This window comes from Vanellus vanellus, assembly GCF_965231255.1.
Source record: "Vanellus vanellus genome assembly, contig: HAP1_SCAFFOLD_62, whole genome shotgun sequence".
In the NCBI taxonomy this organism is placed as follows: domain Eukaryota; kingdom Metazoa; phylum Chordata; class Aves; order Charadriiformes; family Charadriidae; genus Vanellus; species Vanellus vanellus.
In genome coordinates, this window is record NW_028127944.1 from 751,096 (window position 1) to 821,691 (window position 70,596).

At 54.2% G+C, this 70,596-nt stretch overlaps 1 protein-coding gene across 1 annotated transcript; it reads right to left on the reverse strand.

Moving 5' to 3' along the window:
• Window positions 1-6,436: 6,436 nt before the first annotated feature.
• On the reverse strand, window positions 6,437-36,487 carry LOC309684820 (electroneutral sodium bicarbonate exchanger 1-like; the record flags this gene model as incomplete). The annotated part of the gene is made up of 24 exons (XM_082500677.1): window positions 6,437-6,524; window positions 7,035-7,132; window positions 7,545-7,679; window positions 7,780-7,953; window positions 9,237-9,305; window positions 10,122-10,373; window positions 10,970-11,131; window positions 11,485-11,598; window positions 12,301-12,462; window positions 13,346-13,451; window positions 13,554-13,799; window positions 14,684-14,817; window positions 14,952-15,126; window positions 15,616-15,707; window positions 15,872-16,018; window positions 16,453-16,540; window positions 16,914-17,071; window positions 17,202-17,311; window positions 17,458-17,646; window positions 18,598-18,758; window positions 18,950-19,085; window positions 19,489-19,632; window positions 20,344-20,425; window positions 36,443-36,487. The coding sequence occupies 24 exons, from the start codon at window positions 36,485-36,487 to the stop codon at window positions 6,437-6,439; spliced, it is 3,267 nt and encodes a 1,088-aa protein (XP_082356803.1).
• Between the last annotated feature and the right edge of the window lie 34,109 nt (window positions 36,488-70,596).

Below are 70,596 nucleotides of genomic sequence, written 5' to 3' on the forward strand. Positions count from 1 at the left end.
GAGAGGGGCGGGGCCGCGCCGAGGAGAACGAGGCCCCCTCAGCCCCGCACCACCGCTTCTCTCCGCCCCGGGCACTGCGAGGCCGAAACCAGCGCAGCCCTCCCCCAAATGCGCCGGGACCCCCCTAAACCAGCCCAATCCTCCGCAAAATGAGCCGGGACTCCCTGAAATCAGCTCAGCCCTCACCAAAATGAGCCCCACATCTGCCTGCAGAGCTCCGCCAGCCCCCCCCGACGGACATCACGGGGATGGGGGGAAAGAAAACAACCAGAAAGGTACTGAAAACAACGTGGAGACGGTGCTTAGAGATCCTTCTGAGAGGCAAAACTCGGCCTTTATCCTCATTTTTGAACACGGGGTTTCGCAGTGCTTCGCGGGCAGTGGTTATCCAGGGGCATCAGCTATCCCGGGAAGCGAACGTTCCCATCCCGTGTGGCAAAAATCCACTCGCATGAATAACTCAGACAAAACCAGCCCACAAAAGGACAAGAGGCACCTTTGGTCACCTTTTCCTTGAAGCTTCGCTAAAACTGTATACTCAGATTGGCCCTGTCCTGCAGTTTCTTTCCCAGAGTTTTGCCCCAAACCCACGCTTCTAGCCCCGCTCCCCAAGCCCTCCCTCAGGGCCACCACCTTTCCCCAGCCCAGCCTGTCCTTAAAGCTTTTCTTTCCACACACAGCCCTTTCCACTCACCTCCCTCCGGGGCCTCCTCTCTCACAGGCACCTCACAGCCCTGCAAACCTCCGCTCCTTCACCTCTCCCGCTCACGAAAATCTATTCCCCCCTCACAAACACCCATTCCCCTCACTCCCCCCTCACACGCTCACTCCCACACCCCCAACCATTCCCCCCACCATTCTCCCCTCCCCCCTCGACCCACCTCTTCTCTTCTTCTCCTTTTTTCTTCTCCTACCCCTCTCTCTGCCCGTGGGCAGCCCTGGGACCCCTTTAAAGCCCACGGAGACCCCCGGGGCCCCCTTGTCTCCCCCAGAGCCCACGGGGAGCCGTAGCTGTGGAGTCAGCTTAAGGAGTCTGCCCTAAGGACTGCTGCTTTTTGGAGCGTTGGGGGAGGGGGAGGGTTGTCGGTGTGGGGAGTGGAGCTGTGTGGGTCCCTTCTGCCAAAGTGCAGTGAGAACCACGTTCACTGAACCCCCATTCTACATGGACAGGGTCAGTTGGATGTATAGGACCAAGTTGTTGGAATAACCTCAGCTCTTTTATTAGCAATTCCAAGGCATTGGTATGTTGGTCAGTCCATTCCCAGGATTTTCCCTTCCTGAGCAAATCATCAAGGGGCGAGCAATGATGGAAAAGCCAGGGGTGTGTTTACGCCAACAGCTTAAAGTTCCTAGAACTTGCTGTAACTCCTTCACACTGGGTGGATTCTGCCCCTGTTCTGTTTTTTTTAGGGTATCTTGAGGGACCGAAGCAGCTCCTTTAATCCACCAGAGCCCCAGGAATTGCACTTCCTGCGCCGGTCCTTGACACTTGGTGGGGAACGGCCCCAGTTTCAGATCTGACCTTGGGGGATGAAACCAGGCTTGGGTCTAGTGGGAGGTGTCCCTGCCCATGGTGGGGGGGTGGAACTCCATGATCTTCAAGGTCCCTTCCAGCCCAAACGGTTCCGTGAGTCTATGATGGTGTCTGTCCAGCTGATGAGCTCCCACCCGAGTTTCACTCGGCGAAAAGCAGCAGCCGGTGCTTGGGTACCCAAAGGCTTCTTTTACATTTTTCCTCTTCTTTGTTTCTTAACTTTTTCAACTCAAACCAAAGGTGTTGGAAAGGGCGGCCCCGTGGGCAGAGAAATCATTCCTCCCTGCGAGATGGGCTGTGGCACCACAGGGCCATCTCACCTGAAAGGAGGAAACCCACAGGTCACTCCTTTGGTCCAAAGAGTGGAAAAAAATAGAAAAGAGAACCACCACCACCACCACCACCCCCCACCCCCCACCCTCCCCCACCCCCCCACCCCCAACCACCAAATCAGCCCCTTGCTGAAGGCGTAAGGTGGGAAATAGTGCAACAACTGTATTTTTTGCAACAGCCCCACTTAAAAAATGCTGTAATGATTCATAATGACCCATCCGACTAAAACCAGGAGTAGCAGTGACCTACCCGTCAGCTTTTAGCATCCTGCTAACCAGCTTAAAGGCACCGGTGAGGAGAAGAGTTTAGCCACAACCAGCTCGAAGGAGGAAAAGAGGATCTTGCTTTTAGGGGAACGGCTGTCTTTGCAGAAGGTAAGTGCCCCCGCGGCTCGACCGCCCCTTCAAACCTCGATTTCTCTGGCTGTTTTCTCTGTAACTGCTCCCACAGCACCACGGATCCTGCAGCTTTCCCTGAATCGTAATAAAACCTTCCCTAAATCCGGCAGCAGGTTTCTGACGTCTCCAACGCCTCCGAGCATCCCACGGGGATCCCGCATGCCGCTGGTCCCCCGGGATTTCCAGGCTCTGACCCCTGGCTTGGCTCAGGTGCCCTCTTTTTTCACTCAATTCCTCAAATTTTAGGTAAAAGGGCACTGGGGATGCGCCTGCCTGACCACACAGACCTGTGACAGAGGGGGGTTTGAAAGAAATGAATAAAAAAAATACTATATGAAAGATAACTAGAATCTCTTTGGATTTAATGTAATGCTAATTAACTGTATTGCAGATGGGCAAAAATATACCCCCAAGAATGTAGGGAGGAAGAAATGCTCAATTTCTGTTGTGCGCCGACCCCTCCCTCCCCCCAGTCCCTTTCTGAGCTCCCTGAGCACCCCACGGTCTGGCAGAGGGGACACGTGTGACACTGCTGTCCCCTCCCTCCTGCAACACAGAGCTCATCGCAATTACTTGCACAGAAAAACAACCACAATTAAAAAAAAAAATATAAAAACCCAAATTAAAGAAACCCACAAAATTTAAACCCCCCAAATTTAATAACCCAAATTAAAAAAAAAAAACAACAAAATTTAAAAAACAAAACACAGTTAAGTCATTCAATTTTTCAAACCCCCAAACCCACTAATTTCAGCCCTTTCCCCAGTCAGCTGGTTCCCCACCCCCACGCAAATGGGCTTTCCCCCAAAAATCAGTGCTGCCCACTCCCCCATCCCCTCCAGCCCCCCCCAAAAAAGCTCCACACCCCCCTCTGCCTCCTCCCCGCCCTCCCAAAGACACGGCAGCAGCGCAGTGAGACAAACGAGAGGTTTATTCCATTCTTTTTCCCATAACGTTCAATGGGCAACAAGAGAAAAAGGGCCGACAGTCCCGGCTCCGGTGGGGGGAACCCCTCAGTCCACAGTGACGCTCCACCGACGGGACCCACGCGACAGCGACAGGGATTTGTGTCATTTGTGTTCCACAGAATGAACCCAAAATAAATTAAAAAAACCCAATGAAACAAAAAAACTAAAACCAAACACAAAACCACACAAAGATTCAAAGTTATAACTAACACAGATTTGCTTGGGGGATTCCCCCCCCCCCCGTTTTATTTACAACACGGAGCGTTTCCAAACTAGATCATCTCTTACAATAAAATAAATATATTTCAGCATCTGCGCAAGAAAAAGAATTGCTGCATTTCTACATGTAGTGCACTGGGGGGGGTAAAATAATAACCCCACCCTTTTATATTACCTTTTTACATTACACCCCCCACCCCCTGCTTAAGGATCTCTATTAAGCGCATCATTTTAGGAAACTTCTTTCGAGGGGCCCCCGGGGGTGGGAGGAGCTGTTTGAAGGCACCGAAGCGCACAGCAGCCCCCGTCCCGCCTCGCTGGGAAGGGGCTTTGCTGCCAACTAAAGCATTGCGGGTCACTGCAGGGATATCTCTTTTGATTCCTAAAGCGACTCCAGCAGCAGCTTTGAGAGGGATTCCTCCTCCCGCCTCCTCCCCGTAAAATTCTCCTCTGCACAGGGAAATATTAAATCCTCCCAAAATACAGAGCCGGCCGTGGGATCACGGAGCACGAAGGGGGGGACAGGCGCAGCACTGTGTCCCACAGTCAGCCCGGGGGGTTACAGCCGCCTTTTAGGTGGCTCAGAGTCACGTTGTTAACCAAGGCCTCAGCTTTCATTTAATTCAAAATAAATACATAAATATATAAATAAATAAAAAGTCTCACCTTGTAAGCAGCAAAAACCCCCGAGCTTCGAATGCAGAAGAGGGCCGCGCCGGGGAAATCTGCTTTGCTTTTTAAGTAAGGAATTTTGGAGGCAGCCGCCAAGGTTTTGTGGCCCCTGGGGAGGGGGGAGATGCAGAGCCGGACTCAGCCCGCTCTGCCCCAAAACCGGTCGCGTTTTCCCTCCAGGGTGATTTTCTTCCTTTCTGTCTCTGCCGGAGTGATGCCCGGCACGTGCCGAAAACAATCCCAGGCTCTGGCCCCGGTCCCGGCCAGGAGGGAGTGAAGCTCAGCCCCACTCCCTCCTTTTCCAGGGAGGAAAACAAAATGGAAAAAAAAAAAACAAATTGTCCTATATTAGAAGTGTATAATTCCATTTTAGAAGTGTATAATTCCATTTTAAGGGCAGGGCAGCAATAGGGCTAGTACCACAGCCCCACAGCCACTGTGGGTCACCAGCGTAACGATTAAGTTAAAGTTTCTTTTGGGAAGGGGGGAGAGACGGGGACTCTCCTGCTCTGGGACCTTTCCCCTCCGGGGAGGCAGAGCCGGAGCAGCGAGCACGGTCCTGCCCGGAGGGCAGCATGGAGGGGACGTGCATGGCCATCCCGGAGGAACAGCAGCAAGGAAACCCCGGTGCTGCACCTTTCCCTTCCTCCGAGCCTTTTTCTTTTCCTCTTTTTAAGGGCTCAACCAGTTTCTTCCCCCTCCGACCGTCACCGTGGGGCACTGGCACCAGCCGCTTTGCAAAACCCCATCCCGTAAAAGCCGCCTGATTTTGGCCCTGTTTGGGGATGCGCCGCTTCCATCCTTACAGAGCAAACTGATAGATGATTTGTTTTTCTCCCCCCTCCCCATTTAGCAAGAAGCACCAACGTGCCGTTGTCATTTTGGGTCGGTTTGCTGCAGAAAAAGGCTCCCACAGGGGACGGGATAAGCCGATGGCAGGAGGGTCCCTGCACCCATCCCACCGCTGCTGGTGGAGGGCGGCAAGGGGACCTTTTCTTCGGGGTTGTCCTCTCCTCCCGGGCTCCGCGGCCCCACGCCGCAGCCCAACGACCCCACCGAGATGGGAAGAGAGCCCGAGAACCAACTCTGCTCAACAGCTTCTTCCTGCAAAGGGGCAGGAAAAAGGAGGAGGAAAAGGCACCTTCCCACTTGCCTCCGGGCTCATCCCACCCTGCGAGAGGCTTTGTGAGGAGAGGGGAGGAGGAAAAAACACCACAGCGAGAGAGCCAGGGAGGGAAAAGGAAGGAAAGCGGAGGGACAGCGGAGGGGCAGCCCGGGGACACAGAGCCCCAGGTCTCGCCTGGCCGCTCCCGCCACCACCCGGCGGATTGGAGGGGTTTGATCTGAAGCGCTGACTTATATTAATTTAACAGCCGGGGGAGGAGAAGGCGCCATTTCTGCCTTTTGCAGCTTCCAGGCTGACGGCAGAGCCGAAACAAGAAAAATAATTATCATAAAAACAAACAAACAAACCAACAAACAAAAATTCCAAAAACACTCCAGTGTAAAACTGGAGCGCAGGGAGCAAATGCTTTTCCTTCGCCTCGGCCCAACCGCTCGGGCGCTCCGCGCTGCCCCGCCACGGAGGGCATCCCTCTCCTGCCAGGGAGAGACAGAAGGGCGAACTGAAGGCAGGACCCCAAACCAGACCCGAGAACCCGGTCGCGATGAAGAAGAAAGTGGAGAATGCGTCACACACAACAGAAACATTCAGAGTTTATTTTTGGGGAACAAAAGAAAGATAAATAGAAAAGGAGTGAGATATTAAAAAAATAGCACCGAACGATGAAGCGGCAGCAGTCCCTCTACTGCTACAAAACGGCAACAACCCACACACGAACACACGGAGGCGGAACACCACCGAACTCCCACTGACTGTCATGTGCACCTCAGTTTGCTGCTCTGGAGAGAGGGAATGCCTGAAGCACACCAAGGACAGCTGAAACCATCGCCGTGGCTTAAAGGGGAATCCGCCAACTGGAAAACAAAATAAAAGCGGTTTCTGCCCATGTCTGCATGGGCACATCCCCGAGTCACGTTCTCACGCCTCTCCTTCAAAGTCAAGATTCCTAAACATGAAAACTGGAGTTGGGGGGATGGAGGAGAGAGAAAAGGAGGGAGAGCGTCATCAGTGGGGCTGTTGCCCCGCTCGTGGGACCGCGCCGGCAGAGAGGAGCTGGTTCGTGTGCCGCAGCCCTCGCCGCTTGCTCGACATTGCCGGCAAAAAAAGAAAAGCCGTAGGCATGTGCCACAGCTTGCAAAGGAGCACGGCCACGTTCCCACGCGATCCTTTACCTCTTTTCTCCCCAGATTCAGACTGTTTCCATGCTCATAGTGAGAGCCTTCCACACGGGTGTTTTTGATATCTCTTCCGAGATATTAATCTCCGAAGGATCAGTCCTGCAATAAATATTTGAGACAGCAATCCGTGACTGCGGGAACTGATGCCACCCAGCGCATCAGCACCAGCAAGAGGAACGGGGGGGAGGAGAACCAAAGCTGCGCATAAGCACAGCGGGTTGGGCGGGAGGAGGAGGTTTGGAAGGCGAGCCGGAGAGCCGCAGAGCTACAGCTCTGTGCAAAGGCTCTGCACAGAATCCCAGACTGGTCAGGGCTGGAAGGGCCCTCTGGAGCTCACCCAGTCCCACCCCCGCCAGAGCAGGGGCACCTACAGCAGTGGCACAGGACACCTCCAGGCGGGTTTGGAATGGCTCCCGAGTGGGAGACTCCCCCACCTCTCTGCGCAGCCTGTGCCAGCGCTCTGCCGCCCGCCCTGCCCATAAATTTGCTCTTCCCGCCAAGCTGAGTGCATGGCGCTGGGATGCTCAGCAAAGATAAACGTGGAGAAAATTCTGCCAACCCCCTTCAGGCTAATCTTGCCGGGGGTCCTGCTGCTTGGTGGGGCTTTACCTGTCGCTGCTTGGCTTTGGGATATCCGCGGTGCTGCTCTTGCCCAGCTGCAGCCGAACGGAGTTTGCAGCAGCAGCTTCCATCATCTCCTGGGACTCCTGACATAAAAAGGGACAAATCAAAGTTGTCTGTCTATGATCGAAGTGGAGATAAACTGAACACCCAGCAAAACCCACATGCTGCCCTCTCCTTCTGACCTTCTGTTAGCGCAGCCGGGGAAGGACCTTTCACTCCAAACATTTTGGGAGGGGGTTAAAACCACCCGTATGAGCAAATCTTTCCATCATAATTATAATGTTTATTATAAATGGCACCTTTAAAAATTGTACCGCTATTCAAGTGTTAAGCTCACTGCTAATTTAAAAAGTTATGATGCGGGATCCAGGCTGTCAGGATCTATTTCTATTGAGTTCGGATCTTCCCCCAACATTTCAAGAGAAGCTGTGACGGAAAGAGGCAATCTCAGAGCCCGAGGGAGACACCCACCCCCGAGCACTCAGCAAGCATCACCTCTTCTTCTTTGGCTTCATTTTTGGCATCGGCCAACTTCTTCCTGCTTTCTGGCATAAGGTCATCCAAAAAGCTGAGCTCCCGCTTTGAGAAGCAGAAGTCCATCACTTTCCGGACAAACACGAGAGCCAAAACCTTCACAAAATAAGAAGGAAGAGGGGGTGAGGTCTGAGATGATGTTACATCTCACTCCGACGCTGCAAATGTCCCACTGCTGAGCGGCACCGGCTCTTACCATCATGGGAAAGATGATGGCAGCACGGGACACCTTGATGGCCCAGAGCAGGACGAGGCAGATGAGCTGGATCATGGTGAAGAAATGCACTTTCCGCAAGGGAACGTGCCGCAGGTAGATGAAATCCGGCTGGTGTTTTGCCGGCATCCAAAAGAGCTTCAAGCGGTCGAAGAACTGCAAAATAAAAGCGGAAAAGTTACCCCTTGGGGCTGCGGAAAGTTTCCGGCCCTGTTGGCACGTGGAATGAGTTTTCAGGATCTCGCGTGCAGTGAGAAATCCTGGATCCCACTTTGTTCCTCCCGGGAGCAGCACCCGTTTTCCCTTTGCTCCATCTATAAACCAGTGTGCCCATGAGAGCTGCCCACCAAATTGCAATTATTCCACGTCCTTCTATTATAGAATCACAGAAGGGTTTCGGTTGGAAGGGACCTCGAAGATCATCCAGTCCCACCCCCTGCCCTGGGCAGGGACACCTCCCACCAGCCCAGGTTGCTCCAAGCCCCATCCAACCTGGCCTTGAACACCTCCAGGGATGGGGCAGCCACAGATTCTCAGGGCAACCTGCGCTGGTGCCTCACCACCCTCACAGGGAAAAATTTCTCCCTGATATCTCATCTCAATCTGCCCTCTGTCAGTGTCAAACCATCCCCCCTCGTCCCATTGCTCCCCTCCCTCATCCAGAGTCCCTCCCCAACTCTCCTGGAGCCCCTTTAGGCACTGGAAGGGGCTCTGAGGGCTCCCCGGAGCCTTCTCTTCTCCGGGCTGAACACCCCCACCTCTCCCAGCCTGTCCTCCCAGCAGAGGGGCTCCAGCCCTCCCAGCAGCTCCAGGGCCTCCTCTGGCCCCGCTCCACCAGGTCCATGGCTCTCCTGTGCTGTGGTCCCAGAGTTGGAGGCAGCACTGCAGGGGGTCTCCCCAGAGCAGAGCACAGCAGAGGGTACAATCCCCCCCTCACCCTGCCGGCCACACTGCTGATGCAGCCCAGGATGCGGTCGGCCTTCTGGGCTGCGATCGCGCATTGCCGGCTCACGGTGAGCTTCTCATCAGTCCGTACCCCCAGGTCCTTCTCCTCATACCATCTCCCCCTCCCCCTCCCTGTTCTTCTATAAAAATATATGTTTAATATATTCTATTCTTCTGTTTGTTATTTGGCATTTCTCAGCCCACTCAATCCCCCAGTGAGGATTCCCACCGGCAGTAGAAATCGCCTTCGCTTTGCACTGAATTCCCCCATTTTCACCACACCAAACACTGCCCTGTCCCAAACCGTGACGCAGAGCGCGCTGAACTTGCCTGGTCCTCCCGCCCTACGTACCTCCTGTGCCCCCACCAATCTTTTCCTTATACAAAATACTTTCACTGCCTGATTTTGGGGAGGTTTTCTCCCACACCACTGCTTTTTTCCTGCTTCTCTGGAGATGACACAGCAGGGAGCTGCACGCTGTAAGAGTCCGTACCTGAATCCCTCTGAGCGACGACACACCCATGTAGAGAAAGACACCATAAAGCACAGGCATGGGTATAAACTGGGAAATTAAAAAAAAAAAAAATGCAATAATTTATTTTTTTAATTGTTTTTTTCAGTATTACTGCTCTCTTCTAGAGGCACTGCCTAAAATTGCCTAAAGCTTTCCAGTTTCCACAGGGTTAGAGATGTTTCAGCTCTCAACCCGTAGAGGTTTTGTGCGTGCGAGTGAGTGAGTGTATGCTCTGCTTTAGGCAGAGCATTTAGTTACGTTTCATTAGAATAATCTAATAAATTTTTAGTTACGTTTCATTAGAATACTCCTGTTTTCCTGAAAGGTTGGAGGAAAATAGGTCATTTCACCCATGAAACTGTACGCCACGTTCTGTGACGGCAGAAGAACATTTCTACACATTTTTGTGGCAACACGCAAAAGCGAAGTGCCTCCTTTTAGCCTAGAGCTGAGGTGACTTTGTGGGAGGAACACACAAGGAAGCCCACGGGGATGATTTTGGTGTGTTTAGCTACTGGGAACGGCTGTTGGGAGGCATTTGGGGGAGCCAATTGCATCCCATAAGGTGCTGCCTGCTTGAAAGAGAGCAGTGTACTGGTCTGAATCCACTTCGTCGTAACCCATAAACACAGGTGGGCCTGAGAGACACCTGGGAATGAAAGCAGTTGTCCTGCTCGCTTGCCTCGAGGACACCAAACTGGTGGAAAGGGTAACTGAGGCTGGTTCCCACCGTGGGCCAAGCCTCAAGGTTTGGGATCGCCTCCTCCTCTGCTCCACACCTACTCAGGCCTGGAGGGAGGGGATGGTTTTTGTCAAACCTCCAAAAAGCTCACGCTTGTTGGGCGTTTTGCATTTTCCTCTTACCTTTAACACCGAAGTGAAGAAGACAGAGCAGCCCATGAGCACAAAGATCATCAAGCCGGTGACTCTCTGCTCTCGTATCCCCAGAAACTTGGGTTGTTCTCCTGGAGCTGAGCAGCCAGACTCCACTTTGAGGCTATTGACGTGGGTGATGGACAGGACAGTCGCAGCCACAAACCAGGGCAGCCCCATCACGGAGCACACCCCGAGCATCACGGCCACCATGAAAAGGTCCAGGTGGTACCCGCATCCTTTCTGTGGGCAGCAAAACAAGGAACAGAGCATCCCACAGCACAAGAGCGAGGACAACGTCGCGACTCAGACTCAAACCCTACTTGGGCGCAAGTCACCCTCTTGAAAATTTAAGAGAAGAATTGGCAAAAATAAGGATGGATCCGGTCTTTGCGCAAGCACCTTGCATGAAAATCTGGCAGGAGTTCAGACCAAGTGGATTTGGGAGGTTTGTGCAATAGCTACTTCTCAAACAAACACACAAACAAACAGACTATTTTCATTCATAAAGAAATTTCTACTGCTTGTAAGCAAGATGTGACCCCGAGTTATCCCTGGCAGTGCGTCAAAACAGTTCGTTCCCCCAGCTCCTGCTGGCATTCTGAAACAAAAACACGCTTCTATAGTGCTCGAAAATTAATTTGCTCCTCCAAAAGATTGCTCATCTGAACTGCCCTCGTTTGCTCCCTGTGACATCACTAATCCAGCAGAGCATCCTGCCACACAGCCTGACCTTGTCCCAAACCAACGCCTTCACAAAGCACTTGGCATAGGAGCTTCTCCCCACACCTGCAGCCCAGAGTGGGGTGGGGATGGGGTCAGCTCTTGCAGCCCCTTACCTTCAGCTTGTGCTCCTTCCTGTTGACAATGACAGACGTGATCTGCTGGTCCATGAATATCAAGATGGTGCAGAGCAGAGCTGGGATGGGCGCGGCCAACACCGTCCACCAAGGGTTGGGCCCTATGGGGTTGACCAACCACCCGCGGTCGTCTCTGGTAGGCTGCAACAAAGCCAAAACACACATCAGGATCAACTCCCAGCCCAGCCACTTCACTGGCTTTGATTTTCCTCTCCATCGCTGTGCCGCCTCATCTCCTGGCCCTGCCTTCGTGTCACCCTCTCCTACGGGGTTCAGCAGTGCCAGCGTCCTCGTCGCAAGCACCTATAGATACTTCTGTAGGTATCAAGTTTTGGGGCTGGCGTCTTCTTTCCAGAAGGAAACGATGCATTCGGAGGTGGAAGAGGAGATGGTAACACCACCAGCATCCCCAGACTCAGCCCTGTCCTGTCCCAGCATCACCCTGTGGCATCCCCAAGGGCCGAAAGCGGCTCCACACCAAAACACCCCATTACCTTGAACATGTGGGGGACGTGGAGCTTCGGCGATGGGATCCCAACCAGGAAGTCAATGAGGACCATGATGACGATGGTGAGGAAGACACCAAAGTCACTGACTGTGGACCGTACCTGGGGCAAGAAAGCAGAGCTGAAAGGGACAGCACAAACGGGGCCATACCGTGAGATGGAAAAGTTAAAGACATCAACAGCATTAAGGCTGGTTAACAAATTCCCACCACTCTGAGAAGATGCAGCCAAATCCCTCGTTTGGATAGTGTTGCTGTGTTTGTACCTGCAAGATCTGGTGTCAGGCAATAAAAAAAGTTTAATTAGGTGGAAAAGGGTGGTTTAAATTCAAACTTAAAAAAAAAGCCAATAAATATTAAAAAATAATGAAACAGACGTCTGCCACTACAGCTGCACTCACAGCTACAATGGGAATAAGGCACTGAGGCATCATTTGCTCCTCAAAAGGAAGAAACAGTGTCTTTTGTGTCTTTTTCTATGGCAGTTCCTCATTTGAATCAACTTTCCCCTTGGGCACACAAGGTGAAAAAAAACACAAATGAAAATACAACAAACAACCAACTTTGGAAGACCGATTTCCCACTGCCTGGGGAAAAAACCACTCCGGGGCAGGTCACGAGGCAGGTGGGAAACGCTACGATCGTTTTGCACTCCTGGAAATGAGTGAGAGACATCCAAGTTTGGCCTTCAAGGTCCAATATTTCCCAGTTTGACCAAGCGGTGGCAAACACTGCTTAGTGCTCCGGGAAAGCCATTTTGGGAAATGAGTGTGGAGACTGCTGCTGGCCACCGTCTTCTACCTACTCTGGTCGGGAAGTAGCGGCTGGTTTTAAACTTCTTCAATAAGCCCGACAGGACAAAGGTGGAGAAGAAGAGGATGCAGCACCAGAAGAGGACATCGGGCGTGTAGGGGCCATCGTGTCCACAGGCAGGTCCACGAAACTCTCCATGCAAATACCGACATTCCTGGGGAAACAGAGCATCAGGACACAAAGGTAGTGCACATGCGTCAAGGAAACCTCGGATAACTAGGGGGTTTGGAGGATCTTGCTCCAAGATCTGTGACCTCGGGACTGCTGCAGCTAGCGGAGATTTATATTTAACGATCAACAGCAGCTGAATAAGTGACACATGGAACTACACAGACAGCGGAGAGAGGAGATGTGATGGGACACTGTACCACAGACCTATGGCACATCCTCTGCTTGAACAGCAGGTAACCGTGGCTGAAGAAGACACCAGAGGGGAAGGAAACACTGGGAACTCTTGGGGAGAGTGAAAGAGGGAACGGGGAAGGAGGGCTAAGACAACAGTGACAGGAAAGGAGAAGAGACAAATTGTCCCTTCCCAGGGTCGGGCTCACAGGACACGGCCAAGGGGGGTGAAGATGTCCATAAGAGCGTCCCACCCTGTGCCTGAGCTCTGCTTCCAGCAACAATGGCCCAAGGGGCTGCTCAGACATGCAAGTTTATGCACGTACCTTCAGACAGCGCTGAGTAAGAAAGCAAGGCCTGGAGTTACTAGGAACCAATGAAGGAAGCTAATTACAGCCTTCAAGCATGAACTTAAGTCCTCCAACTTCTCCAATAACCAAAGCACCCACTGAACCTTGCTCCCAGACAGAACCGCTGTCCTGAGGATAACAGTTATTGCCCACCATGTCAGGGATGAGGTGAACTCTCCTTCCCAGGCCCAAGGAGGTTAAACACACTGAAGTAATGACTTTTCAGAGCAGCACTGGCACAAGTTGAAGCCCACCATCACCTGAAGGGCTCTGAGCTTTGCACCAGGCCAGTGCCCCTGGACCCTGCGGCCGCAGCACGAGGAAGCAGTGACTCGGGGCACTTACAGTCACCGTGAGGTTCTCCCAGGTGATGCCAGACACATTGATCTTGTTGCTCTCCCAGAACTGCAGGGTTTCGTTGCTGGGATGGGTCGGTGCCTCACACTTACAGCTGGGAGGAGAGAAGCCAAGACAGGGGTGAGGGGAAGGCGATGGAGGTGCAGCCCTGAGCTCCTGCCAAGGGGCAGCGGCACTTTAGGAGGAAGAAACCCACTAGGAGATGGTGAGGAAGTCCAGCTTGCTGTGCGTCTGCACAGGGTAGGTCTCTCGCAGGTGACTCAGCTTCTCCAGAGCCTCATAGATGAAGATGATGCAGATGAGGGAGGCGAAGGCTTCTTCGGTGAAGCGGGTGATGTAGCACACCAAAGAGCTAGCATCGGTGGCCACCAGCACTATGCAGAAGAAGGCGGTCCACAGCCCGATGCATGCCCGGAGAGAGAGATAAGAGAGCGCGTAGTCCCTGGGAAAGCAAAAGAAAACGCAGGGTGGAGAGGGCAGCAAGAGGCTCCGAGCCGTGCCTTCCTTCGGGGAAAGTCGGCAGCAATTCAGGAGCGTGTCAAGGCTGCGGATGGTAAATGCAGTTTCCGGTCCTACTACAGACAGCCTTGGGGCTGCGGCACAGGGTGTGGGCCCGCAGGAGGAGAGGCTAATTAATCCTTATTTAACAATGACCTTGTGTTAATGCCTCGGAGGCTAATTGAGGTCAGGTCCCTGTTGTGGAAGGTGGTGTTCTCCCACATCACCCCAATGCCCTAACAGCGAAACCGGCTGGGTTTGCACCCAGTTACCTGCTGCCAGCAAGTTGGGGCTTCATAATAAATTTAATTGCAATAAGGGGGTTAATCTCCCATCACAGTTGCCACAACAAAAAGACTGTCATGGAAAATATCCATTTCGCGTGAAAAGCTCCTGCTTTCTCAAAAATCATCAAAACATTTGACCAGAAAACTCTTTGGATATGTGGGTAAAATATATTTCCACTTCCAGCAAAAATCATACAAAAAAGTGCCCGAGTTTGTACTGAGAGGAAAGCAAATCTTCCCTCATTCCCAAACCAGAGTCATTTGTCTCATCTTCCCTGTGCAGTCCATCTCGGGCATCCACATCCTTGTGGTTTCTCCTCCTCCTGCTCTTTCACTTTAACCCTAAAAACCCCGAACCACCCATCCATCCTTCAGAGACCGAGGGCTCCTGCACCGTCACATACTAAAGCAGCAGCGCGTGATGTCTGTGACACAGAAGACAACTTAAATCTACCAACTACCACTAAGAAAAACATCCTTTCTCCATCCCTGCCTTCTTCCAAAGGCGCTCGCAGCACCTGGCCGCAGCAGCCAGCCTTACTTGCAGAATTTGTAGAGGATCTTCTCGAACACGAGGACGGGGCCGGTGCTGCCGAGGATGGTGAGAGGTTGGCCAGCAAAGAGGGAATACACCACGCCGGTCATGGATGCGCCCAGCAGCGACTCCATGGCACTCTGTCCGGGGAAGAGAGGCAGCAGCGAGTAATTAAATCATTAGGGGGAAAAAAACAAGTGCAAATTCACTGCAGCAAGGACTTTTGCATGAGTGTTGTCCTCCCCCGTGCCACCCAACAGAGAGAGGTGCTCACTATGTGGCCGTTGGTCGCCTCCCCCAGCAGTCCCCCGAAGGTGATGATGGGGGACATGCAGGCACAGTAGAGGAACAGGAAGGACGCCAGACACTGCAGGCTCAGACCATCCCGAAAGTCACTCCAGAACCAGGGGGCTTTTCGCTTCACATCCCGGATCAAACCGCCAAAGAGCCTGGAGGAAGGAAAAAAAAAACAAAACAACATTTTCGTGGAAGACAGCGTTGAGTTTTCTTGGCTGAGGAAGGACAATCACAAGCACAGAGTAACTTCCGTTGCTAAAAAGAAGTCTCCTTCTCCCATTTTAGCCCCAGTAGAAACTGAGGCATACAAAAAACCCCTCCAACAAAAAGAAAAGGAGACCAAACCTGAGAGCCCGTCCCCTCTTATTGCAACAGTCCCTCACTTTGAGAAGCAGCAGAGCTCTACCTGGAGGTACTTACACATCTGCTTCCACCCCAAAGCAAGAAAACCTGTGTGCAACCATGCTGCGGCTCAGCCCAGCTGCCCGAATGTCCCACCCACCCAGCCCAGGGGACCAAGCTGGGAACCTGGAGCCCCTTCACTGACCCAGTTAACCCCAAAACTCTGCTAGAAGGGAGGTGCACACTCAGATTTTAGGGGCAAACAGAAAAACACCCCACCAAACTATTTCAGTTCACACCTTCCTGTCCGCTCCAGTTCAGGACCGCTGTGTTTCTCCAGCTTGCTGTGAGAAGCGCTGTCATCGAGAGCTTCTGGCAACTTCCTTTTTTCCTGTTAAAATGCAAATAAGATAAAGATATGTCTTTGCAGCCACTGGCTTGTTTTGCTTTTTGGGCTGGGTACGTGACCTGTGAATTTGGGCCCCTGAGCAGCACCCCCAGCTGTGCTGCCCTCCTGCCTGTCCTCCTCGTGCCTCCTTCTGCCGCAGCACTCACCTGCGAAGGGACGTTTTTCGGGGGCTCAATTCGGATGGAGGGATCCCACTCTCCTGGCGGCAAAACCATGACCTGATCCAGAAACTCATCGATGCCAGCCACCAGGTCAGCCCGGTTCTTGGCTTTATAGGCAACGTCGTGGAAAACCTGCCGTAGGAGACAACCTGGTGAGAGCATGACCCATCTCGGATGTCCTAACCAGTGTAATAAGCTCTTGGCTAAATGCAAGGTCATTTCCCCCAAATCGCCTGTTGGAAGTGGCAGGAAATATTCCCCCCAAAGCAAAAATCTGTGCATCACAGTATTTGTAACCATCTCCACCAGGCTCCCGTCCCCCATGGCACACCACAGCCTTCTGCTTCAAGAGGAGAAGTTTCACTGGCCCTGGCAATGCCACCACTGGGGACAGCATGCTGGGGACCCTGGGGAGAAGGATGAGGCGCGGGCTGCAGCCCAGGTGGGATTTTAGCCTCCTGCAGGCAGCTAAGAGAGACAACAAACCCTCTTCCTCACTACTACAGAGACAGGGAGAGGTGAAGCCCCAAAAAAATGACCCAGAGATATCTCTTATCTCGTCACACCTCATCCGTCATGATAGTAGCCATGGACCTGCCGATCTCATGGTACTGATGGGCTTTTCCTCCTGGTCCAAGCAAAACAAACAGGAACCTAGGCAAGAAAACCAAAATGAGAGAGAAGAACATGGCCTCACTCAAAGGGCACCCAAGGAAATCCCTGGGAGCTCCCAGCCCAGAGCGTGGCTCCAGGGGGGACGTGTAGGCTCACCGACTCCGGTGATGAATTTGAAACGCATCAAAACCAAACACAAATTTGAGGTTTGGACCAACTTTCATTAAAATTGGCCAATGGGTTTAAAAGCTCCAGCAGGGAAGGGAGGAATGAAAGCAGGGAGATGTGGGTGGGAGAAACGTGCTTGCTCCCACTGGCTGTGTTCCCCTGGGACGCCCAACTGATGCATGAATTTGGTGTTTTGTTGTGGTGGTTTTTTTTTAAATAAAAACTTTGCGCTTCTCATTCAGACCTCGTTGGGATGGGAACTTCCATCATGCCCGAGAGGAGGACAGCTGGGCTCAGGCGGACAAATGCCACGATGGGCTGGCGAAGGAAATCCAGCTCTCCTACGAGCACGCTGCACGCTTCAGCCCCGGTGGGAATTTTCTTCATGAAGCGCAGCTCCGCCTGGGCACGACAAGGGATTTTCAGCCATTACCCCAAAAGCAAAGCCCACAGCACTCTGCAGAACACTCTGCAGCCAAGTTTGCAAGAGCAAATCTGGCCTAAAAGCGTAAGAAAGCTACGAGTGTCTCACCTTGCTTAGATCCATCGGATGGCTGTCATGGTTCACCCCATTTTTAGCTTCTGCAGTGGTGGGAGATGGATGAGGAGTGAGTGTTTGGGTTGGGAGGAGAAAGAAAGACACTGAGAAAGACAGGCAAGGAGCAATCGGGACACTTCTCCTTTGCCGGGAGAAGTCTAATGGGGCCAAAGCCCTGCAGAAACCTTCACCTGGTGCCAAAGCCTGGCAGAAACCCTCACTGGGTACCAAACCCTACAGGAACCCTCACCTGGCTTGCCAAGGGGATGCACGTCTAACTGCTTCTTGCTCATGTCAGCAAATGAGCAGACGATGGGGAGAAGGTTGTTTCTTTTCTTCTCGTTCTGATGGTGATGCTTCTTCAAAAGCACTTCTCGAACTTTCGCCCGCGTGCACTCATCAAACTCTGCGGACTGCTCTTGCTGGCCCAGGATCATATCTGGAGATGGCAACGGGAAACGAAGCCGTCAGAGCAGAAAGTCCCCAAGTCCCGACCCCTCAAGCCCCCGGCGAAGGCTGCGCCACGCAGGATACCCTAACGTGGGCTCAGCCTTGCTTAGCAAGACGTTTTAATGCAGTTCAGCCTTTGCAGCGAAAGGAAGAATTCTCTTTTGCTAAAAGCCATCATCAAAGTGCTTATTCATCACTCCGCTCAGATAATTATTCCCCATCCTAGATAATGACATTTTTTTGCCCGATCTGGCGTTTCTAGACAGACTCTCTAGACTCGACACATTTCAACAAATTATAAGCAATCTCTATCACAGACTTTCCCAGAGTTTCCTTTGCCCATCGACTGCAATTTGGCAAGCCCGGGGAGAAACGTGCTAATAACGGCTCCGATTTCTCCAGCTCTTGCAAGGGCTGAATGGAGACCTGCCAGTCAAAGATAATTTCTCCAAAGCCGCTTTTTCAATTAACTTCAATTATCTTCCCCACAGAAATATGCTGCTTGGTCACCTGCCAGATAAACTCTGCCTTTAAAGCTCTTAAATCCTGGATGTTAAGGCAATAGGAAAAAAAACCAAAACAAAGAACGGGAGGAAACAGCTTGTAGTAAGTAGTTTATTTAAGGAGGTTCAGCTCTTACGCAGACTCCGTGTTCCTGAGAGCAGCCTGCCAAGGCCTGACACTCCTTTCTGGCCGGAGAATATTCTCTAATCGCCTCTCTGACCCCACAAATTGCTTTCAAAAGGCTCCCATACTGGGAGAAAAAGCTGATGTGACTGTTGTACACCCAGTCTACATCCAAAAAGCAACCCACCACTTAAAAACACAGCGGAGGTTCTGGAAAAGGACGTGCCATTGGGGCAGGGTTTGATACGGGAGTGAAGGGCACCGCGGCAAATTGAGCTCGGCCGTTCCCGGCGGGTCGCAGCGTGCTCAGTACCTGCGATCTCTTCGATGCTGTTGGCACAAACATCCAGCAGCACCATCCCGTTCATGATGCAGCTCCGCAGCTCGAAGAGGCTGTGCAAGGACAGCGTGGCCACGTAGGGCTTGCTCCAGCGCTCACCACCATCTTCCACGTCCTCCTCAAACTTCAGCCACCTGCGGACATCGGGCACGATCAGCCCCGTTGCAAGAAAACAGCCTCAGCTCTGCAACCCCTTTGGTGCAGCTACGGGGCGGCAAGAGGAGAAGGCTCCGCGCATCGGCACCTGCAGCTGCAAAAGCTTCGCGTCCCGGAGAGCGGAAGGCAGAGCCCACAGCTGCCACCGCAGCCGGCAGCAGGGATTTACCTTGCCGTTTCCTTCCACTCGGCATCTTCACCCTCCTTCAGGAAGATCTCATCCAGCTCAGTGAACAAGTGGTGGGGAACGTGCTGCTCGTCCTCCTCGGTGCTGAGGATGAACTGCACCCGCTGGGATGGGGTGTCTGGGGGCAGAAGATAAATCCCGTTACCACACCTGCATTCGACCCATCACGCTCACACACAAAGTGGCCATCGATCAGCACCAGTTCAGCCCTAAATATTGGGCTAGCCCCTCTCCCCCGGGTCTGGCCGGGCTTGCACAGAGCCACGGAGAAGGAGAAGCATCTGTTCCACCTCTGCATAAGGACGGGCCACTTTCCTTCCCCACGTTTCCATTTTTAATGGCAGGATCCCTCTAAGGAAGACCAGCCTCAATCCATTATGCCTTCAACTGCCTCCCAAATAACGCCACTTTCCCTCAGAAGAACAGCAAACCACACAAATCAGCCACACAGACCTGCTTGCAGAGGACCCCGGCACCCATGCAGCCCCGAGAAGGCTCGTGAACGCTGCGGCGGGACTTACAGTGGTAGCCCTGCTCCGTCGGGGCACAGTCCTTCTCCCTTTCCTTCTTCTGATGCTTCTGGCGGTGGGGTCGGTGGTGCCAGTGGCACCGGTGGCTTTGCCTCACCAGAGGCATCCGCACGCCCACGGACAGGGTGCGGTGGCCTGCGAAAAAAGCAGTGTTCGCATCACTCTCGATATTGCGGAGACGGTTGACGCCGCTGCCACGATTAAACCAGCACATCCATCCCAGGAGGAAACACCAACTTCTCTTCGTTTTAGTTTCACTGCATCCCTGAATGTCAGAGACCCCTCCCTTTTTCCAAGCCTGTTTTACTCTAACTTTGCAACAACAGAGCAACAACAAGCGATGGCTCCGGGTCACCTAAAAGTGCCCTGAAAGTATCAACCCTTGTCTAAAATTCCAGCTTCGGCTGGACAACACTCAGGCCTGCTCATTAAGCAGCGACAGAAGGTAATTATTTTTAAAATCTTTGTATGGCACAAGGCAACAAGAGGATATCCAATCAGTCCTGTGATAATGAAGTCTGGAACAAAAAAAAAAGAAAATCACAGCCCTGTGTCTGCAGCCATCAACTTATTCTCCTGACCTCTCCAAGCCAAGAGCAGCCTCTGAGAAAACAAGCTGGGAACTACCAAGCTCTGTGGCCAACGCTCACACCGCAGATGCCACGGGGGCTTTTTCCCCTCTGTCTAAAAGCCATAATATTAAAACAATGTGAAAATAAATGTGCTTGTTTATTTAGAAGCACGCCACGTTTCGCTGCAGGTGATGCGTATGCTGAGCACGGGACGCAGCAGGGACTTTGCGCGACGGGAAAACGCGTGGGACTGGTGGCACCTCTCCCGACTCACCTTCCAGCTCCTCCTTCTCATAGTGAATATTGACAATGGTGCTCGTTCTTCCCTGGTCAATCACCGCCTCCTCGTCGTGTCTCTGTTTAGTGAGGAGAAGAAGATATAAGTTGGGACCAGGTGAGGAGAGCTCCCTTACGTCCTCCCAGTCATCACCCATCCCTGCGCCACGCGAGCCCAAGAGCATCACACCTCCGTGTGTCTCCTCCTCCAGGCACAGCCCTAAAAACACGGACTTGGAGGTTTTTATTCCCATACCCAAATAAAACCACCTGTAATGTCACCTGTATTGTATATACTGTGAGTCTGGAAGGATTTACTAAAAGGGGAGAGAGTTGAGTGTTTCAAACCAAAACCAAACCTCCTGCTTTGTTCTTGTGGTTCCTTTCGAAACAATAAAATTAAAAAAGGGATTTCCAAACTGGGGGTGGAGTGGGGTGGGGTGGGGGAACCCAACTCCACACTTTTGATCACAGCCAGTTTCATTCTCCAAACGTGATACCTGCAGAACTCACTAGATGGCACTTGGCCACAGGACATGGCCACCACCAACCTCCAAAGGCCCTCAAGAACCTGCAAGGGTGAAGCTTCGACTTCAGCCCAACCAGGCTCGGGCTTCTCTTGCTGCAAGCAAGACTGCGTTTTTCTCCTCAAAAGAAAAGCCAAAGGCTAACAGCTAATGCCCTCCTTGGCTGAAATACCACTGCCAGCGCTGCACAAAGAGCATCTGTGCCTTAAAAGCCAAAGGAGAACTACAGGCGTTCTCTTCTCCCCTTGTCCCTGGGCTGGGGAAGGGCATCACCGGGATTACCACGCTCAAAGAAATAAAAACCCAACCACATCTCACACTCGAGTCGCAACTGCAACTTTGAAAGGGCCTCCAGGAAACACTTCGCTTTAGAGAAGAGCAAAATACCGGAAATCTGCTTTTTATCCCCCAAATCCCTGCTTTGACTGAATGGCATCACCTGCCGCTGCGCAGCAGCAACGCTCGGGAAGCTCACACCTCCCCCGCTCACCAGTTAATTTAATGAGCAAAAGGAACAAACGTTCCCATCTGGAAATGAGTTTTTTCTGGCCCCCGAGTACTAATTTCAAAGCTGACTTGCTGCGACCTCCCCACCAGCTCCCGGCACTCGCCCGCGTCACCCGGCAGCCGGATTATGACGCGCCTGTGGCTTTCTCGTCCTCTCTCCCACGACGATCTCCACCACCCTCTGTCCCTTCTTAGCAATGCGTCTACTCCCCTCCAGATTTACCGGAAAAAAACCTCAAAACCCCAAACCCCAACCTCAGAAAAGGCATGGGACAAAAGGGGCTTAATCAAATCGCTTTAAATGGCAATTTTAGTAAAATCGTTACTTAAGTAAAACACCAATTTGAATTAAATCACAATTTAAGTAAAATCGCCACCGAAATAAAACCCCAATTTGAATTAAATCACTGTTTAAATTAAATCGCAACTTAGATACAATCACAATTGAAATAAAATCGCAATTTAAATACAACGGCGAGCTTGAGTGTGTTACAGGGGTGTCAGAGTGGGAATAAACGGAGCGATTTGGGCATCACAGCTCCCCAAATCCCCCCCGAGCGACATGGGGAATGTCTGCTTCTCTCTCAGAAACCATTTTGGCTCTGTGCTCCCACCCACGATGCTAAACCTGCCCCCGGCAGGGCACAAAGCATCGTCCCCCCCGCATCCTTCCCTGCTCTGGCGACATGCCAGTGGGATTTTGGGAAGTCTCCCCCCCTTTTTGGGGGATGCGCAGCCCCTCGGCACACCCCTCCCACCTGTAACTCTTCCAGAAGTGTCATTTTGGGACGCTCCTCCTGCTTCATCCTCAAGTCGGTCACCGGTTTTGGGGGATAACTGAGCCTCCAGATCAATCAGAGGACCAAACCCTCCGACTGCAGCCCAGTGACTCCCAGTCTGCACCATCTCCAGCACATAAACAGCGACCGTTGCTGGGATCGGAATGTTCAGGGTGACCCCGGCAGTTATTTAAAGCTATACACCCCAATACTGATCCCGCTTGGAAAACTTAGCGGATGGGGAGAAACCTGCTCTGTTTTGAGGAAAAACTATCCAGAATAGAGAAAAGGGGTGGAAACGCTGCATCTCGGCAGGGCAAAAGGTGTTACACAGTGTTTGGGTGTATTTGAAAGCCCAAACTGCCAAAAGACCACGTGAGGCACAAACCATTGGGGAAATGCCCGTTATGGGGCAGCCCTGATCTTCATCAACATTTCCTGCATCAAATCAGGGTGTTTCAGGGAGGTCTCCCTTCGGCACAGCCTCCGTCCCTTCGCGGCTTCCATAAACCCTCGTTAGCCAGACCAAGTCCTACGCCGTACGGAAATGTCCAGGGAAGCCCCATGTTTTACTCTCCTCGCTTCCGCCAGCTATCTCCAGCCCTACTTTATGTTCCGAGCGGAGCTAATCCCTCATTTCCAGCCTACAGATTCATTTGCTGTCATGAACTTCCTCCCCGGCGCTGCTCAGCACAAAGGTTGACAGCCCCGGCTCGCCCTGAAAGGTGACATGGGATGTAAAATAACACAGCGAAGGAGGGTGACAATGAGGTCTAATCCGTTAAAATCCCATCGGGATCCAAGCTCAGATCTCTGCTGCTTTTTTATTATTTAGTATTAAAGCTTCAGGCGCAAATACAGGAGAAAGAAGCCAAGCGGGTCCGTGGCAAGACACTCCGAGAATCCCATCGCCCTTCCCCAGTTGTTGCAGCAGAAATCGCGGCAAACCTCGCACAGAGATGCCACCGAAGGAAACGGTGCCACTCAAAACCCTCTTTTTCCCGATTAAGACACCCAAATGGACTCAGAAAGGTTATTTCATTGAGGAAATCGCTGGAGGATTTAAGGATTTAATAAGTCTATGGGATCTGTGGACGCGTGGGCTTGGGATGGGATGGAGCAGGATGGAGAGATGCCTCCAGAAAGCAAATTATCCCATCCCAGGATGGGTACCAGCACTTGCAGACACTTCGCCTTCCCTCTTTGTCCTTCTCCGCTGCTGCCAGGCGCCTGGAAAACATCAAATCATCGAAACTGGGCTGGGAAAGGGGATGGCAAGCTCACTTTTGACTTTCGGAGCAGAGAGTGTTGTTCCCTCTCAAGAAAACTTCTCCAAATTATTATTTTGCTGCAGGGTTTTTTTTGTCCCAGCAGGAGAGAGAGGGACTTTTGACTGTCCTGCCTCAGTTTACCTGTCTCAGTGCAACTCCTCCAGTTAGAAAGAAAAATCTTTCCCTGGGGAAGCTTTGGTGTAATTGAGGATGAGGAAAAGCACAAAGCAGAGGTTCAGGTCCGGCTTTGAGTCCTCCCGGTGCCAGGGGAGGCCAAAAGCATCGCACGAGCAGGCAAACTTCCCATCTCAGCCCCCTCATTCCGTCACTCGCAAGCTGGACTGGCCACCAGCAGCAGGAGGGAGGATTGATGTAATTAATCTCGCGCAAAGTGTAATTAATAACACTGATCCCAGTGTTATAAGGGGATGAGGGGCCAAACTGGGGGAGCTGCTCTAGTGGTGGAGCAGGAGACCCCCCTCCTCGCCCCTCTCCATCTCCATCCTACCCAGACGAAGCTACCGGTCCTGTGGCTCCCTCCTTTGCTATCGTGGGGGTCAGCACCATCCCCTGCAGGGACCCCTCCAGCTCCTGAGCCAGGATTTGGGCTGTGACGGGGACTGGACCCGGGAGAGGACACATCTCCAGAGCCCCAAAGTGGGGCTGTGAGGGGGACACACACGCAGGTCACAGCTGAGCATCACCAGGACATGACCGTCTTCCCTTGCTGGCAGAGACGCAAATTCCTCTCAGTCTTTCCCGTGAGCTGTAATTTCAGGGCAGATTAATTAATTCCCCACCTCTCGTTTGCCCCCAAGAGCACCTCCTGCAGCTGGGTCCCATGGGTGCAGCGGGGGGGCGGACAGGCCCTCCCCCGGGCCAAGGAGATGCAGAAAGAGGGGGGGACCACCCAGCCACCTCCTGCCTGCACCCCAACACCGGGCGCATCCGTGCAAGCGCCCGGTGGGACAATAGCTGAGGTGACCGGGTGGCATGGGGCTCTGTGGGGACAGTGGCCTTTGTCCCCCTGCTCTGAAGGGCCACAGCATCACCAGGGGGTCACATCGAGATGCGGAGGAGGGGGGGTCTGGTGGGGAGACCCCCAACAGGCATTGCCCAGGTGCCTTCCTCCCCTCCTCACATCCCTCCCGCACCCAACTTGGGTACCCCTCGCCTCCCCCTTTGAGCCCCCACCCCTCTGCCTTGCAGATGCCTTGCTGATGCCTTACACCCCCTTTCAGCGGCCTGCTGTCCCCCCTCCTTGCACACCCCCAGCACCCTATTTTAGACACCTACCACCCTCCTTACCCCCTCCAACCTTGCAGATGCCCTTCACTCCCCTTTCCATGGCCCTCACAGCCCCTTGCAGATGCTTTGCCTCCCCCATTCACCCCCACCCCCTGCTCCCAACGTGTTTCCCCCCAGCCATGAGAAATGCCGCAGTGAGCAGCCATGGAGCATTCTCCAGCCACACCGTCGGCATGGCCCGCCCGGGGGTACCAGGCATCGCCCTCCCTGCCCTGGTGCCGCTGCCCCCCACCTGACAGCTGAGGATCCCATCGGCCCGTTGCTGCTGGTGGGCATGGCAGGGCTGGGGGGGAGATAATTGCTTGATAACGATACTCTTAAGACATCCAAACAAAACACAAACAAAAATCACTACGATCACAAAAATGAGTAGGTTTCACAATAGGCTTTGCAGCTGTCAGCTCAGGGCAAACTCAAAGCCATGCAAGATTTTGTTCAACCATCCGACTTCTATTGCCTCTCGTAGATTTCTGCCATCCAAGTAGAAAACAAATTAATTTTTCTTATTTTCTCTTTTGACTGATTCCCTGTCCAATCAATACACCAAGGAGGAGATCGCGTGTAATGCCATTCTCCGTGTTCTGCCGTCTTCCAAACTGAAGGGAACTGCATTCGAGAAAGTGCTCGAAAGCCCAGCAGTTATCGCCTCTGTTTTGGACCCGCGCTTCAAGGAGATGCAGTTTCTCAGCCCCAGCCTGAGAAGCGAGCTGCACCAGCCAGTGAGAACCACGCTGTTGTGGGTTTGCAACCACCAGTCCCCATCTGCCACCCAGTTTGGGGTGCCAAACTCAGATTCCAAAGCCACGGGCGCAGATGCCGGCAGCCAGCTGCCTGCTCGCAAGGACCCATGCGCCAGCGCCCCGTCTCAGAGTAGCTACGACATCCTTCTGGGGTAGGACCCGATGGAGAGCATGCCCGAGATCCACCAGCAACTGGAAAACTACATCCTGGAGCCCCTCTGCAAGCGCAGCACCAGCTGCTGCGCTGGTGGAAGAAGAACGAGCATCGCTTCCCGGCCGTGGGGCGGCTGAGCCGGCAGTACCTCGCCATCCCCGCCACCGCCCTCCTGCCAGACCAGGCCTTCGCTGCTGGGGAAAGCGCCCTGGAGCATCGGTGCACTGTCCTGGTGCCGGAGAATCTGGTCCAAATTCTGTTCTTGCATCCACATTCTGATTTTTTAGAATCAATGTGAAACAGCAACAAGACTTGGAACAGGAACTGGCACGTGGAGCCCTTCCCTGGGTCAGTGGGGGGTTAAATCGACCCGCGGGGTTTTGGACACCACAGTTAGATAGGGTGCCGGGTATTTTTCCCAAACTCCCGCCTTTTTGGCATCGCTTGGGCAGCACCGGCAGTGAGGAGCAGGCTTAGGGAAGAGGTGTGAACACGCCGATGCCTCTTCTGACTTTTAGGGTAGTTTTTTTATAAATACAAGTGATGGGAAACAAAAGGAGAATGTTCGTACCCGCTCTGCAAAGCGGGCGCTTCGGGGAAAGAAGTTTACCATGGCCCAGACCTGAAGATCAATACTTTAAAGACAAAACAGAACCAAAATACAGATTTGCTTCAACCGGGCGGGAATATTCAGCCACACAAAAAAAAAACCAAACCAAACCAAACCAAAACAAAAAAAAAAAAACAAACAAAAAACCAAAGCCATGAAAATCAGGTGGCCTGGCAACGAAAAGTAAACCTTTTCTCCCTCCTGGTACACCGCCAGCAGAGACCAGCCCCCTTCTTTAGATGTCATTCCCTGAACTAACCCAACCACCATTGTCACTGCCAAACGCTGCGTTATTTGTGCAAACAAAGACCGATGGGCGCTACAGCGCAGCACGAAAGGCCAACGCCGACTCTGGCAAATAACCAAGAGGCCTCGCAGACATCCAATGCCTTCACCCGCCCCAATCCTGCTGCCGGCTTTGTCATGGCAGTGCCGCTGCGCTCTCCGGTGGGAAAACCAACCCGGGAACAGCACTGTGTGGCGCAGGCCCAGGTTCTCCTTTGCTTCGCACCACCAACCGCACAGAACGGGTTTTGACGGCTTCGATTATTTCTGGCTCAAACCCAGCAAGAGCAGCCCCAGGACTTGAACGTTCAACAGCTCAATTTAATAAATTGAGGAGAACACATAAAAAAAAAAACCTTACTCCTCTCAGAAGAACAACAAACCTTACTCCTATCAGAACAACACTAAAGCCTAAAACTAAGAGCTAAAAGATGCCTAACTAAGACCGAAAATCTACACGTCACTATCACCTAAGGGGGAAACACTATTAAATACAATACCTTATTCTCTGCTGTTCTTATCTTCTGGGTCTTTCTGGAGCGGGGGTGACCTCGTGGTGGTGGACCCTCCGCAGAGCTCAGGCGCTGCTGGAGGCGAGAGATGGTGGGTGGGGTTTTCTTAGTGGTGGAAAGGGACCTGGTTGCTGGGCTGCACCGGCAGTTGCCCAGTTGCCAACGGGAGGAGGTCACCCTCTGGGCTTCTGCCGGCTTCGCCGCCCTTTGAAGACGTCCCCAGGGCCTTCCGATCCTCCCGTGGGCGATGGTATTTCACATGCGCGTTCCTCCCGTTGACTGTCCCAAACACCCTGGAAGGGAAAAAACAAACGGGGATTTTTAACTCCTTTTCTAAGAAAAAAAAATTTGTTAGACGACGTTTCATTACTTCTAATTTTGTGAGTTTCTTGTGCGTTTTGCTGCGTGGTGCCACACAGTCTCTGCCGGTACCCCCGGCTGGGTGGGACCTCGTTGGTTAAACACGGCAGATCATTGGGGATTAAAATAGGAGAATTAACATCACGATGGATCAAAATCGGGTCGGACTGAAACTCGAGTGGCTCTGCGTGGCACGAGCAATGTCGCTTGGCACGAGCGACTGCAGCGCGGGAGACCTCGGGCCGCAAACCGCAAGAAGGAACTTCAGTGGAACCTTTTTCTCAGCCAAACAAAGGAGAAACGCTGGGATTCTCGCCCAAGGAGATGAACCGCCCCGAGCCTGTAATGGGAGGAAAGGGCCTTCAAAGAGAGAGAGAGAAACCGTTGTGGCTGCAGTCAGCGGGAGACGGAGGAGCCCCGAGTGCAGGGGAGACGGGAGGAGGATGGAACTGAGCAGGAACAATCCCGACAGGTTCGTTGCTCCTACAAGCGCAGAGGAAAAGAGGCTATTAAACAAATGGTGGTGACAACACGTGGCCATGTGCGGCATGGGACAGGTGCCCCAACACCTCAGGGAAGAGACCGTGAGGCGTTCAAAGGCACAGGAAAACACAGCGGTTTCAGCTAAAAGTCCAACAAAAGCAGCAGGTGGTGGCGGGACAGTGGGAATCCTCCAGCTGCCCTTAGTTCTGCTCCCCCCCAGCCATCTCTGAGAGTTTCCATCTGTTTGAGCCCAAAGCAGTGAGTTTCAAGAAGAAAAAGCGAGCAGCTCACCTTCCACACTGCCCGCAGGGAAACCCAGCTGCATCGCCTGCGCCTCCAACCCCGCGCGGAGCGTCCCCGGGATGGCGGGAGGGACTGCCTGTGCCACGGGGCGTCTTTTCGCTGCTCTTCTGCTTCTTGGTGGGCCCAAGCCGGCGCCTCTTCTTTGGGCTGCAACCAGCCTGTAAACCAGACAGCTTGTGCTCATTTCTCCTGCTCCTCAGCAAGGGGGACAGCTAAAGCGAAAAACTGGCTGGAAACATCCCCAAACGGCCCAGGCAGTGAGGGGTTTATTTGTGTGCTGGGTGGAACGCGTTCTATCAGCCCCAGCCTGCCCCGCTGAGCTCCTCCAAATGCTAAAACAGCCAAAACAATGCTGAAATTCGACGGGGAGGATGGGGTGCAAAGACAGATGGTGAAAGAAAAAACATATTATTTCTACTGTCCTCAGCAGAACAGTAGAATTACAGAGAACTGAAGTGACATGCTTACCCAGTGGCTGCCATCAAAAAAAAACCCTAAATAATATGTATTTCTGTGAGCCACATTTCTGCTTCCAGGCAAGGAACATTTTGGCAAGACCCACACAGAGGCGGATCACCGGCAGTTCCTGTGACGGAGCACTGGGACGTCATGAAACATCCCCGAAAATAATCAGAAGCAAGTTTAATGCGAAGGGGATCGTTTCCCAGAGCCCGAGACAATGCGTCCATGGGGCATCTCGCACCCACCCCCGGCAGTTCTCTTACCTTCTCTTCAGCCGCCTCCACCTCATCCGTGCCTCGCTGGAGCCTTTTGGCTGTCTGTCCTGGTCGGGTGGCGCCAAACCTGACGTGTTTTTTCCAGGTGTAGTAATATTCCACACACTGGGCCACGGTCTTCGTCTGAATCTGTCAGGAAAAAAACAGAAGCGATCGATGAGGGAAATACTGCAGGAAAACACTGAAGGCACAGACCCACAACAAATCTATCCAGTGCTCTTTGTCTGTCCCCCCCTCTGTCTGCAGTCCCCACAGCACAATGAACAGGTGAGATCAGGCCGAAAACGAGCCCCCTTCTTCTGAAAGGGCCGTAAAGAAGCCTTGGGAGGGCAGAACTGTACGTTATACGCCGATGGTCAGCGGAATGTGTCATTATTCTTTTAATATTTCCCATATTTTGTACCGGAGAGATTCAATTTCTTTGGTAATTACACATTAGGAAAATTATGTTTCGTACCGGTGTCTTTTTAGCATGAAGCTGCATCCCAAGGACAGGATTCCGACACGCCGTTCAAAAGATGACTTTTCTGGGTTAAAACTCCCCTCCACACTAACAACCCGCAACCCGCCTTGGTCTAACGGCTTTACCTTCTTCTGGATCAGGTGGAAATTCTTCTTATGCACATAAAAAGCCTCTTTAAACAACTGCTCCTCCAGGGGCGTCCAAGTGTCTGAGCCTGGGAAGAAACAGCCACGTGCAAATGATTAGACCACTCGCAGCCTACCTGAAATCCGCACAAGTTATTCATCACACATCCACATCTCTCCTCCTGTGGAAAGTGATTAGCCAATGCCGCAGGGAGTTCGTTAGCACGAGCAGTTATGGCTGCCAGCAGAGCTGCCGTGAAGCCGGCATGCAAAAGGAGGAGCGTACAGCAGCGTGGGGCATCACTGTACAGGACAGCAATGGGCTGGAACACAGGGACAAGGCACTCCCCATGCCAAAAGACCCCCGGAACAGATTAAAACAACTATTTTCCCTGCCCCGAAGAACATGAACCGTTGCTCGCACGTTTTTAAAAATCACTTCTTTCAATCAGAACAAAGGGAACGGCAGTACCCGCTCGCATTCCTGGAGAAGCAACAAGCTCTGCTTCCACTTTACCTGCGTAATGATAATCAGCCAGGGGATGGGATTCAGGTCGCTGAGGTGCCCCAGACTGCAACATCTCCAGACCCTCCTGCAGGAGTTCAGAGAACAAGACTTAGATTCCCCCTCAGGAGGGACCTCAACTCTTCAGCCCACTGTGGGAAGACGGTGCTCAGTCGATGCTCAGAAACAGCGCGTCGGGGTCACCTCCGCCCACGGCAGTCGATGGGAATATTTCCTCAATCCACACTGATGTGTTTTAAGAAACCAGAACCTGCGCAGATCTCCGGGGACCAAGCTGTGGCACCCCAACAGCCATTGCTTGCTGCTGGAGTCCTTCTGGGCTCGTCCCTGCTGCAGGCAGAGCTGCCTGCAGGAGTAGGAGGACTTCTATTCTCCAAATTGTCACAGAATTGACAAGAGACACAACAAGCTCTCATTGATACACAGGGTCTGTCATCCCACAAGACCTTAATGCAGAGGGCGGCCAACAGGCAGCACGCAAGAACTCTGCCCCTTTAGCAAAGGGACTGGAGCCTGTGGAACAGAAAACTCAGGAGCGACTCCCAGCTCACCCCAGTAACAAAGGCTGTCCTAGTCCGGTAGGAATTCGAAAATAGCTGCTTCTTACCAGAGCTTCATGCAGGCGGTGCAAGGGGTGCTCCAGGTTGCCTCTTCCCCCCGGCACCATATTGGAGCAGGCGAAATTGAGCAGATTTGTCACTAGAAATGCAACAAAAACCAACAGAAAGTCAGTTCCCATCAAGAAAGAGGAAAAGATACAATACAAGGCCGAGGGCAAACAGAGCAGACAGACTGGAGACCCAGAAAAGGCACCAAAAAAAAGGCAGGTTATCAGGTATCGCTCTCTCTCCCTTCAGAGCAGCTTTGGGACCAGAAGCTCCAGAGACAGATCTCCCCTCTACCAGTCGCTGCAGTTGAGGTGGGACAGCTACAAACACCCCTGACCGTCTCTCCCAGAGGACGCGACTCAGAGCACCACCGGTTATCTGTTCACTGTCCCATCAGATCTGAGCACCCTCGGGTGCTACCAGCCACGAAGGCAGTCAATGAAAGGAGGGAGAGGGTCCCAACAGACAAACAGCTGCTGTGAAAATGTGCAGTTTTCGACCCTTAGTATCTCGGGGGGGAACTGACAAGAAAAACGTTAAGAGAAACCTCTGTCCTGTGTTTCCGGGTTTGTTGCGATGTCTCCCCAGGGCTTCCACACTAGCGACGCTCCCTCCTCCTCCTCTTCCAACCGGGATCTCTCCTGCAGGTCTGGGATCTCTGCCTGAAAGTCGCTGCCAATGTTGACGTGTCTGAAATTGTTAAGGCAGAGGAGGTGAGGAAGGAGAGCTGGGAACAGCACGATAGCACGCACCCGCTTCAAAGGAGGGGATGTGTCAGGTACGGCAGTTATTTCCCAGCACAGCATCACCAACTGCCCTCTAACAACTCCCACAGCCCCTTCTCGCCACCAACAGCATTACCGTTCCACCACGTGAGCCCTTTTGCGCCCCATCGGGCAAGAAAATTGCCGCTTCCTTCCTCAAAACCCTGAGCAAACTGGCAAAGTTCACTCCAAGAGCCACAGCCAGCAGCAGAAGAGCTGCGACGGTGGGCCAAGACCACCGTCGGAATGTTGTGTAGAAGGCGGGAGGCCGGCAACCGGCATCATGAGGTCAGCCTGAGTGGCAAGCCCAGCCTGGGCTAGCACTGGCCATTTCTGGCCAGCACAGGGGTATACTCCAGCCAAAAATAACCCTCCATTACCCTCCGCAGTGCTGTGGGGCAGTGGGAGAAGTGGCCGAGCCACAGGGAGAAGGTCAACGGCAACAGTGAGGGCTGGCAGAGCCCCGGCGCCGAACCAACCACGCACCCACTCCTCAGCCCCCTTTCCCCAGGGTTTGCGGTTATTCTGATCGCTGGGCCGGAACTCACGGCCCAATGCGGATTTTAGAGTTAACCTTCATTGGCCAAAACACAAAGTCCCCGTCCATTCTGCCCGAAAGATATATGAAAAAACCCGCTCACGGTAAAAATCATTGAGACCATCCTTTAGCCTTCTTCGCCACCCTCATCATTGAACACCGCTCCCCATTCTCCCAGAATGTCCCTCCTTTCGGGGAAATCTCTCACTGGACACGGAAGGTGTGGAGATGGACCCTCCGGATCTCCTGGCACAGCTGCCCCTCACCTGGGTTACAGTCGGCCCCGCAGGGATTGAGCCATTCAGGGCTTTTTCCAATCCAAAGCCAGGAGCGGAGCAAAAGCCCGGTGGGCTGTTTCCATCCCCTCTGCCACAAAAGCAATCCCAAAGGAGAAAGGCACATCCTTTTTCACTTTTCCAGACTTTCTTTGCAAGGCACGAGTCTTTTAACAATATAGTTTAATCACCGTCAACATTAGATCCGCGCTTGCATTCACTCAGTAGAGCTCACTGCCTGTCTAGCTGGGAAATCTCTGCTGCTCAATTAGCGGCAAAAGATGGGAACTGGAGAAAAATCCCCAGCGGGACATCAATCCCTGGCGTTATCACGATACAGCCTGAAATAAGAGATGCGGTTAAGATCCATTCTCCTTCCAGCGACTACGTGAATTGCACCCATTGACAAATACGTATAAATATTTGTTTCAAAGTTACAGATGTCGCTTTTTAATTGCGACACCAAAAAGGAATGACCTGCATTAAAAGTTCCAGGAGCGTTTTCTTCCCATACCGTGCTGGAATTTCTGAAAAATCCCGTTTCCTGCACAGAATAACACATCGTTTGTGGATAAGAAATAGCGAACTCAGCGTTTGGGGAAGGTGAGCTCCAAAGTGCTGAGGATTCATCTCTCCATTTGCAGGAGGAAGATAGCAAAGGCAGTCAAAGCTTCCCAGCGCAGCATCCTTACTGCCTGCCTGTTCCTATAGCCCGGGAGATCCTTGGAGACTTCCCACAGGGAAAGGGAGGGGGCTGACCACCAAGGCCGGCTGGACCACGTAATGATTGTCACCACATTCGTTTCTTGCCAAAGAACGATGAAATTCATCCATCTGAACAAGACAGCAGGTCCCTTCCCTGCCATGGTTCCAGCGCTGGAGGAAAGGTGCCTCTCCCGAGGCTGCATTGGCATGGCACTGCTACACAGAAGGACAGAGATTTTTAAATCTCTTTATTTCTTCCAGGGAAAAACTTGCTTTCTCACTCAGTAAAGGACAAGCTCCCCAGGCCGGGCAGGAAGGCAGCACAGCCACGATTTACTTACAGAGAAAGGACCAGAAGGGTGTGCGGTCCCTGCGCCCAAGGAAAGCGGCCATTGCCAAAGCAGAGGGCAGGACGTGTCTCATCTTCAGCAGAGAGAACCGAGTCACAGAGTCACTCTAAAAAAAAAAGAATTAACCACAAAATTAGCTAATGGTTTCCTAAACCTAAACTCAGGCCCTGTCTCCATGATTATAATACAATAATGGTCTTAACAGGCAGGCAGCTCACCAGGAATGAGATGGAGAGTGACCCCCATATTCCCCTGGAAACCCTTCGGCCAGGCAAGACCCTGAACACCCTCCCAGATTGTCGGTTCTTTACCTCCACGAGGAACTTGTGGCCTTTTATTGTCATATTGGGTAAACAGAACAAGCCCCGCCATTCCTTATTCCAGCCTTAACAGCCTTCAGCGTTTCACTCCGGTCACCTCCCTGTCCCACTTCCGTCCCTGCACAATTTTTAAGATGGCGACTCAGAAATTAGGTCTTCTGGTTCTCATTGAAACACGCATTAATTCATACAACCAAAAGCTAGGCAAATGAAAAGGCCATAGAATCAGTGAGGTTGGAAGGGACCTTTAAGATCATCAAGTCCAACCATTAACCTACCCTGATAAAAACACCACCACTCCTAAACCATGTCCCTAAGCAGCTCATCTACCCTTTTCTTAAACACCTCCAGGGATGGTGAATCCACCACCTCTCTGGGCAGCTTATTCCAATGTTTAATAACCCTTTCAGTGAAAAAATGCTTCCTAACATCTAATCTAAACCGGCCCTGACATAACTTGAACCCATTTCCTCTTGTCCTATCACTTGTCGCCAGGGAGAAGAGGTCGGCTCCCATCTCTCTAAAACCTCCTTTCAGGTAGTTGTAGAGGGTGATAAGGTCTCCCCTCAGCCTCCTCTTCTCCAGGCTAAACAACCCCAGATCCCTCAGTCGTTCCTCATAAGGTTTGTCCTCCAATGTTAAACCTCAGCCCCCAGGGAAAAGAAATGTGCCCGACGAGGGGCTAAAAGGCACTCTGGCAAACCACCCCCCTCTCCAAACTGCAGTTTGCTCTAGGAAACTGACAAGTTTTCTTCCTCTGCGGCCTTAGTGAGGCTGTAGATTTTTCCACCCTGCAGGGAAAGAAACAATCCTCAAAAACAGATGTTATTCTGCCTGCAAGGAAAGCTTTAAAATAGGCATTCTGCCTTTAAAAAAAGAAAAATAAACGGAACATCTGAGCTGGTTTCTCCATGAAAATAACACTTTGCACTTGCACAGCAAAGCAACGCTCATTAACCAATCTCATAAAGCTTCGAAGGCATTAAGAAACACTCCCAGTAACACACATGCGAAGAGGAATCCCCATTTACGCACCCCAGCTATATCAAACCGCACTATTTCCCTCACAAGCTGTGATGGAAATGGGCCACGCTCCCATTCCTTGGCTCCAGAGCTCCGGCAATGCCGGGATCATGCCGACACAGCTGCTGTGGGCATCAGCTCTGCTAACACCCCGCTGACGGGCCAGCGACAGGAATCTGGGAGCAGGAAGGGGATTGTACCACCCAGGCTCCCCAAAATCCCACGCAGGTAAGAGGAATACAAATCTCAGGCTCCCCTAAGCCAACACATTTCTCACTGTGACTGCTGCACTAACACCCAGAGCAGTTTTTAAGCAGCACGCACCGGGTTTAACCTCTGCACTTGAGAAATACCCTGCCCTGAGGGCTGCCGGTCCCCTCGGCCCATTGCAGGAGGCAGCAGCAAACCCCTCCAGACAGGGCAAGAGGTGCTTGTAAGAGTGACATCCAGCTAATAACCAAAAAGCACTTAAACCAACCCCAAACTGTGGAGACATTTAGTCTCGGGCCAGCAGCAGCATGTTGCTCAGTAAGGCACGCTTCCACAACTCCCCTCAATTAACCGTCACCTCCAGAGCCCGATCTGTGAAGGTGAGAAGTTCCTTTAGGTTGACTCTTGACGTCCCTTTCCCTCCCACAGGCAACAAGACCCCAAGTATTGCCACTTGAGAGTGTGGTTCCCCTTCCATGGGCACCCAGCTCGCTCTGCAGTTTTGGATTATCACCGACCTTCAACGTAACAAATTTTACCATTTTTCCACCCCTCTTTCTTGGGAAAAGACAGAGGGAATGAGACAACTCCAAACCGCTCTCTTTTATTTGATCTGCAGCGATTTGACCTGGTATTTGATCTGCAGCAACCTGACAACCCCAGCACTTCCCGCTGGATTAGGCTTTGGGAAACAATTCAAGGGTCCCAACTACAAGTAAGGACCACGCGTAAGGAACGAGCTGTTACTAATTGGCGAATCAGTAAAAACACCAGCCCCAATCATGAGGAGAAAGTCTCATTTTTCAGTCATGGATTTTCATGTGTTTTGTTTTCAGGCCACCCAAAGAGCGCGCGCTTTTATAGCCATCAGCAATTAAGTTCTCTGTCCCCTCCAGAAAAGCCTTTTCCTAAAGGCGCTCTCCTCCCAAGGGCAGACCCACAAAAAGAAGCCCTCTCTGCTTAATCCATTTCACAGAGACTTTCAAATGCAAAATAGAATTGAACAGGACATCTTTTCCCCGCTTCCGGGAAAGCCAGTAATAGAGACCTTGGCAACATATTTAGCAAATCTATCATTGTAATGCCTTTGCATTGCCCATTTCCACCTGGAGAGCAGGCTGAAAGGACTCTCATAAAAGAAAAAAAAACAAACCATCCACAAAACATATTCCTGTCTAGGAGGTAATTTTATGAAAATAGGACAGAAGTGAAATTCCTGTGAAACAGAGGGGTTATGATTGTTACCATCTTCTTCAGCCTTAACGATTTGAACGTCTTTTTACAGGTACAAGGCAACAAGAAACATTCTCAAGGTGCAAAAAAAAAATACAACTAGTCACCTCTTTACCCCAAAGATCTTTTCACCACACAGATTCCACCACCAATACACAGCTGCTAAATATCCCCAGCTGCTGCCGATCCGTAAGAAACCCTTCAAAATAAAAGAGAACGCCGAGCCCGGCACGCTGACGGTGCTGCCAGGGCTGTGAGTCAGAGCTGGACATAGTCGCAGCCCCTGAGGTTGAAATCAGCCCCATGTTTAGGCACAATGCGGGGTTTTAAGCCTCGCTACAAACCAGCCCCCTGCTTCTCAAGAAAAACAGGGAGATTCACCTTGAAATAAACCACTTTCTTGATGCCGCATGGGCGCTGGTCCATGGCCGCTGCCGCCCTTAGGGCCAGTTCCATGGGGCTTCGCTTGACCTGGAGCAGAACTCGAGGGCGTGAGGACAACGAGCCCCCTACACAAAATCTGAAAAAAGGAAAAGTTCAATAAGATTTGCTCTTACTCACCCACTGTAATAAGTAATTTAGCAAAAGAATTTTGCTTCAGCTAAAATGGATGTGTGTTCGCTATGGCTTCAGCTAAAGATGGGTATATGCTTGCTATGCGTTTGATAGATGTGTGCTCGCTATGGCTTCAGCTAAAGATAGTTATGTGCTTGCTATGCGCTTGGGAAAGGGGATAGTGTTAGATAGGGTATCAGACGAAACCAACAGTTGGAGGCACCGAACCATTGCAAAACAAAGGGTGGTGTCTCTAGCTAAGATAACCACAGAAGTGTAAGGAGTGAAGAAGCCACAAGAAGGACATGGTGATAAAGACTTTGGCCCTCCCTCCATGGACTATCAGGAAGACCCCAGAGGAAGCATGCCGCCTGGGAAGGGGGCATGTTGCATTCCCAGAACTCATTGACTATGTATTTGGGGGCATGTTGCATTCCCAGAACTCATCGATTATGTATTTGGGGGTGGGTCGCGTTCCAAAAACTCATTGACTATGCAAACTATGTTCCAAGAAGAAACATGAATAATTATAAGGAATATGAAATAAAAACAAGCGGTTGTAAAGGGAAAAATGAGACACAGGAGGAGAAATCCCCTGTGTAACTCCCAGCGCTGCAATAAATATTCTTTGCTCCACCGAATTTGCCCCGGACTAAAATTCAATACAGTGAGCGCGTTTCTCACACCCACCAAAGCCTAACCACTACAACTGGCCCTTTCACAACCAGGCCTGATCGCAGAAGAAAACTGAAATATCCCAATTCCCAGTTCACACACAAGGCGTGGAGCTGCCCAGACCCCACGTGTGGGCTGGGGAGATGGGGGGCTCTTCTTCTCAAAACCCGCAGGAAGAGAAATGGCAGGAGTGTTTTCCCAGCCCTGGAAGAGGTGTGGGGAGAAGGTGGGAGGGAGGAAAAGGCTGCCCAGGAGTGGGGTAGGGGGAAGGAGAGGGCTCCATCCATGGGGGAAACGCTGTTCCTGGCCACACAGGCAGCTGTGGGACCACCCTGGGGATGGATTTGGGGGCTCTCCCTGAGGGAAACCCCATTCCCGGACACACAGGAGGCTGTGGGGCCGCCCAGGGGACAGATCTGAGGGCTCTCCCTGAGGAGAGCCTGTGGGGAGGAGGGAGGCGGGGGCCGCCCCAGGGCCGGGGCCACTCCTGGAAGGGGGGGGGGGGGGATCTCCAGCCGCCCACGCGGGGCTGCCCGAAGCCTGAGGAGATGAAACGAAGAGGAAAAAAGCGGAAAATTCCCTCCCCGCCATCGCCTCTCACAGCCCCGGCCCTCCCCGCCGCGCCTCATGGCGGCTGTGTGCGGTGTCACCTGAGCGGGGGGCGGGGGCTGAGGCAGGAAAAGGCGAGAGGGGGAGGGAAGGGCCATTTTGAATGGGAGGAGAGGGGAAGGGGGGGCGAAAGATGGGGGGAGGGGGAGGGGAGGAGAGAGGATGGTGAGGGGTGTGGGAGCGAGTGTGTGAGGGGAAGAGGTGTTGCGTGAGGGGGGAGCGAGGGGGGAATGGGTTTTCGTGAGAGGGAGGTTTGCAGGGCTGTGAGGTGCCTGTGAGAGAGGAGGCCCCGGAGGGAGGTGAGTGGAAAGGGCTGTGTGTGGAAAGAAAAGCTTTAAGGACAGGCTGGGCTGGGGAAAGGTGGTGGGCCCCGAGGGAGGGCTTGGGGAGCGGGGCTAGAAGCGTGGGTTTGGGGCAAAACTCTGGGAAAGAAACTGCAGGACAGGGCCAATCTGAGTATACAGTTTTAGCGAAGCTTCAAGCAAAGGGTGACCAAACGTGCCTCTTGTGGGCTGGTTTTGTCTAAGTTATTCATGCGAGTGGACTTTTGCCACACGGGATGGGAACGTTCGCTTCCCGGGATAGCTGATGCCCCTGGATAACCACTGCCCGCGAAGCACTGCGAAACCCCGTGTTCAAAAATGAGAACAAAGGGCGGGTTTTGCCTCTCGGAAGGATCTCTAAGCACCGTCTCCACGTTATTTTCAGTACCTTTCTGGTTGTTTTCTTTCCCCCCATCCCCGTGATGTCCGTCGGGGGGGCTGGCGGAGCTCTGCAGACGGCTGTCCGGCTCATTTTGGGGAAGGCTGGGCTGGTTTCGGAGGTCCCGGCGCATTTGGGGAAGCGCTGGGCTGGTTTCGGCCTCGCACTGCCCGAGGCGGAAAGAAGCGGTGGCGCGGTGATGAGGGCAGGGGCGGTGCTGGGGGGCGTGGCCCGGGTTTGCCCCTCGGCGCATGCGCGGTTGGGCGGACGCGAAGGGGAGCATTTCCGGTGTGCGTCGGCGGTCGGGAGCTGCGATGGTCGATACCGGGCGAGACGGTACCCGGTCGGACCGGGGCCGAGGGTGGGCGGGAGCGGGAGCGGGGTGGGGAGCGTGCGCGGGCGGGGCGGCGGCGGCGGCGGCGGCGGCGGCGGCGGAGGCGGAGGCGGAGGCGGAGGCGGAGGCGGAGGCGGCGGCGGCGGCGGCGGCAGCGGGAGGAGCGGAGGTGTCCAGGGCCAGTTCGGGGGATTTGTGGGGTGGCGGGACCGGGCTGGGGGGCGCGGGGGGCGGCCTGGGCCTGTTTGGGGGGGGCAGAGCTGACTGGGGGGTCCCCGGAGGGAACAGGGCCGATTCAGGCCCCCCGTCCCCCGCTGCCCCCCCTCACCCCCCGCTCGCTCCCCGCAGGTGGCGGCAGCCCCGGCCGCAGCGCAGGGTGCCCGGGGCCGGCCTGGCCGGGCGCTTGGCTCCGCTCTGGGCTCCGCTCTCAGCCCCCCCCGGCAGGTCAGCCCGGCCGTGCCCCCTTCGCCCGCCTCCAGCCCACGGCCGAGCCCCCCCAGGTACCCCCGAGATGGGGTGGGGGGTGTCAGCGCTGGGCCCCCTGAAGCGGGGGTGGGTGGTGGGCACGGGCATTGCTGGGAGCCCGTGGGCAGCCCTGGGACCCCCTTAAAGCCCACGGAGAGCCCCGGGGCCCCGTTGTCTCCCCCAGAGCCGACGGGGAGCCGTAGCTGTGGAGTCAGCTTAAGGAGTCTGCCCTAAGGACTGCTGCTTTTTGGAGCTTTGGGGGGGAGGCAGGGTTGTCGGTGTGGGGAGTGGAGATGTGTGTGAGGAGTCCCGTGTCTTGAGGGAGCTTTGGGGGTGTTGGGCAGATTTGGGGGAGTGGGGGAGGGGTCCCCTCACTTGGAGCTCCCTGGTGACTGTGGGAGGCAGCGGGCGAAGGGGGAAGGCAATAGAGTGGGTTGCTGTATTTCAGTCCTTGGTTGAGAGTCAGCGACTCTGCTCCCTTGCTGCTCAGCAGACTATTGGCTCCGTGGGGCTCTTTCTCCAGGCAGGCTACGACTACAGAAACGGCCCCACTTCCTCGGAAGAGTTGTTAGCGGTGACATCTCCTGGGAACATACTGCCTGATGTTGGATAGACCTGGCACCACGCAGCAGCTCAGAGCTTCACAGCGTATGCTTCCACGCTCAGTTCCGTCCCCTGCCTGGGAACCCACTCTTTCTCGGTCCCTGCTGGCAGCTCCTGTGGAGGCTCCTGGCTGAGGACCAGCCCCAGTTTCCCCACTGCCCCACCAGCAGCCATGGGAGAGCGGGGGTGTCCTGAGTGTGTGAGCACCACTGGCTCTGTTGCTGCACTGGGCCAGGGCTCCAGGAAGTGGTAGAGGGAGCTGTGGGAAGAGGAGCTGCTCCTCAACAGGCTGCTGCAGTCCTCCGAGTTGGCCAGCGAGCACAGGCTGCAGGGGCTCTTGGGGTGGCCCTCGGGGGGCCCAGGAGCCCGGGGGGTGCCTGGACCAGAAGGAGCTGTCCCCACTGATAGGACCTATGGGTGGCAGAGGAGGGCAGGGGGACCTGGGGGCTTGGGGGGGGGCAGGGGGTAGAGAGAGGCATCACTGCTTCGATGGTATATGGTTGGCAGGGAGCCCAGTGGGTGCTGCCTCCTCGGTTGCCCTGCAGAGGAGGAGAGAGAAGAGAGCCCACTATACCCTGTCTCCTCTATCGGGGCCCGTGGGCAGCACCCCCTCCTCAGCAGGCGGGCAGGGCTGCCCAGCGCAGGCAGGGCAGGGCACGGGCTGAGGGTCTGGGGCAGGATCTGGGGGTCTCCCCCACACTCCCTGCTTCTCCTGTGTCGACTTGAGCTCCCATCCTTCATCCGCTAGCCGAGAAGCTGCTGAGGGAGGGGACGGAGTCCTCCTCCCATCCCGCGGCTGGGGCTGTGCCCCCCTCAGTGCCCGACCCAGTGGGACAGGCTGGCACTGCGGGCACCCACCAACCTGGGGGGGTGATGGTGTCGGGGGAGCTGGGTGGGCTGGAGAAAGGGAGGAAGCACTTCTTGAAACCAGCTCGGCCCTCTCCAGCCACAAAACCCTCCCCAGAGGCACCAGAGGGGACCCCCAGATCCTTGAAAAACTGCCCCAGACTCCCTCTGGCCTGCAAGAGTCCCCCCCAGGACCCCATAAGGGCCGCCCAGGACCCCTTACGGACACCCCAGTGGCGTCCCAAATCTGGGTTCTTTACCTGCTGGGCAAGCCAGTAACACACTGTGTGCGAGCAGCCAGCCAAGCCAGTTTCAGAGCACCAGAGGTGAGAGGCAGGGAGCTGCCATCCCACTCAGCTCCATCTCCGCTGTGCCTTGGCTGTGCAGAGAGAACTTGGGGGGAGCTGCAGAACAGCTCAGCCCGGGCTTATCTCCAGATGGCACAGAACAACCAAAACCAAATGGCCCTTAACAAACAAAATGCCCCGAGTCCCATCCCACCACTATTCCTGTGACGTTGAGCGCCGGACATCACAAACTGGCAACAGAGACTTCGCTATGGCACCACCAGAGGGAAATATCCCAGACAGTGTAATCCACTCGGGCATAATCCTGCACCCTCACCGAGTCAGGAAATATAAACCGCAGGGTCTGGGGAGACAAATGGGGAATCCTCCAAGGATACAGCTGGCCCCTCGGAGATCCGTCCCCACCATCCAGGACGCTGTACAGGGTAACTTCCCCGGGATGGAGCGACCTCACCTGAGAGAGAGAGGGTAAGTGACTAAGAAACATCCGTACGGTATAGGGCATGCGATTGAGTTTGTGACTGGTGTACTCTTCTAAGGTATTAATATCTAGCGCCCTTGTGGTTTGTGTTGCTACTTGTCGGGGGCATTTGTAGCTCGCAATAGTGGATCCCGCTAATTTCTTTTAAACCGCAATAGTGTAATCGCCATCGCACACACAGAACTTGCAATAGTGACATATTGGGCCCGTGACCGAAGTCCAAAGAAATTATTAATTTGAACCTCTCAGTGAAGCCCTTTTTCCCGTTTCGTCACACTCCCCGAGCCACTGGGTAAAGCGACACCTGGCAAAAAAAACACCACCACCTCAAAAAAACCACCACCACCCCAAAAAAACCCCACACGACACCCCCCACTCCCCACCCACCCCTTCTCCCCCCATCACAGCCATGGGGCAAACTCCCACCACCACCACCCCCCAGTCTCAGCTCGGCTGTGACCCCCCGAAGACACTGGAATGAGAGCAACGGAGAGCGAGCTCAGGCTCTTGTGAGTTTGGTTTTTGATGTTGTCGTTGGGTGGGTTTTGGTTGGGTTTTTCACAGAACACTTTGCAGTGTGGTGTCACAGCCCCCGGGGCCGGCGCTGGCACCGCCACCTCACCCCCGGCTCTCGTCCCTCGTCTTGCCCGAGGGCTTTCACCCCTTTCCTTGCTTGGCTTGGTTGTTTGTTTTTTCCTTTCTACCTTTCTTTTTTTTTATATTTGGGGTTTTTGTTTCCTTTTCCTTTTTTTTTCTCTTCCCCCCCCCTTTTTTCCTTTTCCCTTTTTTTCTTTTTCCCCCTTTTTTCTTCCCCCCCTTTTATCTCTTTTTCTCTTTGTTCTTCTTTCCCCTCTTTTTTTTTCGCCCCCATTTTTTTCTTTTGGTTTTTTTCTTTTTCTCTCTTTAAGCATCTCTCAAGCTTTCTCCGAAGGAACGGCCCCTGGCTCTCAGCCAGCAGAAGGAGACTATGGAAGAGCTCTGGCACCCGTGGGATTGCTTTCCTTCTCCCGCCTCGCACTCAGTAGAGAGCGTGTTTTCCAAGTCTTTTTTTTTTTTTTTTATTAAGAAAATAAACAAAAATAATGCTCCAGCTATCAGTTTTGTAAGGCACAAAAAATCTCTAAAAGGAACAGAAGCGCAATGTGCTGAGGTATGAAAGCCTGAGGTAGTTTTTGTGTGTGGATGTGTGTGTGTCATCGGGGGTTGGGGGTTGTGTGTGTGTTACTTTTGAAACTAAAAAAAAAATTAATATTTTTGCTAGTGTTGGGTTTTTTTTTCCCCCAGCCCTGGGCTGACAACCTCTTGGAAATCTGTTTTTCCCCCCCGCCCCTCTTTCCCCCCTTCTCTCCTTGCAACTGGGATCTTTCCGCAAAGCGTTTACGGCCGAGCACAGCCTTTCCTTTAACCTCTAGAAAAGCCGGCTTGTGCTAAAAAACAAACATCCCCCTCCCGCCCCCACCCCCTCTGAAATGAAATAAATAAATAAATAAAATAAAGTCCTTACAAAACTTAAAAATCACCATTTGTTTCGTTATCGTTACATTAATTCTAAAAACTGATGAGCCGCTGTGCTGTGCACTGCAGCCCAACCTCCCCCCCTCAACGCTGGGCGCACCTCTGGCCATGCCTGGGATGAAAACCGGTGGCTTTTAGGAAATAAAAAATTAAAAAAAAAAAAAAAGAATAATAAAACCTCTCTCTCTCTCTCTCCTCACAGTGCCACGGGGAATGGGGGTGGGGGGGGTCTGTGTGGGGGTCTTTGGTTTGCACAGGGTGGCCGTGGTGGGGGCTCAGCCCCATCCTTACAGTGCTGGGGCGCACGGGGCTACCAGGCACAGGGTCCCTCCCCCAGTGAGGTGCTTTGGTGCGTTGAGGTGTTAGATGGGGTGGCACCAGCCCCTGCCCGCCCCGGGAGGGGGGACACCACCTCTCCGGTGGCACTGGATGGGTGGGAGGGAGGGAGGGAGCAGAGCTGTGGGAGCCATGGAGAAAGGCGTGGGGGTGTCCCTCATCGTGGCAGCCCCCAGCAGCCCCACCCGGCCACCCCAAGGGACACCCAAGCCCCATCTTGGTCCTCTCCCCGTTGGGTGACGCCCTTCCACCCACCCCGGAGGTGCGCTCCTCTCCTGTGGGGGGGACGCCCAGCGCTCGCCTGGCTAGAGAAGCACCGGGGCGGGTGCTTAGGGGGCATCTGAGCTTCCCCATTACACGGGCCTAATTACTGTGCTGTTGAAACCCCCACACCACATCCCTCACTCCCCACCCACCCCTTCTCCCCCCATCACAGCCATGGGGCAAACTCCCACCACCCCCACCCCCCAATCTCAGCTCGGCCGTGACCCCCCCGAGACACTGGAAAGAGAGCAACGGAGAGCGAGCTCAGGCTCGTGTGAGCTGGAGAGATTTCTCTTTGGGTTTTGATGTTGTCGGTGGGTGGGATTTGGTTGGGGTTTTTTCACAGAACACTTTGCAGTAGAGGACAAAAACGTGGTGTCGCAGCCCCCGGGGCCGCCGCTGGCACCGCCACCTCCCCCCACGGCCCCCCCCTCCCCCGGCTCCTGTCCCTCCTCCTGCCCCGCGGCTGTTCCCACTTTCCTTCCTTGGTTTGTTTGTTTTTTTTTCTTTTCTACCTTTCTTTTTTAATATGTGGGGTTTTCTTCTTTCTCCCTTTTGTTATTCGCTTCCCCCTCCTTTTTTCTCTTTTTTCCCTTTTTTTCTTTTTCCCTTTTTTTTGCCTTTTCCCCCTTTTTTCTGTTTCTCCTTTTCCCCGTTTTACTTTTTCTCTTTTTTTACTTTTTTCCTCTTTTTCCCCTTTGTTCTTTTTCCCTTTTTTTTTCCTTATCTCCCTTTTTTCTCTGTTTCTCCCTTTCCCCCGTTTTCACTTTTCTCATTTTTTCACTTTTTTCCCCTTTTTTTCTCTTTTTTCCCCTTTTTTCTTTTCCCACTTCCCCCCCCGCTTTTTTTTTTTCCTCTCTTTAAACAAGCTCTCTCCCGAAGGAGCGGCCCCTGGCTCTCCGCTGGCAGAAGGAGCCTACGGAAGAGCTCTGGCACTGACACGGGCGGGAACACCCACTCACACATCGCAACACAGCAGTTAGTTTGGCAACACCCCCACAGCCTGTCACAAGTGAGACCTGCACAGACAAAAGGCTCCTGAGTGAGGGCACTGGGGCAGCCCCACCTTAGAAGCAGCAGAGGAGCAGAGCCGTCCGGAGCCATCAAGAGCACAGGAAGGGCTATTCAGGGCCTCATTGTCTGCGCCGAGTGACCGTCTGCTGAGAACCGCTCTGGCGGCTCAGAGCTCAGCCCCAGCAGCAGTCTGGAGCCAACGGGGAAAAGTACACTGGGAGGAAGACTGGCAGCCTTCCTCCACAACGCCCCGGAGAGAATGACCACAGTGCTGCCTATTCCCATCGTTTTGTCCAACTCGTTTCTTTTTTTATTAGAAAATTAATAAAAAAACCCTCCAACTCGCAGGTTTCCAAGGCACACAAAATCTCTAAAAGGGAGACACAAGCGTGAGGTGCTGAGGTACCCAAACCTGCCCACGTTAGTCCAACTAAAGGGAGAGCGTCGGGAGGCGAGGGAGGAGGAAGGGGGAGGCTGTGGGATGGAGAGAGCCCTCCCCGTACCCCTCGGCTGTGCATCCTCGCAGCGCCGCGGGGAATGGGGGGCTGTGTGTTTGGGGGGGTCTTTGGTTTGCTCCCCTGACCTGCTGGGGGTGGGGGAGGAGGGTTTGGGACGGGGGGATGTCCGGCGGTGGGGTTACATTCATCGGGCGGTGGTGGGCGGCACGGCGGGAGCCTCCCTTGCTGTGCTGCGAGGCTGGGGCTCCCGGAGCGTGTTTCTGCTCCTGCTGCTTCACCTGCTGGAGCATTTCCCTCATCTTGCGCTGTGCAGTCCTGGGGAGGAGAGGGGAAAAGCAAGAGGTGGGGGTCAGGGCACCTCTTCTCCCCCCACCAACCACTCCCGAGCCCCCACTGAGCATCTCGCCACTCCCAACTTTTCACTCTGGACAAGCTGTAATTAATTTCGTGGGAGTGGTGCTGGTGTGTGTTTGGGTTTTTTTTTGTTAATTTTTTGTTTTGTTTTGTTCTTTTTTTTTTTTAACTTGTGCTTCACTCCTCGAGAGAGCCTGAATTTTTTGGGGGGTCGCCATCCCGCCGAAGTGGACAGGAGACAAGGTTATGGAAGATGCACCCAGGTGGGATGCGCATGGATTTGCCCGCACCAAGGAGTCCATTCACACCCTGGGTGCTGCTCTGCACAGCATCCAAAACACACATTTTTAGCTCAATCAAGCCAATCTTCAATTTCAGTTCTCGCACAGCCGGGGGGAGCTACCGAAACACCTTCAGTGCCTCTTGGGGACACAGGGACCTCCCAAAAGAAGAGCAGCAGGTCGCTCGGGTGGTGCTGGGCTCAGCAAGCCCCACACCTTTCCTCGGTGGATGAAAGTGGCCAGGGAGGATCGGGTAAAGCCACAGCCAAACAGTACCTGACTGGCAAAGAAATGCCCAATGATTTTAACGATGACCTCCTCGTTCTCGTCCGGGGTTTGGTCTCATGGCACAATGACTTCCACACTGGTTAAGTTTTGCAGTTCGTTCACCTGGAGGAACCACAAGAGGCTTCTGTTGTGGAAGAGCCAAAAACCTCCACTACCGGTGTCACGACGGCACCAGGCACCCTGTGTGTCTCCCCCTTCCTTGGGACCAACGAGAACCACCACCAGGACATGGGGGCTGAGGGTCAAGACGTCGCTGAAACCACTGTGCACCCGGGATTTGTCCCCCTGGGGTGGGCAGGGGTGATGGGTGATGCCCAACTCTGCATCCCCGGGGCACCACCACCTACCGTTTTGCCACCTTTGCCTATCACACGACCAGCAGTGAAGGAAGGCACCTTGATGTGGGCTTCAAGCTTCACTTCTTTCGCGTTAAAGAAGTTTGCCTCTTTCAGCTTCCCAAATATTCACCCCTGGGCCTGGGGAGCAGACGGACGGGAAGGAAAACCATCAGGCAACGCCCGCTGTGCCTCTCCATCCCCAAAGCTGATAATGTCCCCACGTCCAGCAGCATCAAAACCACTGTACCCAGCAAAGAGCATCCCCTGGCGCTGAGGGAGGCCAAGCCAGGCTGGCAGCACAGTGGTGACCACAGGGACGCCCGCGACTTGTCCCTTACTGTCCCCCCCACCCACAGCCCCCACCCAGAGCACCTTGAACTGAGCCTCGGGCGGCCCTGTGATGATGACCATCCGCTCGCTGCCCTCGGGACCTTCTGCCGGGGCGATCTGGGGAGGGATGGGGGAGAGGGAGCATGAGCGCGGCCCCCACTTTGGCGAGACCTTCCCTCGGTGGCATTTCCCCCCCAGTGCAGGGCAACCCCCCCATGCAGGAGCATCCCCTCCCACCCGAGCCGGGCTGATAACCGGGGTGCTGCAGGCCTGGCCTTCTACTAATGACAGGCCGGAGAGGTGGGCCCATGCCAACCTCATCAAGTTCAACCAGGCCAAGTGCAATGTCCTGCTCCTGGGTCGGGGCAATCCCCAGCCCAAATCCAGGCTGGGCGGAGAATGGATGGAGAGCAGCCCTGGGGAGAAGGACCTGGGGGTGCTGACTGATGAGAAGCTCAACATGAGATGGCAACACATGATCACGAGATGTGGGGACTGAGGCAAAAGAAGGGTTAAGTGGGGTAGAACTAATAGGGAGGAATAAGCAGCTGCAGCACTGTTCTGGCAGACGATGAAGCTGTGTGAAGCTCCTCCCGAGATAAGGAGGTGCTGCTCACAGGGAAGAGAGATTCCCTTTTCGGTGGGAACGTGATCTTTTGGAGTACGCGATGGTGTAAACAAGTACAGTAGGCAATTACTGCCTTGGTAGAAAGGTATGTAAAGAGCACGCTTGCTTAATACAGCGGATTCCGGTTTCGATCCTGCATATCGCAGTCCGCGCATTCCCATCGCCGCACGCCCCCTCCCCCGCGGGCCGCCCCCCGGCCCCGGCAGCGCCCCGCTCCGCCCGCCCGCCCCCGCCCTGGGCAGGAGCTCCCCGAGCCCGCGCCGCCCCGCCGGAGCGCAGCGGGACGAGCAGCTGCAGCGCCCGGTGCCGCGGGGCCGGTTCCTGCGCGCCGTCACCCGCGGCGGGAGGAGCCGCACCGCGCCCGCGGGCACCGGCGGGGCTCGGCTCCGCTCGGATGGGGTCGGATGGGGTCGGCCCATCACTGCCCCAGTGGTGGGAGGGGAGAAGGGAACCCCCCCTCTTTGCCAGCACCGCCTCCTCCCCACAGTGTCCCCCAGAGAAGGCTCTGAACTCGGGACGATGCCAACGCGGGGGGGGACTGCAGTCTCTGCCCTCCCGCACCCACTCCGAGGGGATCTTCCGCTCTCGGACCATCTCCTGCTCCCGCTGCGGGGAGTTCCTGCTCTGGATGGATCCAGCCGGTTATGGAGGTATCGAGGGCAGTTGGACTCTCGCGTCCGCTACGGGGAGGTCAGAGCTGGGAAGCGCTCCGTACCCCGGCAGCAGCGGGGGGGGTTGAGCTGAGCAGGGAGGTGTTGGCCGGGCAGGAGGAACTGCTGCGCCGTCCCTGTCTCCCTCCAGAAGGACAGCGGCAAGAGAGGAGTGTGGGAGGAGGAGGTGGCGGGGGCAGAAGAGGAGGGGGAAGGGGAGCCGAACGCGGAGGAGCTGCGGGAGAAGAGCTGGACCATGGGGCTGTCCTGCCCCCCGCTGCCGGGCACGGGGTTCTGGGGGCACCGAGGGCTGGAGCTGTGCTCCGCAGGGCTGTGCTGGCCCCCAGGTGCGGTTTTAATGTGGAATTTCTGTAAAGAACTGGCTTGTAGAAGGCAGGTGTAGATTTGGGGAGGGGAGAAGCAGGAGCTGTGGCCGTGGGGGGGTGCATGCAGCTGAGGGGGTGGAGCTGTGTCCTTGCTGGGCAGGAAGGACCACGGACCCGTCCGTGTCTGACCCCTGCAGCCCCCCCGGCTGTCCCCCTGCAGCTCTAGGGGAAGGGGCTGCCAGCGTCGGACAGGCGGCTCCTGCTCCTGCCCCCCTCCGGGGGAAAAGGGTCCCCGGGGCTGCGGGCAGAGCCCCTCCTGTGCTCCCCGGGGGCTCTCGGGACAACGCCAAGGTGCCGTCAGGGGCGACCTCCTCTTGCAGTAGCAGCGGGGGGGGGCAATGCCGCCCGAACCAAGGTGCCTGCCTGTGTCAGGTTCTGCAGGCAGCCTGTGGGCAGGGACGGTGCCCGGAGGGGGCTGGGGGGACCCCGCGCTCTTCCCACATGCCTGCAGCAGGGCAAGCAGCCCCAGGACCCTCCAGCTCCCCACGAGCGCTGGGGGATGTGCCTGTCCCCACCATGGCACCGCTACGGGGAAACAACATCCAGAGAGACATTGCAACATGGCAAAATGCATAGCGAGAGTCGTAGCTGAGAGGCTCCTGAATGGTGACCCTGGGGCAGCTCTACCTTGGAAGTGGCAGAGAGCAGAGCCATCTGGAGCCATAGAGCAGCGGCTTTGGCAACCAGATAAGGACAGTTGACCAAAACAATACAGTGATTAAAAAGGAGTCAACGACTCCCAGAGGATTCTGAAGGACCACAGAGAGACTATAATGGGCATACCGGGGTGGGTAGTAGCCTATGGTAATGAGTTCCCGGAAAAGTCATGAACATGTTAATCATTTCCCCAAAACCTTGTGAATGTGTATATATGGCATGTCTATAAGGTGTATAACTAACCCTTTACGGTGTGCGAGTTTGGAGGAGCGATCCCCCTTGCACCCAGCGCTGCAATAGACATAGCTGCTTTATACCTCTGCGTGAGTTGTGGAGTTTGTTTCCGCACGTCAGCACTGCAGGGCTCAAGGATGGGGACACCCCCCCCCTCCCCCGTCCCCTCCATTCTGCCCGCAGGGAGCAGCCCCAGGCAGGGATGCTGAGCACGGGGGTTTCTTGACAGGCCTGGGGCTGGCAGCAGTGACACGTGGCTGTAGGACATGTCCCACCCAGGCAGGGGTGCAACTCCTTCTGGGGGCAACATGTCACTGAGAGCTGGGGGGGACTTGGATGGTCTCGGGCAGAGCGAGTGTTACCCCAGCCTGCCACCATGGCCCTTTGCAGCTCCGGCGGTACCCGGGCAGGGACGGGATGGGCTGGCCTGAGGCTGGAGCACCCCAGGGTGATGCCCCCCCACCACAGAGCATCCTCAGACCAATGGGTGCTGTGGGGATGGTGTGGCAGGGCTGTGTTATAAGTTGATCCCACAAATTGATGCAAGACAGAGTCAATTAAAAATTTGGAATATTTATTTAGCAAGCGGCAGCAAGCAAAACAGCGCTGGGCGGCCCGGGAGTCTCACTCCGCCGACGGCTCGCACCCGTTTCCCGAAAGTCCCTGGTTTTATACTCTTCTTTTTCCGGTAGAGAGGTACTCTGCATCTGCACGACACGACTTGTTGCTAGGGGGTCGTTTTCTGCTTTCCTTTTCCTCCTGGTTGTCGCAGGGATGAAAGATTCATGTCTTCCTCACATCATGTACTCTTCGTCTTCATGAGCCCCCCTCCCCTCCTCCAAGTCTTTTTCACATCCTACTTTGTTTGCATAACCTGACCTTTGCAGTTTTAGCCTTGCCCGCTCACAGGATGCTGGCTATCTTGCAACAGCAGGTTCAGCAATTGCCTTTTTCTAAAACAATGTGACAATGCGAGTTTCTAGGTTTGGTGAACAAACAGCGCTGAGCTTATCACAGGCTGGATGAGGGATGCAGGGCAGCGGGGCCAGGACGGGGCCAGGGTCATCACCTGTAGCTGTAGCCAAGGGGAAGCCGAAGTCCTTTTGGGGTGAAGGTGGTGGAAGGAGTAGCGAGGGCGGCACTCGCTGTCGGACAGGTCCAGGTTGCAGTTCCAGCTGATGGTCACACTGATCACCCAACCCTGCAGCAGGGACCAGCAGACCTCGCACAGTGCCAGCACACTGCGGGCACAGCATCCCAACGGGCACGGCACCACCATGGTCACAGCATCTCCAGGGGCACGGCATCCCCATGGGTACAGCACCTACGTCCCTGCAGGCGTAGAATCTCCACAGACATGGCAATCCCCCAGGCACAGCACCCCAGTGGGCATGGCAACCCCCACGGGCATGGCATCCCTGCGGGCACAGCATGTCCACGGGTATGGCATCCCTGGGGGCATGGCAGCATCCCCCCAACCCACAATGCTCCCGCCCGGCCACGAGCACAGCCCCATCCTCGCCCTCCCCAGCAGGACGGGGCTGGGTTGCCACAGGCGTTGGGCCACAGGCCCTTGCCAGGGACGCCGTTGGCACTGCCTGCTGGCCCAAGAGTGGCCGGGAAGGGGCTTCCCAGAGGAGCTGGCCGGGCAGCAAGGAGCAGGTCCCAAAGGACGGGAAGACGCTGGGGACGGGCAGGGGGGCAGAGAGCGGGGGAAGGATGGAACAGCGTCGAGTGCCTCTCCTGGGGGGGACTTGTCTGCTCCCGCAGGTGCAGAGGGCAGGGAGGGCCCTGCGGGGACGCTGCGCTGCTCGGCCACCCGCCCCCCATCCCCGGCAGAGGCGGGAGGGAGTCCCGGGGAGGCGGCACTGCCTCGCTCCGGCCGCGCCTGCCGCCTGCTCCCCCCGCCCGGCTCGGCCCGGCTCTGCCCGCACGGCTGGCTGGATCGGCTGGGCCGGCCTGCGCTCGGCTGGGCTCGGCTGGGCCGGGCTCGGCTCGTCTGGGCCAGGCTGGGCTCGGCTCGAGTGGGCTGCGACCCTGCGGGCGGGAGCCCCGGCGGAGCGGCGGGGCAGGTGTGGGCGCGGAGGGGGCCGGGGGTCCCGGTGGGTGCGTGCGGGGGCTGCGGGCAGGGGGCGTGTGGGCCTCGCTCCGCGGAGGCTGCGGAGGCCGCGGCGGGGCCCGAGGGCAGAAGCGCGGGGCCGGCGGGCCCGTGAGCGGGTCCCCGCGGGAGCGGGCAGCGGCGCAGCCGTCGGGCGTCCCCCGGGCGCGGCCCCGCCCCTGCCCGCGGCTGCCGGGGGTCTGGCGGGGCGGCCGTCGGCGGGCAGCGGGGGTGCGGAGAGGGGCCGGGCTGCGGCCGCTGGCGGCGCTCCCCCCCGGTGCCGGCGGGGACGGGGACGGGGACGGGGACGGGCCCGGGGAGAGGCGGGCTGGCGGCGGGGCAGAGGCTGCGGGGCTCCCCCGGGGCACAGGGTCGGGCCCGGGCCGGTGGAGACGCTCTCGGGCTGCGGCCGGGACAGACGAGGCACAGCCGGCGGCTCTGGCAGAGGAGACCAGGTAGCAACCCCAGACTCCTCCAGGGAAGATAGCCGAGATGATTTTTCTCCTTGGACAATGCTCCATCTTCTGGGATGCATCCGAGATTCCTCCCAGGCGTCTCCCGCAGACATTTTTCCGGTGGTTTGAGTCCCTGTAATCCCGGGTGGCAACCCCAGACTCCTCCAGGGAAGACACCCGAGATGATTTTTCTCCTTGGACAAAGCTCCATCCTCTGGGATGCATCCGAGACTTGTCGCAGCTATGTCCCTGAGTCTTTTTTCTCGCGGTTTTGGATTCTGTCATCCCAGGTAGCAACCCCAGACTCCTCCAGGGAAGACACCCAAGATGATTTTTCTCTGTTGACATCGGTCCATCCTGCAGGATCTACCCAGAACTCCTCCCAGGTATCTCCCGAAGAGTTTTCTCCAGTGCTTTAGGGCCCTATGATCCCGGGTAGCAACCCCAGACTCCTCCAGGGAAGACACCCAAGATGATTTTTCTCTCTTCACAGTGGTCCAATCCTGCGGGATCTACCCAGAACTCCTCCCAGATATCTCCCGCAGAGATTTCTCCAGTGCTTTAGGGCCCTGTGATCCCGGGTAGCAACCCCAGACTCCTCCAGGGAAGATACCCGAGATAATTTTTCTCCTTGGACAATGCTCCATCCTCTGGGAAGCATCCGAGACTCCTTGCAGGTATGTTTCTGAGTATTTATTCCGGTGGTTTAGGGCCCTGTGATCCCGGGAAGCAAACCCAGACTCCTCCAGGGAAGATACCCGAGATGATTTTTCTCCTTGGACAAATCTCCATCCTCTGGGATGCATCCGAGACTCCTCCCAGGCGTCTCCCGTAGACATTTTTCCTGTGGTTTGGGTCCCTGTAATCCCGGGTAGCAACCCCAGACTCCTCCAGGGAAGACATCCAAGATGATTTTTCTCCTTGGACAATGCTCCATCCTCTGGGAAGCATCCGAGACTCCTTGCAGGTATGTCCCTGAGTCTTTATTCCGGTGGTTTAGGGCCCTGTGATCCCGGGTAGCAACCCCAGACTCCTCCAGGGAAGATACCCGAGATGATTTTTCTCCTTGGACAATGCTCCATCTTCTGGGATGCATCTGAGATTCCTCCCAGGCGTCTCCCGCAGACATTTTTCCGGTGGTTTGGGTCCCTGTAATCCCAGGTAGCAACCCCAGACTCCTCCAGGGAAGATATCCGAGATGATTTTTCTCCTTGGACAAAGCTCCATCCTCTGGGATGCATCCGAGACTTGTCGCAGCTATGTCCCTGAGTCCTTTTTCTCGCGGTTTAGGGTTCTGTCATCCCATGTAGCAACCCCAGACTCCTCCAGGGAAGACACCCAAGATGATTTTTCTCTCTTGACATCGGTCCATCCTGCAGGATCTACCCAGAACTCCTCCTGGGCGTCTCCTGCATAGTTTTCTCCAGGGCTTTAGGGCCCTGTGATCCCGGGTAGCAACCCCAGACTCCTCCAGGGAAGACACCCAAGATGATTTTTCTCTCTTGACATTGGTCCATCCTGCGGGCTCTACCCAGAACTCCTCCCAGTCGTCTCCCGCAGATGTTTTTCCTGTGGTTTGGGTCCCTGTAATCCCGGGTAGCAAGCCCAGACTCCTCCAGGGAAGATACCCGAGATAATTTTTCTCCTTGGACAATGCTCCATCCTCTGGGAAGCATCCGAGACTCCTTGCAGGTATGTCCCTGAGTCTTTATTCCGGTGGTTTAGGGCCCTGTGATCCCGGGTAGCAACCCCAGACTCCTCCAGGGAAGATACCCGAGATGATTTTTCTCCTTGGACAATGCTCCATCTTCTGGGATGCATCTGAGATTCCTCCCAGGCGACTCCCGCAGACTTTTTTCCTGTGGTTTGGGTCCCTGTAATCCCGGGTAGCAACCCCAGACTCCTCCAGGGAAGACACCCGAGATGATTTTTCTCCTTGGACAAAGATCCATCCTCTGGGATGCATCCGAGACTTGTCGCAGCTATGTCCCTGAGTCTTTTTTCTCGCGGTTTAGGGTTCTGTCATCCCAGGTAGCAACCCCAGACTCCTCCAGGGAAGACACCCAAGATGATTTTTCTCTCTTGACAGTGGTCCAATCCTGCGGGATCTACCCAGAACTCCTCCCAGGCCTCTCCCGCAGAGTTTTCTCCAGTGCTTTAGGGCCCTGTGATCCCCGGTAGCAACCCCAGACTCCTCAGGGAAGACACCCAAGATGATTTTTCTCTCTTGACATCTGTCCATCCTGCAGGATCTACCCAGAACTCCTCCCAGGTATCTCCCGCAGAGTTTTCTCCAGTGCGTTAGGGCCCTTTGATCCCGGGTAGCAACCCCAGACTCCTCCAGGGAAGACACCCAAGATGATTTTTCTCTCTTGACATTGGTCCATCCTGCGGGATCTACCCAGAACTCCTCCCAGACGTCTCCCGCAGATGTTTTTCCTGTGGTTTGGGTCCCTGTAATCCCGGGTAGCAACCCCAGACTCCTCCAGGGAAGATACCCGAGATGATTTTTTTCCTTGGACAAAGCTCCATCCTCTGGGAAGCATCCGAGACTCCTTGCAGGTATGTCCCTGAGTGTTTATTCCGGTGTTTTGGGGCCCTGTGATCCCGGGTAGCAACCCCAGACTCCTCCAGGGAAGATACCCGAGATGATTTTTCTCCTTGGACAATGCTCCATCTTCTGGGATGCATCTGAGATTCCTCCCAGGCGTCTCCCGCAGACATTTTTCCTGTGGTTTGAGTCCCTTTAATCCCGGGTAGCAACCCCAGACTCCTCCAGGGAAGATACCCGAGATGATTTTTCTCCTTGGACAAATCTCCATCCTCTGGGATGCATCTGAGACTCCTCCCAGGCGTCTCCCGTAGACATTTTTCCTGTGGTTTGGGTCCCTGTAATCCCGGGTAGCAACCCCAGACTCCTCCAGGGAAGATACCCGAGATGATTTTTCTCCTTGGGCAAAGCTCCATCCTCTGGGATGCATCCGAGACTTGTCACAGCTATGTCCCTGAGTCTTTTTTCTCGTGGTTTAGGGCCCTGTGATCCCAGGTAGCAACCCCAGACTCCTCCAGGGAAGATACCCGAGATGATTTTCTCCTTGGACAAAGCTCCATCCTCTGGGAAACATCCGAGACTCCTTGCAGGTCTGTCCCTGAGTCTTTATTCCGGTGGTTTAGGGCCCTTTGATCCCGGGTAGCAACCCCAGACTCCTCCAGGGAAGACACCCAAGATGGTTTTTCTCCTTGGACAATGCTCCATCCTCTGGGAAACATCCGAGACTCCTTGCAGGTATGTCCCTGAGTCTTTATTCCGGTGGTTTAGGGCCCTTTGATCCCGGGTAGCAACCCCAGACTCCTCCAGGGAAGATACCCGAGATGATTTTTCTCCTTGGACAATGCTCCATCTTCTGGGATGCATCCGAGACTTGTCGCAGCTATGTCCCTGAGTCTTTTTTCTCGCGGTTTAGGGTTCTGTCATCCCAGGTAGCAACCCCAGACTCCTCCAGGGAAGACACCCAAGCTGATTTTTCTCTCTTGACAGTGGTCCAATCCTGCGGGATCTACCCAGATCTCCTCCCAGGCCTCTCCCGCAGAGTTTTCTCCAGTGCTTTAGGGCCCAGTGATACTGGGTAGCAACCCCAGACTCCTCCAGGGAAGACACCCAAGATGATTTTTCTCTCTTGACATTGGTCCATCCTGCGGGATCTACCCAGAACTCCTCCCAGGCCTCTCCCGCAGAGTTTTCTCCAGTGCTTTAGGGCCCAGTGATACAGGGTAGCAACCCCATACTCCTCCAGGGAAGATACCCGAGATGATTTTTCTCCTTGGACAATGCTCCATATTCTTGGATGCATCTGACATTCCTCCCAGGTGTCTCCCGCAGACATTTTTCCGGTGGTTTGGGTCCCTGTAATCCCGGGTAGCAACCCCAGACTCCTCCAGGGAAGACACCCGAGATGATTTTTCTCCTTGGACAAAGCTCCATCCTCTGGGATGCATCCGAGACTTGTCGCAGCTATGTCCCTGAGTTTTTTTTCTCGCGGATTAGGGTTCTGTCATCCCAGGTAGCAACCCCAGACTCCTCCAGGGAAGATACCCGAGATGATTTTTCTCCTTGGACAATGCTCCATCTTCTGGGATGCATCTGAGATTCCTCCCAGGCGTCTCCCGCAGACATTTTTCCGGTGGTTTGGGTCCCTGTAATCCCGGGTAGCAACCCCAGACTCCTCCAGGGAAGACACCCGAGATGATTTTTCTCCTTGGACAAAGCTCCATCCTCTGGGATGCATCCGAGACTTGTCGCAGCTATGTCCCTGAGTCTTTTTTGTCGTGGTTTAGGGTTCTGTCATCCAAGGTAGCAACCCCGGACTCCTCCAGGGAAGATACCCGAGATGATTTTTCTCCTTGGACAATGCTCCATCTTCTGGGATGCATCTGAGATTCCTCCCAGGCGACTCCCGCAGATTTTTTTCCTGTGGTTTGGGTCCCTGTAATCCCGGGTAGCAACCCCAGACTCCTCCAGGGAAGACACCCAAGATGATTTTTCTCCTTGGACAAAGATCCATCCTCTGGGATGCATCCGAGACTTGTCGCAGCTATGTCCCTGAGTCTTTTTTCTTGCGGTTTAGGGTTCTGTCATCCCAGGTAGCAACCCCAGACTCCTCCAGGGAAGATACCCGAGATGATTTTTCTCCTTGGACAATGCTCCATCTTCTGGGATGCATCTGAGATTCCTCCCAGGCGTCTCCCGCAGACATTTTTCCGGTGGTTTGGGTCCCTGTAATCCCTGGTAGCAACCGCAGACTCCTCCAGGGAAGACACCCGAGATGATTTTTCTCCTTGGACAAAGCTCCATCCTCTGGGATGCATCCGAGACTTGTCGCAGCTATGTCCCTGAGTCTTTTTTCTCGCGGTTTAGGGTTCTGTCATCCCAGGTAGCAACCCCAGACTCCTCCAGGGAAGACACCCAAGATGATTTTTCTCTCTTGACAGTGGTCCAATTTTGCGGGATCTACCCAGAACTCCTCCCAGGCCTCTCCCGCAGAGTTTTCTCCAGTGCTTTAGGGCCCTGTGATCCCGGGTAGCAACCCCAGACTCCTTCACGGAAGACAGCCAAGATGATTTTTCTGTCTTGACAGTGGTCCATCCTGCGGGACCTACCCAGAACTCCTCCCGGGCGTCTCCTGCATAGTTTTCTTCAGGGCTTTAGGGCCCTGTGGTCCCGGGTAGAAACCCCAGACTCCTCCAGGGAAGACACCCGAGATGATTTTTCTCCTTGGACAAAGCTCCATCCTCTGGGATGCATCCGAGACTTGTCGCAGCTATGTCCCTGAGTCTTTTTTGTCCTGGTTTAGGGTTCTGTCATCCAAGGTAGCAACCCCAGACTCCTCCAGGGAAGATACCCGAGATGATTTTTCTCCTTGGACAATGCTCCATCTTCTGGGATGCATCTGAGATTCCTCCCAGGCGACTCCCGCAGATTTTTTTCCTGTGGTTTGGGTCCCTGTAATCCCGGGTAGCAACCCCAGACTCCTCCAGGGAAGACACCCAAGATGATTTTTCTCCTTGGACAAAGATCCATCCTCTGGGATGCATCCGAGACTTGTCGCAGCTATGTCCCTGAGTCTTTTTTCTTGCGGTTTAGGGTTCTGTCATCCCAGGTAGCAACCCCAGACTCCTCCAGGGAAGATACCCGAGATGATTTTTCTCCTTGGACAATGCTCCATCTTCTGGGATGCATCTGAGATTCCTCCCAGGCATCTCCCGCAGACATTTTTCCGGTGGTTTGGGTCCCTGTAATCCCTGGTAGCAACCGCAGACTCCTCCAGGGAAGACACCCGAGATGATTTTTCTCCTTGGACAAAGCTCCATCCTCTGGGAAGCATCCGAGACTTGTCGCAGCTATGTCCCTGAGTCTTTTTTGTCGTGGTTTAGGGTTCTGTCATCCCAGGTAGCAACCCCAGACTCCTCCAGGGAAGACACCCAAGATGATTTTTCTCTCTTGACAGTGGTCCAATTTTGCGGGATCTACCCAGAACTCCTCCCAGGCCTCTCCCGCAGAGTTTTCTCCAGTGCTTTAGGGCCCTGTGATCCCGGGTAGCAACCCCAGACTCCTTCACGGAAGACAGCCAAGATGATTTTTCTGTCTTGACAGTGGTCCATCCTGCGGGACCTACCCAGAACTCCTCCCGGGCGTCTCCTGCATAGTTTTCTTCAGGGCTTTAGGGCCCTGTGGTCCCGGGTAGAAACCCCAGACTCCTCCAGGGAAGATACCCGAGATGATTTTTCTCCTTGGACAATGCTCCATCTTCTGGGATGCATCTGAGATTCCTCCCAGGCGTCTCCCGCAGACATTTTTCCGGTGGTTTGGGTCCCTGTAATCCCGGGTAGCAACCCCAGACTCCTCCAGGGAAGATACCCGAGATGATTTTTCTCCTTGGACAAAGCTCCATCCTCTGGGATGCATCCGAGACTTGTCTAAGCTATGTTCCTGAGTCTTTTTTCTCGCGCTTTAGGGTTCTGTCATCCCAGGTAGCAACCCCAGACTCCTCCAGGGAAGACACCCAAGATGATTTTTCTCTCTTGACATCAGTCCATCCTGCACGATCTACCCAGAACTCCTCCCAGGTATGTCCCGCCGAGTTTTCTCCAGTGCTTTAGGGCCCTGTGATCCCGGGTAGCAACCCCAGACTCCTCCAGGGAAGACACCCAAGATGATTTTTCTCTCTTGACATTGGTCCATCCTGCGGGATCTACCCAGAACTCCTCCCAGGCGTCTCCCGCAGATGTTTTTCCTGTGGTTTGGGTCCCTTTAATCCCGGGTAGCAACCCCAGACTCCTCCAGGGAAGATACCCGAGATAATTTTTCTCCTTGGACAATGCTCCATCCTCTGGGAAGCATCCGAGACTCCTTGCAGGTATGTTTCTCAGTCTTTATTCCGGTGGTTTAGGGCCCTGTGATCCCGGGTAGCAACCCCAGACTCCTCCAGGGAAGATACCCGAGATGATTTTTCTCCTTGGACAATGCTCCATCTTCTGGGATGCATCTGAGATTCCTCCCAGGCATCTCCCGCAGACATTTTTCCGGTGGTTTGGGTCCCTGTAATCCCGGGTAGCAACCCCAGACTCCTCCAGGGAAGACACCCGAGATGATTTTTCTCCTTGGACAAAGATCCATCCTCTGGGATGCATCCGAGACTTGTCGCAGCTATGTCTCTGAGTTTTTTTTCTCGCGGATTAGGGTTCTGTCATCCCAGGTAGCAACCCCAGACTCCTCCAGGGAAGATACCCGAGATGATTTTTCTCCTTGGACAATGCTCCATCTTCTGGGATGCATCTGAGATTCCTCCCAGGCGTCTCCCGCAGACATTTTTCCTGTGGTTTGAGTCCCTTTAATCCTGGGTAGCAACCCCAGATTCCTCCAGGGAAGATACCCGAGATGATTTTTCTCCTTGGACAAATCTCCATCCTCTGGGATGCATCCGAGACTCCTCCCAGGCGTCTCCCGTAGACATTTTTCCTGTGGTTTGGGTCCCTGTAATCCCGGGTAGCAACCGCAGACTCCTCCAGGGAAGACACCCAAGATGGTTTTTCTCCTTGGACAATGCTCCATCCTCTGGGAAGCATCCGAGACTCCTTGCAGATATGTCCCTGAGTCTTTATTCCGGTGGTTTAGGGCCCTTTGATCCCTGGTAGCCACCCTAGACTCCTCAAGGGAAGATACCCGAGATGATTTTTCTCCTTGGACAATGCTCCATCTTCTGGGATGCATCTGAGATTCCTCACAGGCGTCTCCCGCAGACATTTTTCCGGTGGTTTGGGTCCCTGTAATCCCGGGTAGCAACCCCAGACTCCTCCAGGGAAGACACCCGAGATGATTTTTCTCCTTGGACAAAGATCCATCCTCTGGGATGCATCCGAGACTTGTCGCAGCTATGTCCCTGAGTCTTTTTTCTCGCGGTTTAGGGTTCTGTCATCCCAGGTAGCAACCCCAGACTCCTCCAGGGAAGACACCCAAGATGATTTTTCTCTCTTGACAGTGGTCCAATCCTGCGGGATCTACCCAGAACTCCTCCCAGGCCTCTCCCGCAGAGTTTTCTCCAGTGCTTTAAAGCCCTGTGATCCCGGGTAGCAAACCCAGACTCCTCCAGGGAAGACACCCGAGATGATTTTTCTCCTTGGACAAAGCTCCATCCTCTGGGATGCATCCGAGACTTGTCGCAGCTATGTCTCTGAGTCCTTTTTCTCGCGGTTTAGGGTTCTGTCATCCCGGGTAGCAACCCCAGACTCCTCCAGGGAAGACACCCAAGATGATTTTTCTCTCTTGACATCGGTCCATCCTGCAGGATCTACCCAGAACTCCTCCCAGGTATCTCCCGCCGAGTTTTCTCCAGTGCTTTAGGGCCCTGTGATCCCGGGTAGCAACCCCAGACTCCTCCAGGGAAGACACCCAAGATGATTTTTCTCTCTTAACATTGGTCCATCCTGCGGGATCTACCCAGAACTCCTCCCAGGCGTCTCCCGCACATGTTTTTCCTGTGGTTTGGGTCCCTGTAATCCCGGGTAGCAACCCCAGACTCCTCCAGGGAAGATACCCGAGATAATTTTTCTCCTTGGACAATGCTCCATCCTCTGGGAAGCATCCGAGACTCCTTGCAGGTATGTTTCTGAGTATTTATTCCGGTGGTTTAGGGCCCTGTGATCCCGGGTAGCAACCCCAGACTCCTCCAGGGAAGATACCCGAGATGATTTTTCTCCTTGGACAATGCTCCATCTTCTGGGATGCATCTGAGATTCCTCCCAGGCGTCTCCCGCAGACATTTTTCCTGTGGTTTGAGTCCCTTTAATCCTGGGTAGCAACCCCAGACTCCTCCAGGGAAGATACCCGAGATGATTTTTCTCCTTGGACAAATCTCCATCCTCTGGGATGCATCTGAGACTCCTCCCAGGCGTCTCCCGTAGACATTTTTCCTGTGTTTGGGTCCCTGTAATCCCGGGTAGCAACCGCAGACTCCTCCAGGGAAGACACCCAAGATGGTTTTTCTCCTTGGACAATGCTCCATCCTCTGGGAAGCATCCGAGACTCCTTGCAGATATGTCCCTGAGTCTTTATTCCGGTGGTTTAGGGCCCTTTGATCCCGGGTAGCCACCCTAGACTCCTCAAGGGAAGATACCCGAGATGATTTTTCTCCTTGGACAATGCTCCATCTTCTAGGATGCATCTGAGATTCCTCCCAGGCGTCTCCCGCAGACATTTTTCCGGTGGTTTGGGTCCCTGTAATCCCGGGTAGCAACCCCAGGATCCTCCAGGGAAGACACCCGAGATGATTTTTCTCCTTGGACAAAGATCCATCCTCTGGGATGCATCCGAGACTTGTCGCAGCTATGTCCCTGAGTCTTTTTTCTCGCGGTTTAGGGTTCTGTCATCCCAGGTAGCAACCCCAGACTCCTCCAGGGAAGACACCCAAGATGATTTTTCTCTCTTGACAGTGGTCCAATCCTGCGGGATCTACCCAGAACTCCTCCCAGGCCTCTCCCGCAGAGTTTTCTCCAGTGCTTTAAAGCCCTGTGATCCCGGGTAGCAAACCCAGACTCCTCCAGGGAAGACACCCGAGATGATTTTTCTCCTTGGACAAAGCTCCATCCTCTGGGATGCATCCGAGACTTGTCGCAGCTATGTCTCTGAGTCCTTTTTCTCGCGGTTTAGGGTTCTGTCATCCCGGGTAGCAACCCCAGACTCCTCCAGGGAAGACACCCAAGATGATTTTTCTCTCTTGACATTGGTCCATCCTGCGGGATCTACCCAGAACTCCTCCCAGGCCTCTCCCGCAGAGTTTTCTCCAGTGCTTTAGGGCCCAGTGATACAGGGTAGCAACCCCATACTCCTCCAGGGAAGATACCCGAGATGATTTTTCTCCTTGGACAATGCTCCATATTCTTGGATGCATCTGACATTCCTCCCAGGTGTCTCCCGCAGACATTTTTCCGGTGGTTTGGGTCCCTGTAATCCCGGGTAGCAACCCCAGACTCCTCCAGGGAAGATACCCGAGATAATTTTTCTCCTTGGACAATGCTCCATCCTCTGGGAAGCATCCGAGACTCCTTGCAGGTATGTTTCTGAGTATTTATTCCGGTGGTTTAGGGCCCTGTGATCCCGGGAAGCAAACCCAGACTCCTCCTGGGAAGATTCCCGAGATAATTTTTCTCCTTGGACAATGCTCCATCCTCTGGGAAGCATCCGAGACTCCTTGCAGGTATGTTTCTGAGTATTTATTCCGGTGGTTTAGGGCCCAGTGATCCCGGGAAGCAAACCCAGACTCCTCCAGGGAAGATTCCCGAGATGATTTTTCTCCTTGGACAATGCTCCATCTTCTGGGATGCATCTGAGATTCCTCCCAGGCGTCTCCCGCAGACATTTTTCCGGTGGTTTGGGTCCCTGTAATCCCTGGTAGCAACCGCAGACTCCTCCAGGGAAGACACCCGAGATGATTTTTCTCCTTGGACAAAGCTCCATCCTCTGGGAAGCATCCGAGACTTGTCGCAGCTATGTCCCTGAGTCTTTTTTCTCGCGGTTTAGGGTTCTGTCATCCCAGGTAGCAACCCCAGACTCCTCCAGGGAAGACACCCAAGATGATTTTTCTCTCTTGACAGTGGTCCAATTTTGCGGGATCTACCCAGAACTCCTCCCAGGCCTCTCCCGCAGAGTTTTCTCCAGTGCTTTAGGGCCCTGTGATCCCGGGTAGCAACCCCAGACTCCTTCACGGAAGACAGCCAAGATGATTTTTCTGTCTTGACAGTGGTCCATCCTGAGGGACCTACCCAGAACTCCTCCCGGGCGTCTCCTGCATAGTTTTCTTCAGGGCTTTAGGGCCCTGTGGTCCCGGGTAGAAACCCCAGACTCCTCCAGGGAAGATACCCGAGATGATTTTTCTCCTTGGACAATGCTCCATCTTCTGGGATGCATCTGAGATTCCTCCCAGGCGTCTCCCGCAGACATTTTTCCGGTGGTTTGGGTCCCTGTAATCTCGGGTAGCAACCCCAGACTCCTCCAGGGAAGATATCCGAGATGATTTTTCTCCTTGGACAAAGCTCCATCCTCTGGGATGCATCCGAGACTTGTCTAAGCTACGTTCCTGAGTCTTTTTTCTCGCGCTTTAGGGTTCTGTCATCCCAGGTAGCAACCCCTGACTCCTCCAGGGAAGACACCCAAGATGATTTTTCTCTCTTGACATCAGTCCATCCTGCACGATCTACCCAGAACTCCTCCCAGGTATGTCCCGCCGAGTTTTCTCCAGTGCTTTAGGGCCCTGTGATCCCGGGTAGCAACCCCAGACTCCTCCAGGGAAGACACCCAAGATGATTTTTCTCTCTTGACATTGGTCCATCCTGCGGGATTTACCCAGAACTCCTCCCAGGCGTCTCCCGCAGATGTTTTTCCTGTGGTTTGGGTCCCTTTAATCCCGGGTAGCAACCCCAGACTCCTCCAGGGAAGATACCCGAGATGATTTTTCTCCTTGGACAATGCTCCATCCTCTGGGAAGCATCCGAGACTCCTTGCAGGTATGTTTCTCAGTCTTTATTCCGGTGGTTTAGGGCCCTGTGATCCCGGGTAGCAAACCCAGACTCCTCCAGGGAAGATACCCGAGATGATTTTTCTCCTTGGACAATGCTCCATCTTCTGGGATGCATCTGAGATTCCTCCCAGGCATCTCCCGCAGACATTTTTCCGGTGGTTTGGGTCCCTGTAATCCCGGGTAGCAACCCCAGACTCCTCCAGGGAAGACACCCGAGATGATTTTTCTCCTTGGACAAAGATCCATCCTCTGGGATGCATCCGAGACTTGTCGCAGCTATGTCTCTGAGTTTTTTTTCTCGCGGATTAGGGTTCTGTCATCCCAGGTAGCAACCCCAGACTCCTCCAGGGAAGATACCCGAGATGATTTTTCTCCTTGGACAATGCTCCATCTTCTGGGATGCATCTGAGATTCCTCCCAGGCGTCTCCCGCAGACATTTTTCCTGTGGTTTGAGTCCCTTTAATCCTGGGTAGCAACCCCAGATTCCTCCAGGGAAGATACCCGAGATGATTTTTCTCCTTGGACAAATCTCCATCCTCTGGGATGCATCTGAGACTCCTCCCAGGCGTCTCCCGTAGACATTTTTCCTGTGGTTTGGGTCCCTGTAATCCTGGGTAGCAACCGCAGACTCCTCCAGGGAAGACACCCAAGATGGTTTTTCTCCTTGGACAATGCTCCATCCTCTGGGAAGTATCCGAGACTCCTTGCAGATATGTCCCTGAGTCTTTATTCCGGTGGTTTAGGGCCCTTTGATCCCTGGTAGCCACCCTAGACTCCTCAAGGGAAGATACCCGAGATGATTTTTCTCCTTGGACAATGCTCCATCTTCTAGGATGCATCTGAGATTCCTCCCCGGCGTCTCCCGCAGACATTTTTCCGGTGGTTTGGGTCCCTGTAATCCCGGGTAGCAACCCCAGACTCCTCCAGGGAAGACACCCGAGATGATTTTTCTCCTTGGACAAAGATCCATCCTCTGGGATGCATCCGAGACTTGTCGCAGCTATGTCCCTGAGTCTTTTTTCTCGCGGTTTAGGGTTCTGTCATCCCAGGTAGCAACCCCAGACTCCTCCAGGGAAGACACCCAAGATGATTTTTCTCTCTTGACAGTGGTCCAATCCTGCGGGATCTACCCAGAACTCCTCCCAGGCCTCTCCCGCAGAGTTTTCTCCAGTGCTTTAAAGCCCTGTGATCCCGGGTAGCAACCCCAGACTCCTCCAGGGAAGATACCCGAGATAATTTTTCTCCTTGGACAATGCTCCATCCTCTGGGAAGCATCCGAGACTCCTTGCAGGTATGTTTCTGAGTATTTATTCCGGTGGTTTAGGGCCCTGTGATCCCGGGAAGCAAACCCAGACTCCTCCAGGGAAGATTCCCGAGATAATTTTTCTCCTTGGACAATGCTCCATCCTCTGGGAAGCATCCGAGACTCCTTGCAGGTATGTTTCTGAGTATTTATTCCGGTGGTTTAGGGCCCTGTGATCCCGGGAAGCAAACCCAGACTCCTCCAGGGAAGATTCCCGAGATGATTTTTCTCCTTGGACAATGCTCCATCTTCTGGGATGCATCTGAGATTCCTCCCAGGCGTCTCCCGCAGACATTTTTCCTGTGGTTTGGGTCCCTGTAATCCCGGGTAGCAATGCCAGACTCCTCCAGAGAAGATACCCGAGATGATTTTTCTCCTTGGACAAATCTCCATCCTCTGGGATGCATCCGAGACTCCTCCCAGGCGTCTCCCGTAGACATTTTTCCTGTGCTTTGGGTCCCTGTAATCCCGGGTAGCAACGCCAGACTCCTCCAGGGAAGACATCCAAGATGATTTTTCTCCATGGACAATGGTCCATCCTCTGGGAAGCATCCGAGACTCCTTGCAGGTATGTCCCTGAGTCTTTATTCCGGTGGTTTAGGGCCCTGTGATCCCGGGTAGCAACCCCAGACTCCTCCAGGGATGATACCCGAGATGATTTTTCTCCTTGGACAATGCTCCATCTTCTGGGATGCATCTGAGATTCCTCCCAGGCGTCTCCCGCAGACATTTTTCCGGTGGTTTGGGTCCCTGTAATCCCGGGTAGCAACCCCAGACTCCTCCAGGGAAGATATCCGAGATGATTTTTCTCCTTGGACAAAGCTCCATCCTCTGGGATGCATCCGAGACTTGTCGCAGCTATGTCCCTGAGTCTTTTTTCTCGCGGTTTAGGGTTCTGTCATCCCAGGTAGCAACCCCAGACTCCTCCAGGGAAGACACCCAAGATGATTTTTCTCTCTTGACATCAGTCCATCCTGCAGGATCTACCCAGAACTCCTCCCAGGTAACTCCCGCCGAGTTTTCTCCAGTGCTTTAGGGCCCTGTGATCCCGGGTAGCAACCCCAGACTCCTCCAGGGAAGACACCCGAGATGATTTTTCTCCTTGGACAAAGCTCCATCCTCTGGGATGCATCCGAGACTTGTCGCAGCTATGTCCCTGAGTCTTTTTTGTCGTGGTTTAGGGTTCTGTCATCCAAGGTAGCAACCCCAGACTCCTCCAGGGAAGATACCCGAGATGATTTTTCTCCTTGGACAATGCTCCATCTTCTGGGATGCATCTGAGATTCCTCCCAGGCGACTCCCGCAGATTTTTTTCCTGTGGTTTGGGTCCCTGTAATCCCGGGTAGCAACCCCAGACTCCTCCAGGGAAGACACCCAAGATGATTTTTCTCCTTGGACAAAGATCCATCCTCTGGGATGCATCCGAGACTTGTCGCAGCTATGTCCCTGAGTCTTTTTTCTTGCGGTTTAGGGTTCTGTCATCCCAGGTAGCAACCCCAGACTCCTCCAGGGAAGATACCCGAGATGATTTTTCTCCTTGGACAATGCTCCATCTTCTGGGATGCATCTGAGATTCCTCCCAGGCGTCTCCCGCAGACATTTTTCCGGTGGTTTGGGTCCCTGTAATCCCTGGTAGCAACCGCAGACTCCTCCAGGGAAGACACCCGAGATGATTTTTCTCCTTGGACAAAGCTCCATCCTCTGGGAAGCATCCGAGACTTGTCGCAGCTATGTCCCTGAGTCTTTTTTCTCGCGGTTTAGGGTTCTGTCATCCCAGGTAGCAACCCCAGACTCCTCCAGGGAAGACACCCAAGATGATTTTTCTCTCTTGACAGTGGTCCAATTTTGCGGGATCTACCCAGAACTCCTCCCAGGCCTCTCCCGCAGAGTTTTCTCCAGTGCTTTAGGGCCCTGTGATCCCGGGTAGCAACCCCAGACTCCTTCACGGAAGACAGCCAAGATGATTTTTCTGTCTTGACAGTGGTCCATCCTGAGGGACCTACCCAGAACTCCTCCCGGGCGTCTCCTGCATAGTTTTCTTCAGGGCTTTAGGGCCCTGTGGTCCCGGGTAGAAACCCCAGACTCCTCCAGGGAAGATACCCGAGATGATTTTTCTCCTTGGACAATGCTCCATCTTCTGGGATGCATCTGAGATTCCTCCCAGGCGTCTCCCGCAGACATTTTTCCGGTGGTTTGGGTCCCTGTAATCCCGGGTAGCAACCCCAGACTCCTCCAGGGAAGACACCCAAGATGATTTTTCTCTCTTGACATTGGTCCATCCTGTGGGATCTACCCAGAACTCCTCCCAGGCCTCTCCCGCAGAGTTTTCTCCAGTGCTTTAGGGCCCTGTAATCCTGGGCAGCAACCCCAGACTCCTCCAGGGAAGACACCCGAGATGATTTTTCTCCTTGGACAAAGCTCCATCCTCTGGGATGCATCCGAGACTTGTCGCAGCTATGTCCCTGAGTCCTTTTTCTCGCGGTTGAGGGTTCTGTCATCCCAGGTAGCAACCCCAGACTCCTCCAGGGAAGACACCCAAGATGATTTTTCTCTCTTGACATCGGTCCATCCTGCAGGATCTACCCAGAACTCCTCCCACGTATCTCCCGCCGAGTTTTCTCCAGTGCTTTAGGGCCCTGTGATCCCGGGTAGCAACCCCAGACTCCTCCAGGGAAGACACCCGAGATGATTTTTCTCCTTGGACAAAGCTCCATCCTCTGGGATGCATCCGAGACTTGTCGCAGCTATGTCTCTGAGTCCTTTTTCTCGCGGTTTAGGGTTCTGTCATCCCGGGTAGCAACCCCAGACTCCTCCAGGGAAGACACCCAAGATGATTTTTCTCTCTTGACATCGGTCCATCCTGCAGGATCTACCCAGAACTCCTCCCAGGTATCTCCCGCAGAGTTTTCTCCAGTGCTTTAGGGCCCTGTGATCCCGGGTAGCAACCCCAGACTCCTCCAGGGAAGACACCCAAGATGATTTTTCTCTCTTGACATTGGTCCATCCTGCGGGATCTACCCAGAACTCCTCCCAGGCCTCTCCCGCAGAGTTTTCTCCAGTGCTTTAGGGCCCAGTGATACAGGGTAGCAACCCCATACTCCTCCAGGGAAGATACCCGAGATGATTTTTCTCCTTGGACAATGCTCCATCCTCTGGGAAGCATCCGAGACTCCTTGCAGGTATGTTTCTGAGTATTTATTCCGGTGGTTTAGGGCCCTGTGATCCCGGGAAGCAAACCCAGACTCCTCCAGGGAAGATTCCCGAGATGATTTTTCTCCTTGGACAATGCTCCATCTTCTGGGATGCATCTGAGATTCCTCCCAGGCGTCTCCCGCTGACATTTTTCCTGTGGTTTGGGTCCCTGTAATCCCGGGTAGCAATGCCAGACTCCTCCAGAGAAGATACCAGAGATGATTTTTCTCCTTGGACAAATCTCCATCCTCTGGGATGCATCCGAGACTCCTCCCAGGCGTCTCCCGTAGACATTTTTCCTGTGGTTTGGGTCCCTGTAATCCCGGGTAGCAACGCCAGACTCCTCCAGGGAAGACATCCAAGATGATTTTTCTCCATGGACAATGGTCCATCCTCTGGGAAGCATCCGAGACTCCTTGCAGGTATGTCCCTGAGTCTTTATTCCGGTGGTTTAGGGCCCTGTGATCCCGGGTAGCAACCCCAGACTCCTCCAGGGATGATACCCGAGATGATTTTTCTCCTTGGACAATGCTCCATCTTCTGGGATGCATCTGAGATTCCTCCCAGGCGTCTCCCGCAGACATTTTTCCGGTGGTTTGGGTCCCTGTAATCCCGGGTAGCAACCCCAGACTCCTCCAGGGAAGATATCCGAGATGATTTTTCTCCTTGGACAAAGCTCCATCCTCTGGGATGCATCCGAGACTTGTCGCAGCTATGTCCCTGAGTCTTTTTTCTCGCGGTTTAGGGTTCTGTCATCCCAGGTAGCAACCCCAGACTCCTCCAGGGAAGACACCCACGATGATTTTTCTCTCTTGACATCAGTCCATCCTGCAGGATCTACCCAGAACTCCTCCCAGGTAACTCCCGCCAAGTTTTCTCCAGTGCTTTAGGGCCCTGTGATCCCGGGTAGCAACCCCAGACTCCTCCAGGGAAGACACCCGAGATGATTTTCCTCCTTGGACAAAGCTCCATCCTCTGGGAAGCATCCGCGACTCCTTGCAGGTATGTCCCTGAGTCTTTTTTGTCGTGGTTTAGGGTTCTGTCATCCAAGGTAGCAACCCCAGACTCCACCAGGGAAGATACCCGAGATGATTTTTCTCCTTGGACAATGCTCCATCTTCTGGGATGCATCTGAGATTCCTCCCAGGCGACTCCCGCAGATTTTTTTCCTGTGGTTTGGGTCCCTGTAATCCCGGGTAGCAACCCCAGACTCCTCCAGGGAAGACACCCAAGATGATTTTTCTCCTTGGACAAAGATCCATCCTCTGGGATGCATCCGAGACTTGTCGCAGCTATGTCCCTGAGTCTTTTTTCTTGCGGTTTAGGGTTCTGTCATCCCAGGTAGCAACCCCAGACTCCTCCAGGGAAGATACCCGAGATGATTTTTCTCCTTGGACAATGCTCCATCTTCTGGGATGCATCTGAGATTCCTCCCAGGCGTCTCCCGCAGACATTTTTCCGGTGGTTTGGGTCCCTGTAATCCCTGGTAGCAACCGCAGACTCCTCCAGGGAAGACACCCGAGATGATTTTTCTCCCTTGACAGTGGTCCAATCCTGCGGGATCTACCCAGAACTCCTCCCAGGCCTCTCCCGCAGAGTTTTCTCCAGTGCTTTAGGGCCCAGTGATACTGGGTAGCAACCCCAGACTCCTCCAGGGAAGATATCCGAGATGAATTTTCTCCTTGGACAAAACTCCATCCTCTGGGATGCATCCGAGACTTGTCTCAGCTATGTCCCTGAGTCTTTTTTCTCGCGCTTTAGGGTTCTGTCATCCCAGGCAGCAACCCCAGACTCCTCCAGGGAAGACACCCAAGATGATTTTTCTCTCTTGACATTGGTCCATCCTGCGGGATCTACCCAGAACTCCTCCCAGGCCTCTCCCGCAGAGTTTTCTCCAGTGCTTTAGGGCCCAGTGATACAGGGTAGCAACCCCATACTCCTCCAGGGAAGATACCCGAGATGATTTTTCTCCTTGGACAATGCTCCATATTCTTGGATGCATCTGACATTCCTCCCAGGTGTCTCCCGCAGACATTTTTCCGGTGGTTTGGGTCCCTGTAATCCCGGGTAGCAACCCCAGACTCCTCCAGGGAAGATACCCGAGATAATTTTTCTCCTTGGACAATGCTCCATCCTCTGGGAAGCATCCGAGACTCCTTGCAGGTATGTTTCTGAGTATTTATTCCGGTGGTTTAGGGCCCTGTGATCCCGGGAAGCAAACCCAGACTCCTCCAGGGAAGATTCCCGAGATGATTTTTCTCCTTGGACAATGCTCCATCTTCTGGGATGCATCTGAGATTCCTCCCAGGCGTCTCCCGCAGACATTTTTCCTGTGGTTTGGGTCCCTGTAATCCCGGGTAGCAACCCCAGACTCCTCCAGAGAAGATACCCGAGATGATTTTTCTCCTTGGACAATGCTCCATCCTCTGGGATGCATCCGAGACTCCTCCCAGGCGTCTCCCGTAGACATTTTTCCTGTGGTTTGGGTCCCTGTAATCCCGGGTAGCAACGCCAGACTCCTCCAGGGAAGACATCCAAGATGATTTTTCTCCATGGACAATGGTCCATCCTCTGGGAAGCATCCGAGACTCCTTGCAGGTATGTC